At 55.1% G+C, this 69,684-nt stretch overlaps 8 protein-coding genes; 3 read left to right on the top strand and 5 right to left on the bottom strand.

Annotated features, from left to right (window-relative positions):
- Positions 1–23,197: 23,197 nt before the first annotated feature.
- On the bottom strand, positions 23,198–26,113 carry CHC_T00007205001 (hypothetical protein). The gene has a single exon (XM_005710691.1). The coding sequence runs from the start codon at positions 26,111–26,113 to the stop codon at positions 23,198–23,200; it is 2,916 nt and encodes a 971-aa protein (XP_005710748.1).
- Positions 26,114–26,686: 573 nt separating this feature from the next.
- Positions 26,687–28,201, bottom strand: CHC_T00009083001 (Protein cbbX homolog, chloroplastic). XM_005710690.1 is given in 2 exon segments: positions 26,687–27,106; positions 27,107–28,201. 1 exon segment carries the CDS (start codon positions 28,199–28,201, stop codon positions 27,107–27,109), a length of 1,095 nt encoding a protein of 364 aa, XP_005710747.1. The 3' UTR covers positions 26,687–27,106.
- A 1,813-nt stretch (positions 28,202–30,014) lies between these two features.
- CHC_T00007204001 (hypothetical protein) lies at positions 30,015–30,767 on the top strand. XM_005710689.1 is given in 2 exon segments: positions 30,015–30,632; positions 30,633–30,767. 1 exon segment carries the CDS (start codon positions 30,015–30,017, stop codon positions 30,630–30,632), a length of 618 nt encoding a protein of 205 aa, XP_005710746.1. The 3' UTR covers positions 30,633–30,767.
- Positions 30,768–32,407: 1,640 nt separating this feature from the next.
- Positions 32,408–33,922, bottom strand: CHC_T00010332001 (U2 snRNP auxiliary factor large subunit, putative). The gene has a single exon (XM_005710688.1). The coding sequence runs from the start codon at positions 33,920–33,922 to the stop codon at positions 32,408–32,410; it is 1,515 nt and encodes a 504-aa protein (XP_005710745.1).
- Positions 33,923–34,350: 428 nt separating this feature from the next.
- On the bottom strand, positions 34,351–36,174 carry CHC_T00009193001 (Dolichyl-P-Man:Man(7)GlcNAc(2)-PP-dolichyl-alpha-1,6-mannosyltransferase, family GT22). Its single transcript, XM_005710687.1, has 2 exons — positions 36,073–36,174; positions 34,351–35,973 (listed from the first exon to the last, which is right to left on the bottom strand). The coding sequence occupies exons 1-2, from the start codon at positions 36,172–36,174 to the stop codon at positions 34,351–34,353; spliced, it is 1,725 nt and encodes a 574-aa protein (XP_005710744.1).
- Positions 36,175–36,306: 132 nt separating this feature from the next.
- Positions 36,307–37,874, top strand: CHC_T00007202001 (hypothetical protein). XM_005710686.1 is given in 2 exon segments: positions 36,307–36,537; positions 36,538–37,874. The coding sequence occupies 1 exon segment, from the start codon at positions 36,307–36,309 to the stop codon at positions 36,535–36,537; it is 231 nt and encodes a 76-aa protein (XP_005710743.1). The 3' UTR covers positions 36,538–37,874.
- A 513-nt stretch (positions 37,875–38,387) lies between these two features.
- CHC_T00008629001 (Coatomer subunit alpha, WD40 repeat-containing protein) lies at positions 38,388–42,251 on the top strand. XM_005710685.1 is given in 2 exon segments: positions 38,388–42,197; positions 42,198–42,251. The coding sequence occupies 1 exon segment, from the start codon at positions 38,388–38,390 to the stop codon at positions 42,195–42,197; it is 3,810 nt and encodes a 1,269-aa protein (XP_005710742.1). The 3' UTR covers positions 42,198–42,251.
- A 4-nt stretch (positions 42,252–42,255) lies between these two features.
- Positions 42,256–42,534, bottom strand: CHC_T00007201001 (hypothetical protein). Its single transcript, XM_005710684.1, has one exon. The coding sequence runs from the start codon at positions 42,532–42,534 to the stop codon at positions 42,256–42,258; it is 279 nt and encodes a 92-aa protein (XP_005710741.1).
- Between the last annotated feature and the right edge of the window lie 27,150 nt (positions 42,535–69,684).

Here is a 69,684-nt window from a genome sequence, read left to right as displayed (position 1 = left end):
GCCCCTCGCGTACCCCTCCTCACCGATGAGGAGGCGCGTCACGCGGCGACCTTCGCCTCAACGGACGGCAGCGCGTACGTGTGCTGGCTATGTCGTACGTACGGACACGCCATGTACGCCTGCCCGTTCCTGTCGCCGGAACAACGAATGTTCACGGCGTACAGGAACTACCGCTACCAGATGGAGACGCGCCCCGGGGCGCGCAATCTACTCCGGCAAGCGGTCGGCGAGGGTCGTCCCCCGCGTCAAGGTTTCCCGAATCGGTCGGGTGGGGGCGCTCGATTGGCCCCCCGTGGAGGCGGGTATCGTCGTACCGAACTCGATCGTCGCGATCGGCCCGACTACCGCCAGGCCGACACAAGGTACCCCCGCCAAGGAGGGAGAGGGGACCGAGACCGTTCTCGGTTACCCCAACAGGTACAGAATGCGATAATGTACCTGCAAGACTGGGTAGAGGATCCGTACCCCCTACCCGCGGAGGGTCACGAAGGAGAGCCGACTCGCTTCATCCCCCATATCCTGCGACGGCCGGACGCCGCAGGTCAAGGCCCGGAAGTACCCGAGTACTTCGCCAAGGCTGCCGAGCCGCCCGGGAGGAATAGTCCCGACCCACGTGGTCGGCCACCCGGAGAAGACCTGGCCGACGATAGCCAGGGGGGTAGCTCCGATAGCACCGGTAGTTCGAAAAAAGGGTAAAGACGGTTACGTACACGCGGTCGCGTGAGCCGTCTTTTCCCTATGAACTAGACCGGTCCCCGCGTGCTGGCCAAGGACACGGGGGGTATTGTCCGATAATACATCCCCCGCTATCGGAGTCGAGCACGGGGACTCCAGCAATGTCGACATTGCAGGAGAAACCCAACACCGTGGCCCACGTAGACCCGATGTTGGAAGAAGGCACCACAGGGACACCCGACATCCCAGTGAAGCGCAACGAGCGAGACGTGGTTAACGCCGACCGACACGAGTCGGCCGCCCTTCGGACCCCGGTGAGCCCAGGGTCGCCGACGAAATGTCCGCCTCGTACGGACTCCAGCACCTGGACGGGCGTCACTGAGACGCGAACGTCCCCCGCCTCGAGCCGAAGGAAACGCAAGAGGGGCCAACGCCGAAGTCGAAGGCCCCGGCGGAACGACCTCACCGATAAGGTCGCGCCCAAGGTGGTCGATGGCCTCGTATGCCTCATGACGTCGAAAATATATAACGTCTTGGGCTCCGTGGCCACCGAAGGCAACGCGTTTAAGCCCCACACGATCGCCGTCGACACGTGCTCGGGCTACAACTTGGTGAGGAAGGCCGACCTCCCTCCCGACTGGGCTCGCTACGTAATACGGGGCGCGCCATTACCACGCCTGGCTGGCGCGAACAGTAACCCGCTTCGACTTACGGCGGTCGTCCGCCTCGCGGTCCAGCTGCGGAACACGACGTTCCGCATACCTTTCGTAGTGGCCGAACAACTCGCTGTTCCCGTTCTACTTGGGACCGCATTCATTGATGCGCACGTACGCAGCATCGACATCGATGGACAGAAGCTCGAACTTCGTCGCGGTGGGTCGGTAGCCATCGTCAATGGGAAGGGGGAACCGACTCCCTCTACCAGGCGACATGGTCGCCAAACGAGTCGTCCGGAGGTACGCGAGGAGGCCCCGCAGGCGATCCGAATCGCCCGCTGGGCTACCATCCCCGCGATGTCGCAAGCCCGTGTGCGTGTGACAACCGCGGGGAGGGGTCTCGTGTTCCTGGAGCCCAAGCCCTCACTCCAACACCGCCATGGAGTGAGGCTGACGAATGGTGTCGTGGAAGTCCTGCCGAACCAGACATTCGAAGTCATCGTCGCAAACTTCTCGCGACGGGAGAGGCGGCTTCCGAAGCACACCGTCGTGGGATACGCGAAGCGCAACCCCCTCGCGATCCTCACGCCCGAACGTCGAGTCGCTGAGGGGGTCGCGCTCGCGTTGCATCTGACCGACTTGACCGATCAAGTCGGAGACGTCGGAGCTGGCCGATCCAGCTCCGACGAGAGGGCAACTGCGGGGAGTGAAGGGGTTGACCCGGACGAACGGTCACCTATATCCCCACCGACGGCGGAGGGTACTGTACCCCCCCAGCAGAAGGATCCCGAAAATCCACCGATGGATTGGGAAAAAGAGATTGACTTGTCATACATCGACGATGACAAGCTCCGTGGCCACGTGCTCGAGATGCTCCGTAAGCACTCCAGTCTGTGGAGCGGTGCGCTCGGAACGATCCAAGCCACAGAGCACCGCATTCCCCTCGAACCGGGAACGAAACCGATTCGTTCTATGCCCTATCGAAAGGGCCCGGCCATGCGCGAAATGGTCGCAAAGGAGGTCAACAAGATGTTGAACGCAGGGGTTATCGAGCCCGCGAGCACCGAGTGGGCGTCCCCGGTGGTGCTCGTACCGAAGAAAGACGGCTCTCTTCGGTTCTGCGTGGACTACCGGCGTCTCAACGCGAAGACTGCAGCGGATTCGTATCCGCTGCCGCGTATGGACGACTGCATCGACTCGTTAGGAGATGCAGCCGTCTTTACGACGCTGGACTGCAATTCCGGTTATTGGCAGATCCCGGTCGCTCCGGAGGACCGGGATAAGACTACCTTCACGACACATATGGGTACGTACCGCCATTTGCGTATGCCGTTTGGATTGAAAGGGGCACCGGCCACCTTCCAACGTGCCCTCGATATCATACTCTCCGGAGTCCGCTGGCAAATATGCCTCGTCTATCTCGATGACGTTATCGTGTTCTCGCGTACGGACGCGGAACACGCAAGGCATCTCGATACCGTCTTGAGCTTGTTGCGGAGTGCCGGCATCTCCCTCAAGCTCAAGAAGTGCAGCTTCTTCCGTCCGAAGGTGCACTACCTGGGGCACGTTATATCCCCAGGTAAGTTGAGCGTGGCTGATACGGCAATCGACGCGTTCAAGACGTTCACGTTCCCGAGGACGTTGACGCAGGTGCGCTCGTTCCTCGGGGCGTGTAACGTGTATCGTCGCTTCGTCAAGGGCTTCTCGAAGATCGCCCGTCCGTTAACCGATATAACGCGCAAGGACTCGGATCACGATTTCGATAACCCAACGGAGGTTCAGCTTCAGGCTTTCGAAAGCCTGAAGGCGGCGATGATCTCCCCGCCGATCCTCGCGCTACCACGGTACGGCCGACCGTACCTGTTGGACACTGACGCCAGTGCATATCAACTCGGGTGCACCCTCCTACAGGAGCACGACGAACCAAACGATTGGCGCCCCGTTGGGTACTGGTCGTACTCGCTAAGCGATAGCGAACGGAACTACAGCGCTACGGAGCGTGAGTGCTTCGCCGTGGTGTGGGCCGTCCGCACTCTGCGGCCGTATATCGAAGGAACCAAGTTCACCGTTCGGACGGATCACGACGCCCTCCGATGGCTCATGTCGCTCACGGAGAGCTCAGGAAGACTCACCCGGTGGCGGCTACGTCTGGCTGAATACGATTTCACCATTCAGTACCGCCCCGGGCGCGTGCATCAGGTGCCCGATGCCCTGTCACGACTCGTGTCGCCGAAGGTCGCCGATGACCCTCGCCCCGCCGTCGAGGTGGATGACGACATCCCCACTTTCGACGGGGGCACGACAGTTCGAGACGTATCGAACGAGCTCGCGGAACACGCCTGTACCGCGAGCTGCGATCATCAGACCGTCCATGTCTTCGTAACGACACGGAACCAAGCCGAAGCCCGAACAAGGTCGCGCGTACGGACGCGTGACGAACCGCGAGGTGACGACGAAGCCCCCGCTCTTCAAGGACCCAATTCGTTTTGGGAAGAGAACGACGAGTTCGACGCCGCCGATATACAGCGCGCCGAAGACCCCGAGGCTGGCGCGCTCGACTCCCCGGTCGCCCCACCGCAGGACGGCCTTCCGGCCCCTCTCACGATAGAGGAGATAGCCGAGGAGCAACGCGTGGATGACTTCTGCCAAACCGTTTTGGCACGACAGTCCGAGTCTCGAGACTCTGCGTTCTTCGAGGACCACCACGGGGTGCTCAAACGGAGACACCCATTCGATCCGGACACCGTACAGGTGGTGGTGCCTCGGACGCTTCGCGCCAGGCTCCTTCGCCTGTGCCACAACCCGGCCATCGCGGGGCACCCGGGCCAGAACCGTATGTACTACGCACTTCGACGCGAGTACTACTGGCCCCACCTGGCTGCAGACGTGGCAGCCACGGTGCGAGGGTGTCGGACCTGCGCGATGAACCGGGTTAAGCTGAGGAAACATCTCAATCGATTGAGATTGTTCCCAGCTACGAGGCCTCTCGAGAGCCTCGCCATCGACATCTTGGGGCCGCTCCCCAAGACGAAGACAGGAAAACGATTCCTGCTCGTGATTACGGACCGTTTTAGCAAGCTGACGCAAGTCGTGGCGCTCCGCACGATAACCGCATATACCGTCGCAGTTGCGTTCTGCGAGTCGTGGGTGTTCAAATACGGCGTCCCTCGCACGTTGCTTTCGGACAACGGCCCTCAGTTTAATGCCAAGTTCTTCCACAGCACGTGCTGTGTTCTGGGGATAACGAATTTGTACACTTCGGCGTACCATCCCCAGACGAACGGGCAAGTCGAGCGATATAACCGAACAATCGCCTCGATGCTGCGGAACTACGTAGGTGAACACCAGGACGACTGGGATGTGTACGTGGGGCCGCTTACGTATGCGTACAACTCCCACGTACATCGCACCACACGCACCACGCCGTTTGAGCTCGTGCTCAGCAGGCCCCCGACGGAGTTCTCGCTCCGACGGACGGAAGGCGACGCGCCCCCTGCCGACAGGGGGAACCCACGTGCCGAGTTCCTCAAGACCCTGGACTCGACTATCCAAAAGGCCTACGGAAGCCTTCGGCGAACGCAAGCTCGCTATAAACGCGACTTCGACAAGCGTATTCGGCGCATCAACTTGCGCCTCAAGGCAGGTGACTACGTATATCTGAACCCCACCGATGGGGGGAAGACATCAAACAAGCTGGCCTCCCCGGCTGTCGGACCGTACCGAGTTCTCGCGAACGACCAGCGCACCATCACGATCGATCGTGATGGAGTTACAGAGCGCGTCTCGGCAGACCGCTGCGTCTACGCACCCCCGCCGGCGAACGTGCCAAGGGCGAGCACGACTACCCCCGAGGACCTTGCCGACAAGATCAATGAAGGCACACAGTATGCTGTCGAACGGCTACTCAAGCATCGCGTCATGGAGGATGGAACTACGGAGTTCCTCATTAAGTGGGCAGACTATGACGCTCCCACATGGACAGCGCGTACCCACATCCCCGAGGAGTTGGTGTCTCGTTACGCACGAAGACTCCGAGCGCGTACAGGGAGAGACCTTACCTCAGAAGTGAACGCGGACGTTCACTGTTGAGGAGGGGACCCTCAACCGCTTCGTTACGGATTAACTTCCGTCTCGAATTAAACTCACCCCGCGGGCTTAGGACGAAAGGGGACGCGCGAAGGGACAGGTGTCTCCAAAGAACAGCAACGGAATCAGTCGCGAGAAGCCAAGACGTATTGGCAACCGAGAGCTCTCGTACGCAAACCAAAGGAAGCGAGCAGCACGAGCTGCGCCATGATGGCACCTCGTCACGGACTGTGGACAATGAGCCCTCGAGCAGGGAGACGATCTCCCGGAACGATACAGTCGCCCCGCGGTCGCCACAAGTTTCGCCTACATGGGGACAGCTGTCCTGCGCGCACCGGTTCGTACCAGCTGCGCTATACGGAAGGGGTCCGCGATCCCGAGACCCCCGCGACGACGAAGGACGCACCTCGGCACTAGATAGCAACGACAAGTACGCTGCAGACCGAGCAAGGGGAGGGAAGAGACAGTACGAGCCGCCGTCGGCTGATACACTCGAGATCAGAGCCCCAACAAACAGCCACGGCCATACCCTAAATAAGGGAGAAAAATTAGTGGAACGCGAAATTACACGGGGAGACAGTGCCCTTACATGACGTCCAAGCGCACGCGATACGTACAACGCGCAAGGGACGTTCGGACGGCGACGCGTGGGAAGAGTACAGCGTGTACCCACCGACCGGGACACGCTACCGGAGCCCGACCATGGAGGGGCGCGGTCCCGATGCTGCCCCCTCCAGAATTGTCAAACCGGCGGAATGCGCAGAAGTCCGACGCACGGGGCGTCCCGAAAGCGGAGCAGGCACCAAGACCAGCGACTCGAGACGCTGCGCAAGGAAGTCATCCAGCGGTGGGTACGGCACGCGAGTAACGAACCCGCCAGTCCTCGCCGCCTCCCACCGTTGGTTCGCAAGGGGACTCGAGAACCCCACACCGAGGCGACGAACGCCAACTCCGCGTGTGGAATTGGGGAGTATCGAGCTCCGCCAGGGCCATCCACACGACCATGCGGACGAGCCGCTCTGGCGATGAGAGAGGGGACGACTCCTCCCCCTTCCCCCACATGCCAAGGTCTCTTACCCCTCTCCGCTCATCGTCAAGAGCACGGGCGGTGGAGACTACAGTACGGAGCGCGACGTCGCGCGGGGAAGGGGACGCGTCAGGCGGACGACAGTACGGAGCGCGACGTCGCGCGGGGAAGGGGACGCGTCAGGCGGACGACCGCATTCACCACGAGGAGTCTGCCCCCGCCCTCTCCATCCCCTGGCGGACGATTCGGGTCGTCCACCAACCGCTCTCTTACCCATCTGCCCTCGCCATCGATTCGGGTCGTCCACCAACCGCTCTCTTACCCATCTGCCCTCGCCATCGGAGGCGAGGGGCGCGACGACAAGGACAATACCGCGCTGTGCCCTCGCCCACGGAGGCGAGGGGCGCGATGAGAAGATATACACCGCCCGCCGCGCCCTCGCTCGAACGGCGAGGGGCGCGACCCGGAAGACAGTATCACGAGCGGTGCCCTCGCCACCGGAGGCGAGGGCCGCGATGAGAACTACAGGTCCCTCGGGCCTTGCCCTCGTCCGAGTACGACGACGACCTCGAGAAGGGAGGACAAGACGCGGTACACGCACGAGCATGATCGCGCCCACCAGAGACCCTTTCGTAAGAGGGAGAAGAATCGCGCGGAGCCCTATCGAAAGCCGACTGGGAGGGCTCGACCAACCTCACGCGCCGCAAGGGCGTCGAGACCCCCGCGGCAAGCCATGTCGCAGAAGGAGAAAAATATACATAGGAGAAGCCCGAGGAGCACTATCGAGGCTCGGCTTCGAGGAAAGGAGAGGAACTGTACGACGGACATCGCGTGCACAAAAGAGACGGGATTGACTTTACGCAGAGATGGGGACGGTTGGAAGAACATACCCCCGATGGGTATAACGGGACGACCCGTTCACTGGTTTGTGCGGTTGGGCGGCGAAGCGACCCCCGACCCGTAAAGGCTCGGGGGACAGTAACTGGGGTGATGAGGCGGCTCTGCCGCGTGCTCCGCCAGTGGGGGCAGCGCCACCTCACTGTGGCGGGTCCAGCGATGCCCACTGCTCTGAGGATCCGGGACGTTGCCCACCGTAGCGGCCTCGTACCCCGTCTGCTCGTAGAGATCCCGCCTGATCGGGTGTGGCGTCGACGAAGACGCCACGCGAAGGCTTCGGAGGTCGTCCCGCTCGCGGCGGTACCGGTCACGTTCGACGGTAGTCCGCTCCAGAAGGCTCGCTTGACGATCAGAGGACTGGCGTGACGCGGCTAACTCGTTGCGTACACGGCGCAGCTCGGACACGGACGACGCGCGGTCCGCCTCGAGGCGACGTGCTTCGTCGCTTCGCGCCAAGTACCAGCTCGCGAGTGTGCCAAGGAGACCGCCCACCTGCCAAGTGCGATCGGCAGCGCGACCCAAGGCATGGACTAACGACGGAACGGCCCTGACGTCCTCTCCCTCCAACGTCGCGTGGCGTATGGACGCCACTTGGGGCGCCTCACGCGGCAGCACCGCACTGAGGGGAGGAACAGGGGGGACCGGAGGACTCGCCACCGGACCGAAGTCGCTTTCGGCGAGAAAAGTCTCGAACAGCGGGTCCGCACGTGCAAAAGGATGGGGAGCGGGCTCACTGTCCAAATCGCGATATCGCTTCTTTCGCGCTTCACGCGAGGCGGAGCCGACTCCGCCCCCGCTCCTGACGTGCTCCGAAGAGGACGCCGGCGCCACCTGGCGCGCCACGAAGGCGTCAGCACGATGGTCATACACGAGGAAGGAGGACCGCTCGCCGGTAGTGAAATCGGGCCAGCGCCGACGCTGGCTTTCGCTCACCTCGCAAGCCCGATGCATGAGCCCGAGGGCGAACCCGTACGACCAAGGCACATGCTGGATACTCCGCTCGAGCGGATGAAGGGGGACGTTGGGGAGGTCCCACGCAACCCTCCCCAAGTAGGCCAGCACCTCGAGGGGCTGGACAAACACGCGTCCGTGAATGGACACTTCGTTCATGAACGCATTCCCGAGGGCCCAGGCCCACTCCCTCTCTACGTTGTGCATTAAGTCTGCATAAGCCGGATGCTGAGCATTTGAGCACGCCACACCGAAGTGCTTGAGCACATACGGGAGCAGCGGATGAACTCCCAACGAAGGGAAGGTCTCCCGTATCACTGCAGGGAGCCGGGGGAAGTCGTGGGGGGACAGGCCTCCTTCGAAGGAAGCGTGACGGAAAACGCGCCCGTCCTCCTCCTCGGAATGGCGATACGCCGACCAATCGTGAGGAGCAATGGCGACTCCGTGTAGTCTCATCAGCGAGCACGCTGATTTCTGCAAGGCGACGCGCGCCCTCGAGTACGCGAAAGGACGGGGGCTCACATAGAGACTACCCACGTGGGACAAGACGAATTCGCGAGGGGCCGACCCCTCGCGGTGGAGGAGATACGTGGCCATGCGATCCACGTATTCTACCTCACCGAGGCTGTACGCAAACGTGCGGTCGCAGGGGATGGCAGAAGGGATTTGATACGCCGCACCGCCACCTTCTGCCAGCAGGCGCCCCAGAACGAGCGAGGCCTCCTCTACGCGTCCGGCTTCATAGACCTTCCGGACGCGTAGCAAATCGGGACGAAGTTGCTCCCGCGCCAGCAGCTCCCCGACAGTAATGCCGCCACGGGCAAAGCGGCACCACGCGAACCTTAGACGGTCTAGGGGCAACGGGGCGGAACGCTCGAGCGCCGCCCCGTACCACTCGGATGGAGCCTCGACCACCGCGGGGGCTTGACCCGCCGGATCCTGAGGCGTCTCAGGATGTTCGCCAACGCGAGGGCCGCTGCCCGATCTCCCGCGCGAATCCGTCGCGCCGGGAAGCGCGGCTGTAGCGCCCCCGACGGGGCCTGCATCGACAGGCAGACGAGGGGCGGTGGCGGAGGGGATCAGTTCGACAGAGGACGTCGACTCCCGAGAGACACGAGCTCGCTGAAATGGCTGTACAGTAATCCAAGGACGCCCGATTGCCCCGGCGCGACACGGAACGTGCCCAGCCGGGGCCGCGACTTCCGCCGTCGACGGCGGAAGGGAAGCGGCGCCTCCGGGAGATTGCGACGAAGGACACGGCTGCGAAGAGCAGGGAGTTACGGAGCTCGACGGAGTAGCGACGGACGCGACGAACCGACCATCGGAGGGCGACGTCATGATGACCCCGACACCGAGGCCTCCGACGAAGAGGGACAGGACAGCGGGGGCGCAGCGACCCGAGTCCGGAAAAGGAAATAACAAGAGAGGCGCACCGATGCGCGGACGGAGAAGGAGCGAACGGCAGAGGACAAGATGGCCAATAGGGGGAACGGGGTGGACGATAGATAACTCTGAGCAACGCGAGGACGGGTGAGGTGGAACCCGGGTCAAATCCAGGACTACAGGGAGGGGATCCGACATGGTCGAATCTACAAGCCCGAGACTGCTGAACGCGGACGTTCAGTCTTGAGGGGGGGGCCGTGTAGCATAACCCCCCCCCTGGGGCTTTAAATTAGATCAGATCAAGAACTAGGTCAGCTACTGTAGAGCGTCGAGCTCTACAGTACAACCGCGCGTGTCCACGTGTACACCACGGGGACAACGGACACGCGCATACACGTGCACACGTGTACAGCGCGCGAACGAAGCGCGCACGCACCACGGGTGATACGTGTACTGTCAGCCTCGACATAGCTGACAGTATTACAGTGCAGGCCGACCTGCACTACAGTAGCCCACTACAGTACCTCGGTACTGTAGTGTTATGATAGATTGTTTTGTATATTAAATATGGAGCGGACCGACGGCGACGGAAGGGGACAAGCACGGGCTTGTCCTCAACCGACCGCCAAGGTCAGTCCACCCAGCTTATTCTAAACGTCGCCTTCGCTCTTCGCGCGCGTTTAGTCGGAGCCGAGCCGGAGTGGACGCGCAGCACGCGAGCGAGCACGGAACCGCCTCCGCCCGTCAGCACTGGTACGTCACCCAGTGCTGCTCCGGGGCGTCGAGGCGTCGATCCGCTCGTGCGTGCGCGCGTCCCTGCTCGCTCCCGCTCTACCACCGCTACCCGGGCCCGAGCCCGGTTCCGTAGCTGGTTGGCCCGCTTCACCCCTTCTCCGATCCGGGGTCTACAGGTCGAACTGCGCATACACCTCCAGTCGTCTGGGGGTGTTTATGCTACACCGCGGCCCCTTCCTCTCCCACGACCGCGGCTTGTAGTGCGACCTTGCAAACGTTCAGCATCATTTGGAGACGGAAGAGTGATTGCTGGCACATCAGCGATGAGGTCAGCCATTATGGTGTGACCGCAGAGCAACGGTTGGCGATACAAGGGATTCATTCCCTCAAAATTGGTTGTTAAGATTATTTGAAAGTGTAGTGTGCAGCTTAGAGGCGCATGAATCCAACGGTCGCATTTTTAACTTGCTCATTCAAGGGCATCGAAGGGCCATTTGGGGTTGAATGCACCCCTCAATTGTGCCGGGGTGATCGGTGTACTGATCACAAGACAGATATCGAAAAGTTCTAAAAACACTGAGTGTTTTTAGAACTTTTCGATATCTGACAGGAGTCTCCTGTGATCGGTGTACCGATCACCCGGGGCGTTAGGGATATCCCTAATGTCAGCCGCTTATGATCAGTGTACTGATCATGGATCTTTCACCCCACAACAGTTCGATCCATATTTGAGCGTCAGTCACGAAACTTGGTTCAGTGATAGAAGACCCCGATATCAACCATTTTGCAGAGTCTCAAGAGCCAAAAACTACTGGTTTGGAAGATAGAGGGCCTCTAATTTCGGGTTCTTAGCCAAGAAAAAACACCCAAAATACCCCCCATGATCAGTATAGTGATCAGCAGCACGGTCCGAAAAAAGACAAAATAGACGAACTGAAGCCCTTGAGGCGATTGTTTACTTATGCTCATGCACTTTGGCTTCTTTCATGGCGATAGATCCGTCGAGAAGTACTTCATGTTTGCCGCGGGGTGCTGCTCCGCGGAGTGTCACTCTCAAGAATGCGTCTTCTAGTCCTCGGAGGCTCTAAAGAGCTACCCGAATCGTTCCGAGCTCGGCGATTTGGGGTCACATCTTGCGGAGCAGACCCATTTTCGTTTGCTCTGTTTCGAGATAGGGATGGGGCAGTAGTGGTCCGCGTCACTAGTTCTGTGGCATAATGCCACACTGACCAACAGCTTTTTCTTAAACCAGGGTACACCCTCATGCAAAGATGAACATTACAAAGATTGCATTTGTATGAAGAACGATGTCCTCTCCAGCCCCCTGCGTTTCGTCGGCAAAACGCGCAATAAAAAGCTTCCGGCTGCTGTTTTGGCTCATGCCCTTGAACTGATAGTCTAAGACGCACACCGTTAGGAGCATTAAAAAATAGAAGTCTGTTGCTACGACGGTTTACGGCCACGTTCCGTAATCGCGTTGCATCTCCTGAAGTAGTTTCGCCTAGTTCTTGATCCTCGCTTTGGTCCCTACGTCCTGAATCGTATCTGCGTACGAAAGCAGTTCAATAGCTACATCATGAATAAAATCAGCCATCGCCTGGACTTTATTAAGCGCGTTTCTGTATGAGTGTAAAGATCGAAAGGAAGCTCTGTCTTCGAGAAGATACCGTCTCTGAAAAATTCTCCAGGCTATAAATCCATTTATGGCCAACGTCTTGATGGTCTGGGAAATCAACTTTTGTTCCCACTTAAAATGTGATGTTGATGAACGTAACATTGCTCTTGCCTGCGTAGCACCGTCTACTCCTCCTTTTGTTTTAGAGTATAAGCTTTGAGAAGAATGCTTAAAAGCTTTAGGGGAGGGACCCTTTTCTTTCACATATTCGTTGACAACGCGCCAAAAAGAGTGCCTTGACTTGAGTTTGGACAATAGTTTCGCATCTGCAAAGATTGGAGGCACCACCTCTGCATCGTATACATGTGCCCACGTCACGATAGAATCCGCTTTCGCCTGCAGCACCTCCTTAGAGGTCTCCGCAATTGTTTGTGAGCATTTGGCAACGGCAGTGTAAAGAATACTCGTTTCTGCTGCGACAACGTATATGACAAATTGCACCCCCGTCACCAATACTTGGTGAAGCAGCTGCTCTATGTGTTCTGCTGGAACAAACTGGCGAAACCTTTCGTCCCCAACGTCACAGGTAATGATGTTAGCAGCAGCCAAAGTTAGAGCAGAGTCTACAGTTCCTGGTGCAACCCTAGTCTTAATCTCAACAGAAGCAAGATTTAAATTCTCCAAAGGCGATGCCACTGTTTGCATCGTCAAACGCCCTCCACGCATCGTTCCCCAGCTTATCTACATCAATGAGGGCCAAGGCGTCCGGAGAGCACGCCAACCAGTCCTTACCTTTAATCCCCGACATTCCACACTCATACACCACTTGTAAAAACGGCATCCGTTCCAATGCCTTGAGTCGGGAACGCACTGTGTTCAGCCCTGAACCCCTTCTTTTTGGCATACCACTTCACGAGAACTGGTGAGAAGCTTCTGCATACATGGGAGCCACTCTTCCAGTTGGTTCAAGGTGCGTCAACCCCTGGGGCTTTGCGTCCTATGCCCAACACAATTTTTGCGGCCGACCGTGGATATAATTCAAAAGAGACTATTGCGTTTCTGTCCGAGACTCTAGGTACTAGTTTGATCGGAACTCATAAGCGCGATATGTGGTATCCATTTGTATTCGGTGATGGGCCTATCTCGAGGCGCCACAAGGGCATGGACGTCTCCGAAAGGGGTTGCAGGGCGGTGTACACTGCACGTTACAAAAACAGGGAAGGCCGTGCGTCTAGTGTCCGTCGGACAGAGGCCTGTGTGTACCGTGAAAGCTGTTCTGGGCGAATTGCTGCGCTGATACATAAAAACTTGGCACTATTCCCTTCTCGTTGCTTTACAGTTGTCTGCAGGGATGCATTTAGGTACGACGCCGCAATCTCAAAGTTGGACATGGCGATGATTGTCTATGATGACAGTATTGAAGAAAGAGCGTCTCGTTCAGTGGTCCTATCGAAGAGTTGTGCATCTGGTCGCATATATGTTGATGAAGTTCTGGAACGACTGACATTTCTAACGTACTACCAGTCACAGGACCCCGTGTGGTTACTTCTACGGGCTTTTAGGTTTACCTCCCGTACTGCGTACGGTTTTATTGCTGCATTGTGTAGAGACTATGAGTCCCGTCTGGGCGGACTTTCGTGGGCCCTCCGAGGCAAAGTGCTAATGACAGGTAGTGATGCTATGCCATCTGATGCACTGGTTGTAAGGACGCGAACTGAGCACAAATGGGAGGATGTTATCTCAGTGCTTAACATGAAAAAGGCGCAAATGCAGAGGCCCCCTCTACACGGACAATAGCAGAACGAATCATGTCGTGGTCTGCGAGCAGGCTAGGTTCACACACTAAAGCAGACCTGCAGGCCATGCTTGGTGCATTCAATCGGAGCCTGGACGCCCGAGCTACGAAAGCCTAAATAGTGGTGGCTGTTAGCGCGCTAAAGTCCGACATTGTCACCGGTGTTGTGGACCCGGAGGTTGGTGCTGAGGACGAGATTAGCACCGAGGACGAGAGGGGGAGGGCGCTTGCAAGAGACTATGTCAAGCGCTTTGCGAAGCCTCCTTGCACGCGTGCGTCATGAACCCATTGGTGGCGACAGCTGGCATGAAAGAGGGCTCTAGAAATGAGGGGGAGATTCTAAAAGCTCTACCGAGATTCTTTGTCCGAAACGAGGGGGCTTTTCAAGCAGACATTTACGGTTCCAGCTATGCTTGGGACTTGTCCTTCAAGTTTAAAGTGCGTCACGTGCGGTTCACTGGACTCGTGGAAAGCACACGGTGTGCAATGCTAACGTATAGCCCTGACGCCGTGCTGGCGGCCTCGGATGCGGACGGGGTTACTCGGGTCTACGCAACTGAGGTCAAGACAATGACTTCAGTTAGAACAGTGCAGGCTGCTACTACACTGAGGGATAAGTACGGACCTGTTGTGTCTTTGGAAAACGTGGGGAGGGACCAGAGAAGCACAGAGCTTTTTCAAGAACTCCGAGAACTTGTGCCCACCTCTGGTCCCAGGGCACAAGGGCTGCACCATGCGGCTACTTTGAGACTGAGCAATGTCATATATATTGTTGGTACGGGTGGGTCGATGATGGAGGGTTCAATACTATACTGCTGTATCATTAATTTCCCCGAGTCACTCCGAAACAGCTATACGTTCGTTCTAGATAGTGTGCGAGTTGCAGCTTTTCAGTGGGTCGGCCAGGAGTCTAAACATGTCCGGAAAGAGTACGATTATCTTTTAAGAAGTTCCCACGCCTCTGACATTTATAGCTTTGTGAGTTACTACAGTCTCAGCCAAGCATTAAGAAATGACGTCAACCGTCGTGGCAAGCCAGTTCCCCCCTGCAGGATGATATGGCTCACACCAGCTGTGTACTGGAATAATTTGAAAGGAGGTGTGGATGTTATATCAAGGTACCTACGAACGCTGGCGATATCAAACTGCAGCGAAAACCCAGTTTTTTCAATTATAGCCAGGATACTATGCATGCAGGTTAACAATGCTGCAGTAGTATACAGACTACAAAAAGCGAGAGAATCGAGCTTACTAACTTCTACAGCTGAGGAGGCCCACCCTGTGCACAGAGCGTATGCCATGCTTCGGCACAGGGTCACAAAAAGTGAAACAATTGGGGCGTTCTGCAGAGCTCTGGGTACGGAATGGGTAGAGTCGGGAGTGACTGCTGCTGCTAACGGTATGTCAGAATTCGATGTAACTGAGAGCACGTGCAAGATAATGCCCATGTTTCGAAGAAATGCGGCGGAAAGATACAACAATGGGACACATAAAGCCCGGCGCCTGAACAGAAGCATTCACCACACTCGAGTTTCTTTTTCTGCAACTTACTGCGTTCTATGTACTTGAACGCTGCGCGGGTCAAAGGAGGGCAAGCTTAAGATTAAGCGTAAAGGCTCAAAAACACTTCAATGGTGTTCTAGCTGCCGTCAAGCAATCTGCTCGAGCTGCTGGGGTGACTGGCATTCCAAGCCTACACTTAAACGAGCGAAGCCTACCACTACTGGCGTCAGAAAATTTGGAGAGCACGTTGCGTCTTTTGAAGCGCCGCCAAGTATAGGGAACATAAAGTTATCCATCACCAGTTCGCATAGAGTTTGGTCTGAGGATGATTAGTAACTACATTCCGGTGTGAGAGCTGTGTACCGTTGTAGAAAATGAGGAAGAATTGTGAGAAATACAATGGGAATTTGTAGGTATATCTACAAATGTGCACTTCAGGGGCTACAAAAGGCACATAAAACAAGTAGACGTCCACCATAAGTAGATTCTACTAACCACAAGTAGATTCTATCTCAGAATGGAGAGTTTGTATACGATTTTGGTACCTTTTGTAGACATTTGGTCTGATGTTTCTTCGCGGTCCACAACAAAAAATCAACGAGCTCCCCCGTCGGAACGCATGGTGAGAAATCTAACTTGCCGCATATTAACATGACGGGCAGAGAGAGCCCATTCAGATGAACGTAGTGTCGTTTCAGATGAACGTAGTGTCGTATCTTAACTCCGACTTTGACTGGAGAAACGAAAAAAATACCGATCGGGACGTCAGAAAAATCGTCTACTTATCCGAGCACAGGGTTATGCGACGGAGGCATGTGGACGGCGGGGCGCTCTACGACACGTGTATTTAGACACTTGTACACGTACGCGTCGTGTACTGTCCGCCAGGCGGAACAGCCTCGTTATTCATGCACGCAGTTTCATCAGCATAACCGGCTACACAAGGCTAACTCTGTACAGTATAACCCCTCTATATGAATCTCCTCAAAAGGAATAACCCCTGTAAACGAATACATCCATGCTCCACCGATGCTGGTTCCGTGTTTTTGGCCTGTTCAGGGGGGTGCTAGTAATACGAATTCAAGAATAAACTTCTTGGATAGGGCCCTAATTTTCACTTATAATTTCAGGTTCTGGCAACCTCCGTATAATAATAGTTTAATCTCCAAATGATCATTCAACCGGATCAGATAGATCCAAAAAAGATCCATTCTAGGCCGCGCATTTCGTAACGACATTTTATTGAATGCCCTTGGTGTTATTCTGCTTGATACAGTGCAATACAACTCTGTACTGCATTGCATCTAGTCTAAGCGGACGCTTTTTTGAGCTGTGGCGCATCGTGAAGTCGCAATTCTTGAACAACACCGATTTGACAGACAGCATCATGGCCAGAGTTCGTCTCACAATTTCCCAAAAGAAAAAGATACCTCACGAGATCGACAAAAGAAAAGCAGACGGCAGAAACGTGGATCAGACAGCCATTGGACAGTGGGCAGCACACACTTTCAATCTTTCCCATCCTTTGCCGCAGCCGACCATTTCGAAAATAATTGCCAAGAGAGCAGCTCTCTCAACCTCTGCAACTCCGAATCAAAAGCGGCGCGGGCCACTCTTCAATGATCGCCTAGACGAAGGGCTTGCTTTGTGGGTATCTGATTGTGCAAGCAGGAGTGTTGCTCTTTCAGATCTTGCTATCAAGGAAAAAGCAAATCGGATATTAGGCGAGGTTAACAACGAGCTCGAAGACAGTGAAAAGATTGATATGAAGTTCAGCAACGGCTGGTTGTACAAATTCAAACAAAGACACGGACTTCGACGCATTAAAATGCACGGCGAAAGTGCCTCTGCCGAAACTGTTGTGGCGACGGAAGTACTGCAAGCTCTCAGGGAAAAAATCCGCACATATGCGCATGAAGATATATACAACGCTGGCGAGTTCGGACTTCAGTACTGTCTTGCGCCTGATAGCACAATTGCCGCACAGCACGTAAGCCGAACTAAAAAAGACAAAGCACGCATTACATGTCTTGCGTGCTGCAATGCAACTGGTACGGACAAACTTCCGTTGCGAATCATTGGGCGGGCAGAAAAACCAAGGGCATTTAGAAGAAAGAGCGGAGTAGAATTGGGATTTGACTACAGGTGGAATGCAAAGGCATGGATGACAAAGATACTTTTTAATGAATGGTTAGAGCGTTTTAACACTCCTGTGCGACTTCGTGGGAGGACAGTAGTTCTTTTGTTGGACAATTGCTCTGCCCATGGAAAAGATCATGAAGTTGCCGCTTTAAACGTTTCGAACACGCGCGTTATATTTTTGCCTCCGAACACGACATATTTGATCCAACTGTGTGATGCGGGTATTATTGCTGCCGTCAAATGTCGGTATCGCCGCTTGCAAATTGAAAGGGTTTTGGATTACATTGATATCGGTGAAAGGAACATTTACAAGGTCGATGTCTTGCAAGCAATGAGATGGATTCAGAAATGCTGGAATGAACTTCCTGCCGAAGCAATTTATAATTGCTGGCGTCAGACTAAACTGGTTGATGGAGATATAGACAGTGTTGCAGTGGAGGGAGTTGAAAATGAGTTGATGTCATTGCGAGATGACATATCAGATGTGGTACGCACAGTAGATCGTCGGATGCTTGTTGAAACACTTCTTAAAAATCCCTCAGAGAACATTGCAACGGCGGAGGTCACAGATGATGAAATCATTGGGTTTGTTCTTAATGGAATGACAGATACAGGCGAGAATGAAGATATAGAAGGTCAAACCCCTCCAAGTTTGCCTTCCCGTCGGGGAGCAGCTGCGCATCCTTGCTACTGCAAGGCTTATTATGGAGCAGTATGGAGGCTATGCTCACACTACAGGAGGTATTTCTCGTGTTCAGCGCGAGATAAGGCGTGATCAGCAGGATAGCGCCATTCAGACGAAAATAACGTCCTTTTGGGGCAAGGCTACACGTGTAAAATATTTGAAAAGTGTACCTCTTCGACGGATACACCCCTCACTATGAATATGACTAGATTCCACCGACCCATTCCTATAGGGGGGTTATACTGTAGAAGCTGTGGCTTTCGTGCGAAAGGTCTCGGTGAGCGTCTAAGTCCCTTCAACGCAGGACTTGCGAGCATAAATAGCATCAGGAACTGATGGACTTGGGTATCATCAAGTTCGTTCTCTTCTGTATCCCAGCATCTTCACTTGAGAATTGATAATGAGCGGTAAGATCAGACGACCTTTCTACGAGTTGTCAATTGCCCACTGAGGAGTGTGTTCCACCGCCAGCGTGAAGAGCACGCCGACTCGTCAAATAGATACAATCGGCAGAGAAGTTACAGCCGCGATTCATGCCGAGAGTGAAGCAATGCCCAGTACCGATGGCATCCTCACCGTTCATCGGCATGGCAATAGAAAGGCCTTCTTCCAGCGGCGGCGAAATCGTCCATGGGAGAACCGTTGATCGATCCCGGCGTGCCCAATCGCGTCGCCTTCGCACTGTGACAGGGCTGGTGACGTTAGGCCCGACGGCTTCGCAGTCTTCATCCGATTAGTCACCGCTAAGCTCAAGCGAGCTGGCGAGCAGAATCGGGGAGCGAGAGCGGCGATCATCTCCCCGATTCTATGACATACGACGGTGCATGAGCGAGGCAAGGGTGGCGCGAAGACGGCTGTGGGGCGCGATGATACCATCGGGGCGCCGTGGAGTCGCCGTGGCACATTGATGTCGTCTCGGGGTAGTGCCGTTGCCTCGGCGGGACTGAGTTGCCGCGGCACAATGGCGCGCATTAACAGGGAACGACGGGTCAGACTGTGTTGTAGTACAAATAGAACCGGAGCTTGGCAGAGTTGTATCTTCACAGTACCAGCTATGATGATCGCTCTCCTGCTAGGATGACTGACGGTCGTTTTGCGCACAGATTTGATCTGAATGTTCACCGATCTGCAGAATTTCTCTTTGGATGTCAACAGTTCTGCATTTCCAGTGAGGTGTCCATTGATAACTATTTTTGATCAGGTTGTGTCCACCAGAGAACATTATATGTCAAATTATGTCAACCTTCTTCAATTGCCCAAGATTGTGTCTCATCGAACAGCATTTTGCTGCAGACCGTCCACTCGTTTGCAATTATAGCCCAACTGTCGACCATTGTGCATTCTACCTGAAAGAAAATGTCGCCGTATTCGCAGTAGTACTTTGTGCATCATCTCGTTTTCTTTTCAAGCTATGTCTACGACGACGCATTGTTAAAATGTGTCTACTATTTTGCTTAACCGTCCAAACGATGTCCACTGTTCGGCCTAAATCTTCATAGATGTCCCCGGTGTGGTAATTCTCCCAAATTCTAAACGTACCCAAATTGAGCCGGTGAGAACGGTTCTGTACAAGCGACATCCAACAATTTTTACATGTTCTGAACCTTTCACAGTTCCCTGTTTATGTTTCGCGAACAGAGCAGTGCGTGCAGAAAAGTTGTCCTTCAACCGTAGAACTGTATGTGCGCGTATGGGCCGTACAACGCGCCTTCTTACAGAAGACTATGCTTCTCAGTACAGTATTGGGGCCCACACTGTAGAAATAGTTCCTTCAAAGAGACAGGCCTGAGAGAAAATTTTACTGCTAAACTGTATGAAAGATTTTGACCCTGGGCCCTCTCTCTAGAGTACGGACAATTATAGAAACAAGCATCCTTTGCACGTTTTTCGGGACGGCATTAACAGTCTCAATGAACTTCAGGGCCAAGCGTACCGCGGAAAAGTTTTCGGCCGCCCAGCAAAAACTTTTCCGACAAGAATGAATGCAAATGGAAAACTATCAAGGCCATTTCCGGAGAGCGCAATTCTTCCACGTGCACATCGCTCCGACACTACCCTTGTGAATGCGATAGCCGCTGAGCACATTCAGAACTGGATTTACTTCGTTCCTAAGACGGTGCAACATGCTGGATATCATTTCTAACAAAGGTTGTCAATTTCTTGCTATGCAACCCAAGATGGTGATAACTTGGGACCCTGGTCCCAATATCGCCATCTTCTCTAGCAATAGGCCGTGCTTTCCATCTAAAATCATTGATCTTTTGGACAGAAGTTATCGTCGTTGTTTATAAGAGAGGGTTTGTTCATACCCTAAACGCAATGGCAAAGAAAACGCGCACAAAGGAGTTATAGATCATGTAAAAAAAGCCAATAAAGATTATAATTTGGAACTCGGAACACACATAAGTTATGCAGGTCTTTCTTAAAAAGTACTGCACCCTTCTTATTGATTTTTGTCTCATAGGTAAATTGTCCCTCCGGCAATCGCACGAACTACTTCACTTCTGCTGCAATTCTTGATGAGGGAAATGAGATGACGTCGGTCAGAGCTGTAAGCCAAAGGAGAATGTTTTGTCATTCCAATGCATGAAGCCCAGTTTTCACTGCATTTTCTTATGTTTATAGCAGGTAGAAGGGACCACTCAATCCCAGGGACCCAGCAACTCCTTTACAACGCATTTCTCCAGGCCAGAGGCCAGCTTCAAAATTAGCTTGTTGTAACGGTGACATGAACCATTTCTGCGTGCTCTGGAATTGGGCCTGTGCAAAATGCTATTTGGCCCAAGGCTTCTGGTTTGAGTTCTGCATACATTCGAAGTCTCGTACCTCTCGCCTTTGGATACAGTGTTCTTCGCACACGCTCATGACCTTGTCTATCCAGTATCAACGGAATAACTTTTCCTTTTTTTGAAGTGCTTCCCAGAAACGGGAGTGCCTCCCTTGTCGCTTTTCCTTTTCGAACAACAAATGCGTCTACGTTTTTCTGCCTTGATATTGTTGCTTGTGGCAGTGCTGGGTATTATTGTCCCTATAGTTGCCGCTGAAAAATGGAAGCAACAAGCTAAGGGAAAACGAAAAAAAGCCATTCATAAGAACAACAAACCGGGCAAAAAGATATGGCGTGGGCAACCGCGAAAGAAACAGCGACAAAGCAAGCAAAAACAGAACAAGGAGAGGCCTCAGAGACCACCGACTAACCCGCAGACTAAGACGACCGCAAACAGACCAAGTGGCAATAGAAAGGGTGGGAAAGCAAAACAGACGGGGAGCAGTCCGAATGTAACTGATTCCGAAGTCCAAAAACGGTTTGTTTTAACACTAAGTCCACATGCTAGTCACAAAGTTGTTACTCGCCAAGTTCGCAACCTTCGTTTCTACGGAAAAAGCGCCAGATGTCAGGTGCTGCGGTTTTTCCCACAACTTCATATGCTCAAAGTGCGCTGCGGTATTGTGAGGACTCCCAAGGATGCAATTCTTATCAATGATAAACTGAAGCAACTTACTGGAGTGTCGAACTCCACACCAGATGCATTATTGACCACTGCACCGTCTACTTCAGGAGTCAAAAATGCTGATGACGACGGGGGACCAGAGACACCGATGTTTCGTAAGCCGCTAGTCAGGATGACTTCGAAACCCGAAGAAGGACTGTTGCCCTATAACTGGGGGCTCGACCGAATAGATGAGGACTACTCCCCCCTGGACAACAAACCCGTTGATTTTTCATGTTACCCGAAGAAGGGGGCAGGGGTTAGAGTATTCGTGATAGACACTGGATGCCGAATCAACCACAACGAGTTTTTGAATGCAAGTATCTCCACTATGCCGGCTCCTGGCAGCACATTCGAAAATGGCATTGATGATCACGGGCATGGAAGTCACATTGCGGGAGTAATTGCTGGTGCTAATGTTGGTATTGCACGAAATGCGGATATCATTTGTATCAAAGCATTCGACAAACATGGCAACGGGGCTGCTACTGATACCATCAGTGCCGTTGAGTACGTTATTGAGCAGAAGTTCGCTAATTCTTCGGTTCCGTTTGTTGTCAATTTGAGCTACTCTGCTCTTACCGGCACTTCAATTTCGCCTTTGGATGAAATGGTGCATGCTGCATCGTCGAGAGGTATCGTCTTTGTCGTATCTGCTGGAAATGCGGCCGTCAATTCATGTTTGTTCAGTCCTTCAAAGGCGGAACAAGCGCTCACTGTAGCGGCTAGCACGAAAAAAGACAACATCGAAACTGATAGTAATATTGGCCCATGCGTTGAACTTATCGCGCCTGGACATCAGATTGTTAGCGCCGGTATCGACTCGAAATCAGACTACGAAGCTATGAATGGTACCAGTATGGCCACTCCACATATCGTTGGTATTTCCGCTCTTGTTCTCGCGGAGAATCCCTGGATGCAAGCTGAACCAAGGCAGGTTCGAGATCGATTATATGACACGCTTGTCACCGCCAGAAGCGTGAATGTATCAAATTTCATCATGCCTCTCATGGAAACCGAATGCAAAGTAGGAGAGTCGGCAATGACCAAACGCGCATCCATGTCCAAACGCTCGAACAGTAATTTCGAGGATGATTCGTTGGGACCCGCGCCGTCCGGGCCCGTTCCAGTAACTGCATTGCCTTCCGCGTCGCCATCACCATTGCCTACCGCTTCTTTCAGTCCATTTCCGTCCGCTAGCCCGTCGCCTTCGGCAGAACCTGCTGCTAGTGCCGTATCAGATCCGACACTTGAAGAGGATGAGGGCGATAATGCCGAAATGGGTGGCTCGGCTCCACCGGGTCCTGAAGCTTTCATGCAATACGGCTTTGGCCCAGCAGACGATCCATACGCTTTCGGAATTACCGAAGATAGTTCGCGGACGACTTAAATACTTCTGCTTGCCTACAAAAAAAAATCTACGTATGTCAGTTAACGATGGGCAGAACGAAGCACATCCAAATGTGCCTTGCGGAGTACGAGATACCGAAATAAATGCTTTATCCTTGGGAGGGTGCCTTCTGTACACTACTCAAACTTGCACCAAACAAGTATCGTCACCAGTCAAGCCCAAAGCGCGAGACCTTTTCGCTTGCAGCATTGAGATCAATTTGTGCTTTTCGCCGCCGATAAAATATTGGGCAGTCTCCGTTGCTACACAGAACATCATGACAAATGTCGCCCATACATCGCTGGCATTCAGTCCACAAAGAGGAATAAGCCTTTTCGAGTTTGACCATGGTGTTCAAGTTCTTTGTGTAGTGCTCTGCTTCTTTAGGTACACAGTAAGCACACAGCGCGCCTTCGTTGATGGGTGCTTTGCACCCCAAACATTTAAGGCGCACCTTTGTATACTTCGCCATTCCGCCTTTCTTCGGTGTTACCACGGATATCGTGCGGGTATGCTCACCAACAAACAAAGAGTTCACGGAACTTTTCATTACAGGCTCAAAGATTCTTTCCAGGGGCTTGCGAAGCATATTCTCGAGGTAGTAATTATTGTCAATGGGGATATTCCTCTCTAAAACGTACAACGGATCCTCAGCTCGTGAGTATGCAGGTTCGTTTTTCCTTCCCTTCGTAATAACGTAAGGGACACGATCACCGATAGCTGGAGCAGTTCCAGGATCCCTCTTGCGCAGTTTCTCGGCTAGAACAACGTGAGCTTGTTTGTTCTCGTAGTCTGTCTTTGTCAACGACTTCGATACGACAAGAAGAGATACATCAATCTTATTTTGCAGCAAGTCAGATATCACCTTCTTCACCATAGAAATTGCTTGTTGAAGATCCCTCTTCTTGAGAAGAAACTCAAGAACTGAAGAAATGACATTTGCGACAAGCCTGCAATTATCACGTCTTACAGCTTCAATTCCTTTGCAGTCCATCTTGTCGTACTTTTCGGTATTTGTCCACAGCAGTCCAGCATATCGTTTCTTACTTATCAGTAGGTACGGATAGTAACATTTTTCAAACTCAAGTTTGACGGGTTTTGGAAAGATAGACGATATTGCTTCCGCTGCTTCTTCACCAAGTCGCATACATTCTTCCAAAGACTTGCCATTACCAAATTTAATCATTACAGAATCCGTATCACCATAAATGACAGTCGCTCCCTTGTAACGTTTTTCAACTTCCAACCTGGTGTTGTCAATCATTTGGCGACCGTAAGCTGTGGTTGAAGCTGAAATGTCCATACATGGCAGCTTTCCGACAGATGCACCTGTGAAACCGTAGACAGCGTTCGCGGAAATCTTCAAAGCGAGCTGTCTCCCATTCAAAACTGACTGTAGGAAAGGGTCCTTCGCAGCTTTGAGGTCTTTTTTAGCTTGCTTCCGTGCAGCCAATAATTCTTCTAATATTTTCGTCAGAATGCCTTTCTTCACTGACCTCTTCACAAATGATGCCCCAGATGGGCTCTTCGATAAGTCCTCTGGCTTCATATGAGCTAGGTGGACTGGTCGAACAAGCGTGCTGTAGCACAGGTTGTGAGCCATAATGATTGAAGGATACAGGGACGCAAAATCAAGAGTGGCGATCGGGTCCTTGTAGTATCCCTTCTCTGGCTTAATGACGGTAGCTCCTTCAAACTGCGGTCCATCGCCACCTCCCCCTTCAGGGCCCGAACGCTTAATATCAGGAATGAGAAGGTCTACAAGGTGACTCTTACGATGCAACAAACTTACAACTTTGATCATGTGGCCTCTCGAGACAAGCCAGCCCAACGGAATGCCAGTGACACGAGCCATTTCCATGTAGTTAGTCAGTGACATCAATTTGTCCATGAGTCTCACAGGTAACAGCGCATCCTTTAGACAGTAAACGGCAAGCCTCCGTCGAGTTTGTTCATCACCTCTTTGGAGGTCTCCAATGATACTGTAGTGAACATCTTCTTTTTGCTGGCCTAGAAACTCGGCAGATACAGAATTCAAAGAATAGGATCTCAGTTTGTATTCTCTTGTGATCAGTTGAAGCATGTCAAAAATAACGCGGCCATGCATTGAAAAGGCATGAGATTCATGTGTCCCGAAAGCAGAGGAGCTCATCCTCGTTTTTCTCATGGTCGTTGGCTGGCCGATCATTCGACCAAGGAGGGGAAAATCAGCCACTTTGAGTTGCGCTGCGCGATCGAGGAGGTACGGAAGATCAAAGTTGACTATATTGTATCCTGTGAGGATATCTGGGTCCGTAAGCCGGACGAATCGTGCCCATGCAGACAAAAGCTCTTCCTCGTTTTCATAGGAAACAACATCCGCCCCAACAATTGCCGCACAGCTCTTAAGAGTGAACACAACCTGTGCAATTGGTTTCTTGTGGCCGTGATCCCAGACGTAATTCGCGATTTGAATGACTTTGTCATGTTCCGGTTCAGGGAAGATCCCTTTTCGCCCGGCGCATTCAATGTCAAAGGACAAGCGACGTAAGGGGGCTGTTCTCAGCCATTTTCCTTCGGGGTTGTGTGCGATGATGTCGTTCGCATGGACATCTATTTCCACTTGCAACAGAGACTTCTTATGCTCCGTAATAGTATACTTTCCAGCCGGCAAGGTGAGCCACGAACATCCCACGAGACCAACCTCAATCATAAAGCGCAACAAGTAATCCAATGTGCTCTCAAAAGTAGGCAGCTCAGGCAACTTAGCAGTTACATCATTAGGTTTCTTTACCGATAAACCTCCTCGCTGCAGAATTCTAGCGACATCCTTCGTGTGCCTTGGGTTGAGAAGTGTGATCTTATAAAACTTGACCTCCGGGTCGCCAGGAATAAAATACATGATACTGCGCTTTGTAGTAATCTCAACATTCGTCACAACAGTCCTGTCCCTCGGAACTGTCTTGTCATTCCACAATCGGCGATTGATGGCTTCAGCCAGGGCCTCAGGCTGAATCCCATCGGTCACGGGCAAGTAGAAGTAGTGATAGAAATGGTGCACCCTGACAAGCACGGAGCTCCCGCCCTCGGTCAAACCAAACATGTAAATGACAGCAGCACCATTCTTGTCCTGGACGTTTGCCAGGGAGGCGTCCACCTGCATGACAACAAGGGGCTCCTCTGAGTTTGTGGCGACATCTATGGATGGTCTGCGCCATTCATCGCGCTCCTTCAGGAAGACAGACGTTCCCTCGAGGTCGGCGACAGCTAGTGGCGGAGGTTGCAGCTGCGTTTCTTCGGCAGGCTGGTCGTCTTCGTCTTCAGGTATGGGATGGTGGTCGTCAAGGTCGTCCATTGGGTCGTGCTCGGGCGACTCTTGCTCCGTCTTCTGCTTCTTGGCAGCCGGTTGCTTCATGTTGGGGAAAGGGGAGACTCCAAAAGAAGCGTGTCGGTGACGACGGGAAGCGGCACAGAGTTTTTGTTGACGCGGATAGTGCTGCGGCTGTCTCCCTTGGGTTTGTATATCGATAAAGCAAGCGCACTGGAGGCTGCTGCGGTCCGGCAGTAGGAGCTTGTCGCTGCCATTTCGTCTTTTTTGGCGGGAAAATGTGGGCCCGTTCAGGATCCACACATGGGAAATCTTCTCTAAACTTACACGTGTGCCATTTGTACAAAGTAGCAGGAGAGCTCGGGAGCGCAACATCGCCGCGAGTGTACAAGTACACCCTTCTTTGCAAGCTCGCTGTGTGTTTACAACTTGCATAAAGATTATGCCGTACCATGGGTACTTAAGGCGCAACTATTAGACCGCGTCTCGAAGCTCAAGAACAGAAGAATTCGCCTCGCTGATCGTGGCATGTCAACCCTATCGGGTTTGCGATTTTCATCTGGGCAAAACTTTAAAGCAACGGGCACACTTGACCTTGTACAAGCGACTCCAAAAAATCGTCCCTACAACTCAGAAACCGACTTCACCTTGTCAAGAGAAAATCCACCTCAGTCCTGCTCAACAACCCCCAAACAAAAGCACCTCTCCGCCTATCCTACTCAACGACTCACTCCTTCACTGGGACAACAAAATACCTTTTAAAAACTCTTATTCGACAATAGCTGTCGCACCACGGGCCGCCAATTCATCAGCCGACACCAGATCTTCTGGCAGGATGAGCTTCAAGTCCTTCTTGGAAATCATACCGTTGCCCTCTTTGCCCATGGCTCTGTTGAACAGCCGAATGGATGCGCGCATGCGAGCCCTGTCGACTGCGTTTCGCACGGTTCTGGCGTTGGAAAAGTAAGGCATGGACATTCTCTTCTCAACGTACGTCCTAAACTTATCTGGCGCTCCATCCGCGAACTCGTACTCGAGGTCCCTCGTCATGAACTCGGCAATCTTCACCAGCTCATCCGCCGAATAGTTCGGGAACTGAATGTGATTTCCGATTCGGCTGCTCATACCAGGATTGTAACCATAGAACTTGTCCATCCTGTCCTCGTATCCTGCCAGAACGACAATGAGATCTTCCTTCTGAGTCTCCATGACATTGAGGAGAATCTCAATCGACTCCTGACCATAATCTTTGTCATTAGCAGCATTGTACAAATAGTAGGCTTCATCGACCAGCAAGACGCCCCCGAACGCCTTCTTCACAACTTCCTTCGTCTTCGGCGCTGTATGCCCCACATACTGCCCCACCAAATCGTCCCTCGTCGCGACAGTCAAATGACCGGAACGGCAGTACCCCATCTTGTTGAGCAGCTGCCCCATACGCATCGCGACAGTGGTCTTTCCAGTTCCCGGGGCGCCCGTGAACGACATATGCAAACTCGGAACTGCGGTCTCCAAGCCAAGACTCTTGCGGAGCTTATCCACAATCAGCAGGGCAGCAATCTCAGCAACCCTGGTCTTGACGGGCTTGAGCCCCACCAAGTCATGATCGAGCATATCGAGTTCCTCCTGCACGCCCGCCTCATACATATGCTGATTGACCGAGCCGACCTCCAAGTCGTCCGGGATGGCATCTAGGGCATCGATCTTGCGCTGGCGTGCCATGCGCTTCTCCTCCTTCTCGCGGAGGCGGCGCTCGGCCTCTTCGCGGTTCTTGCGGGCCTCGACGTCCTTCTCTTTGAGGGCATCGGAGAGGCGGCGCGTGACGGGGACCTCGTAGCCGTCGTCGCCCGCGTCCTGCTGCATGCGGACGCCGCGGGCGGGCCGGCGCGGGGAGACGGCGACGCGCGGCGCGACGGATGCGCTCAGGAAGGACGTGGCGGCGACGTTGACGAAAGCCATGGTGTGGGGCGGCGAAGCGGTGCCGAGGGGGAAAGTCCGAAAGTCTGGTACGACGGCGGGGCGGATGGGCGGGGTGGGAGATATGCTCACTGTGGAGCAGGGTGGCCTGCGTGGTTACGTTGTGCGCGAGGTTGTGTACGACCTCGGCGGGGGGAGGTCGCATTGCCGTAGAGTTGTGGAACGATTTCCTCCACTTGGGCGAACGGGGTTGGCAGAGGGGCGTGGGGAGAAACCGGTATGCCTTTGGAGGGGCGGGAGTGGGCGCGGGGCCCATTAAGAGGCGCCGCACCAACCGTTTGGGAGGGCGCGTGGCGGTTGGAGGAGTGCACGGCAGCAAGGCATGTCCGTGGGAGGCGTTTTTGGGCCATTCACCCTGAATCTCGGCCTGCGGGATCCGATAGAGGGAGCGGATTGGAACACTTGGCGGATTGCGCGTGCATATCTTCCGGCGGCGATCTCGGAGGGCGGAGCGAAGGGATGGCAGGCCCATTACGCAACGCCGTGCGTCGCGATCGAGACCGCTCATCGACGTGATCTGCCTTCCTCACGGAGCCTGTGCAATCATTCCATCAGTCCATCAGCACCCAGCATGCATGACGTGAATTGAGGCTTAACCTTATGGGGCGCAAGTGTAACGGTAGTCTACACCCTAACCCTTTTAGGGCTGATACAGTGTCCCAGCTCGTAGGTTACATGTGTGCCTATCGAAGAGTGCGACTGTGGTGCAAAAAAAGGGAGACACCACAGTAGCATTTGAGTGAACAAGTAATCAGAGACATACCGCGAATAAAACCTGTCTCATACTCATACTGCGGTACAGTATGTGGCCGTTGCGTTACGTGTAGTGTGGCCTGATATACTGACTTGTTGAAAGAACGTGACAGAAAGAAAGAATGCGCGCGGGAGCTATTACAAGAATAAGCTTCATGTTTCCCTGCCTTCTCGCCAAGATCAATCACAAGTACTAGAACAGGCCAGAAGGACAGCAGAGAGCTCTGAACATGTGAAAGGGTCCTACAACTGAAACATGTTGCTATTTTCGTCTGTTCCATGGGCACCCAGTTATTGTACCGCTCCATGCCCCCGCACCTGACCAGCACGTATCAGTATTACGCAACACACAGCTCCATTGCCGTTGCTGCTCACCCTGGTGCAAACTCGCCCACCGCAAACGCTAAGAAATCTTCGCACCTCAAGTCCAAGTGCCCCCAAGTTTCGACCGAGGAGCATATGCTCGAGAGCTCATTCACGTTTAGCAGCACCGGCGGCACTACACCTAGAATCTCGGTATCACGGCCTGCTCCGAGAGAGCTGTGAGGTATCACGGCCCCCTTTTGCATGGTGAGTACTGCGGTTTGATGATATTTCGTAAAAATCTGAGTGGTGGCGGTGCATAGAGGACGCCGATTGGATGGTTTCAGATTCAGAGCGACGTGATTGGGGGGTCGTATGATCAATATCCCGGGCCCCAGCTGCCCCCGTGGCCACCAGCCCAGATATCATCTGCTCGAGTCACACGGCTCAGCTCTTTTGCGGCGATGCATCCCTCTATGCATTACGCACGTTAAAAGGTCGCGTTGAAGTAGCGGTAAGCCTCTTAAACATCTTTGTAAAACGTGAAGACTACCCCTGATTGCATTCCACTTCGCGACGTTTTCCGCCACAAGCCCTCCCACCATTTCCCCGACCTCATCACACCCTGCTCACATCACCCACCATGACCTCCGCCCCCGCCTTCACTACCTCCTTCCTCCCCTCCCTGCCCCCCACTTTCCGCACCGGCTGCACCTGCGCCTCCCAAATGCCCCTACACATGACCCAAGCCGCCCCATTTCCGCCCGCATCCAAGTCGCCATCCTCCAGGTCCGGTCCCTCGTACACCCGTCGCGCCGTCGTCAGTCTCTTCGGGGCGACGTTCGGTCTATCTGCCTTCGCCCACATAGAACGCGCGATGGCCGCGTCGGACGGCCTCACGCTCTCCCGCACCTCTCTACAATCAATACGCGCGCGCGTCGACGACATCGACCCGCTGATCGCCGCGGCCAAGTGGGACTCCGTGCGCACCGTCCTCGCTTCCCGCCCAGTCGTCGGCGTCAAGGACGTGTGCAACCAGCTCCTGAACGCTTCGTCACAGGACGCGGGCGGCGCCATCGTCGGCTTGAGAGAGGACTTGCAGTCCGCCATACGATTGTTAGATACCAGCGTTTATGCAAACGTGTTCATTGGCGAGGATAGACAGATTCTGGGCACGAAGGTCGACTACGACGTGCCGAAGATATATTTAGGCGACGTTAAGGATGCCCTGGATTCGTTGATCGATATTGCATCCAGTTGAGCGCGGCGTAACCACGCGCATAGCGGACAGCGGTGAACGCGTTCTTTTCGCCCTCGGGACGTTGCGCGACGTTATGCGACTGTATACATAAACATTTTTTCATCCAGTGCTGGACTGTTTAGTCCACGCACCAAGCAAATTCACTCGCTGTAGAAAACGTCCCCATCGAGCCTAAAAGTTATCAAGTTTACTTTCATCTCCTTCACAAAGGAATCTTCCCTTACTAATCGCCGACAGTCAGTTCCCAACTGTGGTTCGAACTGAACTGATTTTTACAAAATACATACACATACACACCCTCTTTCGAGGTTACACGCTGGAAGCATCTTGAATTCAAGCGCCCCATGATCACGTGTCGCTACTCCGGCTCCGTCTTCGACTCCTCGAGGGCGTCCGCCAATGTCCATTTCGGCCGCTCCTCCTCTTTCTCCTTCCCTTCCTTAGGAGGCAACTTGTTCATTAACAACGACAGCTGTCGCATCAGCCTCTCCAACTCCGATTGCCGATGTACAATGGGCTGCTTCTTCTCCTTCGGGTGATGATGTAAGTAAGCATACACATGGCCGTTCAACTCCTCGGCAAGAGATTCGCGGTGCTTAGTATCCAGCTGCTCAAACATTGGGGACTTTTCGGGGTCCATGTATGCTAGCAGCGGAAGGTAGTCTTGCAGCAATGGAAGGCCAGACGGCATGGATTTTCCAAGAGGGGCTATGCTGTGGCGCGCAAAAGATATGGCATCAATTGGTTTTCGTTGCCGCATGAGCTCGACGAAGTGTTGGCAGAGAAGACGCAAGTACACCTTTGGGAAGGCGTCTTTGACAGTAGTGCTAGAAACTGAAGATGAGGGGGAGGAGAGCAGGGATTCTGCTAGTTCGATGCCGCCGCAGATGTCGCCTGAGAGAATACGATCCATCATGGCACGGCGCTGGTCGAGTTGCTCGAGCTCGACGGGTGTTATGCTGGGCATTAGCGGTGCTTCACTTTCGGCGGGGGCGTCGTCTGACATGGTCGTGTCAGTGGGTGAATTTGTAGAGGGTGTGTGGCCGTTCTGTTGGATCTCTACTTCGGGATCGGAGGCGACAAATGCAAGGGCTGTCGTGCAGTAGCAGTTACGTAGGAGGTAGGAAAGCACGAGTCTTCGAACTAGACGGTCGGGGAGGACTTGTGAGTCGGCGGCGTTAGTGGGCATTTGCGGAAAGTCATTCTTCTTCTTGGGCGACTTCGCGTCTTGGTCTGGGGTGGTCGAGGTGGCAACGGGCACAGGGTGGGTGTGTTCGATTTCCATCAAGAGCGTCGAGCATACCAAGTTGTAGGGAGAGGGCGTCGGGCGAGGATGAAGATGTGTGGGCTGCACGGGAGGAGCTGACAGACTGGGGGAGATGTTTTGGGGAAGGCCGGCTAAAGGTGGAGGAGGGAGTAAAAAGGATGAGGCTGCTGTTGTGGCGCAGGGGGTGTACTGTGGTGTGGAGATTTCGTGAAGGGCCAGTCACGCAAGTATTGCTCGTGCTGACTGTTTTTTTTTCAAAATTTTTAGAAGGGTGTCACAAACAGGATGAACGCCAACAGCGATATTGATCTACCTCACCAAAATGAGGCTCTGTTTATGTTATGTAAATGGACCTCTGTTTAGACCGAGCCTTAGAGAAAACTGCCACCAAGATTTTTACACTCAGTTCGATGACCAACTGCCTATTCCGGGATCTGTTTACTAGGATACTAGATTACATCCTTGTGCAGCTACTGCTTCAGTGAGATACTTCGATGACATCGTACCACTAAAAGGCTCTGTCTGCAAACCGCGTTTCGTCAAAGAATGCAGCCTCGACTGTGTTTTCTCCAAATCTGCGTCCCGACATTGTCGCATGGGCTCTTTCAGCCTCTTCCTTGGACGAATATTTCAGAAACACTCTTCCTACGCCCGCCTCCATTGCTGGTCCATCACTCGGACGCGGAATGACAACACTTTCGAGCTTTCCAAACTTGCCCCCTTCTTCTTCCATATCGTCCTTGATATCTTCATATTCTTCATCATTCTCAACCTCTTCCCTCGTCACCACGTTTCGTAGTTCCACTACAGTTGTAGAAGACGTCAAGAGTGCGTTTGCGCTCACAGGCGCTTGAGAGACGATTGCCTCTCTCGCAACTCCTGTTCCCATTGACGCATGCGTTGCATTATGCCCACCAGACGAATTGGATGCACGTCGGACAGTCAACGTCTTGTCCCCTACCGACATTCCATGTAAACCAGAGCATGCCGCATCTACTGCGCTTGGGTCCACGAATTCGAAGAACGCAAATCCCTTGCTCATCCCAGTGCTCGGTTCTTTGATTAGGTTAAACGCTGCAAGCGGTCCGTAGGTTTGCAATAGACTCTTAATCTGATCTTCCGTCAGATTGTACGGAATGCCGCCGATGAATACCTTATTTGGGCCATCGCTCACCTGCGTCGATACAATCCCCAAAACTCCCGGATTAAACCCATCTGGTGGCCTTGGATTTCCCGCTAACGCAGCGTTGTAGTCGTTTGGTCGCCGCAGGCGCAGAAACATGTCCCTGAAGCGCACTCCATCAAGCGCGAGGCCCGCCGCGGCTTCCCGAATTGTACGCGTTTCGATGAATGCGAAACGCTTTTCTAGATTCATGTAGACGGATATTACGGGGTCGCCCTCTGACTCGACACCTTTGGAGGCTTGCAGCGCGCGATTGAAGAAATCGCCGATTTGCGAATCCGTCGTGTCCGGTGGCAGGTTCCCTACGTACAACCTTCGGGCGTGCCGTGAGACCTGCGAGGGGAGCTGTGACCCTCCAAGCGCGGAGGCGTCACCCCCTGTGTGTGGGACGTGATCCTTGCCTGCGTGAACCGCTATCTGACCGCCGTGGCTGGGGGCCATGTGTCCCACTCTTCCATTCATTCCTATGCCGTGAGGGTTAAGCAATGCGCGAAGCGCCTCAACGTTTATCCCGGCAAGGGGGCCAGTCTCTCCCTCCTTGGGCGCGTGCACAATATCGTGAGGACCTGGTACATAACCGCGAGGGCCTGCGTCACTTGAGCGAAGGGGAGGAACAGCCCCTGGGCGAGCGACGGGCTGGCCGACTGAGGATGCGGCACCTGGTGGTGGCATCGGGATGCCGTAAGGAGGTTCGCGAACATCCCAAAGAGTAGGACGGCGGCGGCGTGGGCCGCTAGCTTTGCGCTTTGATGGGCCGATGCTTTCTGGGTCGTGGCGATCGGAGCCCCTCTCGCGCCGCGGACTCAGGCTGATGCGGCCTTTTCCTGAGTCTATTTCCATGACGGGCAGAGGAATATGTGCCCTTTACAAGATTGTCTCTAAACCCGTTTCTTGAGCGGAAGCTTCTCGAGGGGCACGAAATGTTCGAAGGTTTCGGAACTCATCGTGTTGAAGGGGACCGAGTTACGTCTGATGTGGCCGGGTACCGGGCTTGAAACATAAACGCAATTGATGATGCGTGGTGGACGACAACTGGTTTATATTTTACCATTTTCAGTTGATTTTCTGAATCGCCGCTCCCGGTCCTGGGTTTTGTATCGGCCAGCTGTTCGATTACGATAGACAACGGCGAGAATCTTCTGTGTTAAGCTGCAGTCCCACTGCAGGCAATGGGCATCGCGGACGACGCACAGGAGTTCGTTTGATGTCGCAAAACGCTGTAGCGGGTGCCTCTGGCTCTGTAACTTGGCTGATGTCATCCGCATCGGTCACCGCGTCGTTCTCGGAGGTCTCTCTTTCGAACCGCTTCCGTCTGTAGTTTGGCAACTTGCTAAAGAAATATTCATATTTCTATGAACAAATGTGTGCGCCTTGAGACGTATCTTTGCCTTTTGCCAGTCTATTCCTGCAAAGCTGGATTCAATATGGATGAGGCAAAAGCCCTCTACGTGATCCTTCTCAGATATGAGGTGCGTGAACTCCGTCCAGTCGATGTTGCCAATGTCTTCCCGTTTCGAATATCTCCATCTTGGACAGCTTCCATCATCACTGCTTTGCAAGAACTGCGATATGCCGTTCATTGCTGACCTTGCATCGATGTGAACTAGTGCAGATGTTCGCGGATCTTCTTCACAAAGAATCCTTTGATTTATGTCATCCCCGCCATGCGCCGCAGTTGACCACTGAGGCAGCTTCCCTCTGTACATCGCGTTTTCGAGACTGTGGAGTCGTTGCATTGCTTTTGCGGATGGATAGTTCAAATAAGAAGCTTGCCACGACACTAATGTCTGCACACAACTGACCAGGATGCCTACGATCACACTGAGCATAATGCAAATACATGCTGTGCGATGTATTAAACGCTGCAATTTGCGTTTTCTCTCTAGCCTCAGTGCTCCGTGCGATGCCGTAGTCTCATATGATGTATCGTCGTCTTTCTTGTGATGATGAGTTGGATGTGGTTGAAATACTTCTTTGACAACGTACGGCACAACATACGCCACCAACATATTCAGCACGGGAATGACATAGAAAATAAATCTCAATTCCTTGTGAGGCAAGAAGGAGTACAGACCCACGAACAAAAACGCCGGTAATGCCAGTACCAAAGGAGCCCTTGCTCCTGGCACGAATACCGAATAGAAAAGGCCACCGAGGTTTGCCCCAAGGGCGCGGGGAATAGCGTTCGTAAAATACCAGTGAAAGGGAAGTGTTCCCCAGTCTGAACTCTTATTCAAGACGACATTAAAGTAGAACACTTCCAGTTCAGGGTAACAAAGCCTCCGCCAGAAGTAAGAATCGACTAAAATTGAGGTTAAGGCTGTTCCGACCGCTGCGCTCAGTCCATAGGTGATGGTTCGGCCGATTTCAATATTCTTACAATACAGATCAACAATTAGTGTGGAAAAAATGTACAGGCAGAGCTCCGACCTGAATAGAGCGCACGCTATCGACATAATGACAATGCTTCTGTACGGCTGAGAGAAGGGGGCCGGCCTCACGCGATCGGCAAACGCAAAGTTCATGAGAATCAAAGCAAAGACGTTGGGCAACGTGCGGCTAGCATAGAACATAAGATGAAACTGCGATAGCGTAGAGACTGTGAAGATAATCGCAGAAAGACGCCCGAATCGCCAGGAGAGCGATGTTCGTATCGCGTAAAGGGATAGGACAATGAAGAATCCAAGGGTGCCTCTAGCGACAAGCAATGCAGTGTACTGGGAGATGTGGAAGAGGAAAATCATCAGGCGTGGGACTGTAGATAGAATTATAGGGCCGATGAAAGTCCGTGGAACGACGCCCGGGAACTCGACATGATCAAACTTGGAGACGTAAAACCAATCCTTATAGATCAAATCGAATACGGCTTGAATATTAAAGCTTTCCTCGACCTGTGGGGTGGGTGCGAGTTGCGATCAGACAAGGTCAGTCTTCGCAAAATCTCCATGTGACAGGAGAGTATCACATACGAAGAACATTTGTTTACGAACCTTTGTAAATGGCGTACGAATAAGGTTGATGAGCATCATGACGAGCATGGCAGTGAATTCGAGACGGTCTAGCCCCTTAGTGGAGCACCCGCGCCAATACATGCCTAGGTCTTTGGGTGAGAGGGCAAATTCAGTTTGAAAAAAATACCTGTGATTGCGAAACCGTCACTCCGAAATCTTCAAAACGTGCTTTGAAGCCAAAATGTCATTTCACTCTTGGGATACGCCGTTGAGATGGATGTGACGGAGGGTAGCAGAACTTTTCTCCTTTCGCAAACGACGTGGAGAGCATACAACAAAAATATGAGCAAGACGCAGTCTATCTCTCCCAAGATGTTCCTCGAGTTTGTACTCTTTTCTGAATTCTCCACAAATAGCCTCATTGCTATCGAGGGTAGCCATGATCATGAACCAAGCACGTGTACAGTACCTCATGCACGCCCAAATTTTTCGAATTGCCCGTGAAAGTATGAAAAGTTTAGAAACCGATGTACACGTTTTCACATGACTTTTTTTTCCTTCCTACGAAAAGGTAACTGGCACACGATTACGAATTCAGCCACCTCAACCAGGCAGTGGTCAATTTGCAACTTCATCGTACGAAGGGTAGCTCAATCATGGGAGATGACAGTGTCCCAGACGAAAACCGCAAGCTGGAAAAAATTTTCGACGCTGTCGACAGGCGAACGGCTCAACAACAAATCCTGCATAACCACATTTCTGATGGTTTCATGGCACTAGCCCGAGAGCGATACGCAAATCCTTCGTCATCAGAAAGTAAGCAACTCGCAAACATAGTCCATGGAATTGAGACCTCCTGTCATCGATGACGTCCTTGCTAAACACAGAATGTCTTATCGCCGTTTACTTCTCACTGCAAGGGCTGGGGCGGCTCATCTACGATAACAGGAAAGATTTAAAGAGTAGCGTTCGGTTAGGTGTGGAGGAAGGCGATAAAGAGGAGGCAGTGGTGATTATAACGCAGTTGGGGCATGGGACGCAAGCAGAAGACTCGCGGCCGGTAGGGACTTCGACCGGGCAGGCTCTTAGGAGAAGAGCGACTGCAGGAGGGGAGACTACTGCTCAGGGGAGGGCGAAGAGCTCAAAAGAAGTGAAGCTGTTCGCCAGCGATGTGAGGAACCAGTTCATTGCGGTGCCCAGTCCAGAGGTTCGGGAGGCGATCAAGTTTTTTCGTATGGCGGTCGATCATGCGATAGAGGTGGTTAATGCCACGGGGCAGGTGGATGTGATGATGCCGAGGACGACATGAATGAGGGTGAGGGGATGCGACAAGCTCCTTCCGCTTTTCTTGGGGCGTGCGGTGTGCATGAAAAGACATCCCTCCACGTTTTTTTTGGTGAGAGGATATAATTGGAAGCTGCCGAATGGTATTTTGGAGGCGACTGGTTATAATAAATACAGATGAACTCGGTGAAGGGGAGCATGAAGTTAGGCGTGATCAGTTTCAGACTGTTTTGTTGGACAGAGTCACCCAACCATTCAAGCTGAGAGATCTTCTTTTAGTAGAAGATGTGATAGGGATGGTGAAGGGACTGTTCGGCTTTGCAGATGAAGATGACGTCTTCAGCTGCGCTGAGAGAGGAGTGGTGGACGTAATTCTGTAGGAGATGTACACGTGTGAACAGCACGTGTGAGTTTACATTGAAGAACCTCATACTGTAATGCAAAAGGGAGCGACCGGGAGGTGTACGAAATTATCTTTACATCAAAATTCACGAAAATAGTTCAGGTGTTTTTGGAGAGGAACTATTCTGAAATTATCAATAATATATATCAGTCAACAAGTTTTGAGCAAAATACAGGAGAATTTCAAAGGAGCGGTACATTTGCCTTTTTTACGATCAGTTTCAGTGCTGGAAATCGGCCCATGGTGTCAGCCTACCGTACCATAGCCACTCATAGCCACTCATAGCCGCCGCCCCGTGCTCTAGGCTCCGGTTCACCGATGAACCCTTCCAACAGACTGTAGGCGCCCACTTTCCATACACTCGGTTCGACAACAACATCGGCTTGCGCCCCCCCTCTACCCTGTCCCTCCCCACTGGCACCTCCTTTCAAACCCATCAAGCCGCTCCTCACTCCAAAGATCCCTTCGCATTCTCCTCTCCTTTCATCGACTAGGAGACACACCACCGCCCGGTCACGAATCGGCCCGTCCGCAGCGATCTATTGCTTGCGGAGCAGTCGCGACCCGACGCGCTGCCCGGCGGCGACACCGCCTTCTCTTAACACCACCGCTTCTCCAACAAACTCCGACGCGCCATTTCCCGCGTCCCTAACTTTCGCCCTGCACAATGCTGACCAAGTTTGAAACGAAAAGCAATCGTGTCAAGGGCCTTGCCTTCCATCCCACCCGTCCATGGATCCTGGCCAGCTTGCACAATGGTGCCATCCAGCTTTGGGACTATCGCATGGGCACCCTCATCGATCGCTTCGACGAGCATGAGGGGCCTGTTCGCGGCATTGATTTCCATCGCTCTCAGCCGCTTTTCGTTTCTGGCGGTGATGATTACAAGATCAAAGTCTGGAACTACAAACTCAGGCGATGCATCTTTACCCTGATCGGACACCTCGACTATATCAGGACGGTTTATTTTCATCATGAAAGTCCTTGGATTGTTTCCGCCAGTGATGATCAGACAGTCCGCATCTGGAATTGGCAGAACAGGAGCTGCTTGGCCGTCTTAACCGGTCACTCTCATTACTGCATGTCGGCTATGTTTTCACCAAATGAAGATCTAGTCGTGTCAGCATCTCTTGATCAGACAATTAGAGTTTGGGACATTTCCTCGCTTCGGCAGAAATCTGTGAGGCCTTCCGATGTCATGGCTCAAGTACGCGGGCAGCTACCAGCTGCCGTTAATGCTGATTTATTTGGGGGGACCGATGCGGTCGTCAAGTATGTTCTCGAAGGCCATACCCGCGGAGTCAACTGGGCTTCCTTTCATCCCACACTCCCACTCATTGTCTCGGGTGCTGACGATCGTCAGGTCAAGTTGTGGCGAATGTCTGATACCAAGGCATGGGAGCTCGACACTTTCCGCGGCCATCTGAACAATGTTTCATGTGCCATGTTCCACCCGCGAAAGGAACTCGTCATAACCGACTCTGAGGATAAGACGATCCGTGTGTGGGATCTCAACCGCCGGACTTGCTTGCACACATTCCGTCGTGACGCGGACCGCTTTTGGATTCTCACCGCCCACCCGACCATTAATCTTATCGCTGCCGGGCATGACAGCGGAATGCTTGTGTTTAAGCTAGAGCGCGAGCGCCCCGCCTACCAGTCCACGGAGCAGACCCTTGTGTATACAAAGGACCGCTTCCTGCGCATGCTCGATTTCAACAACGGCCGTGACATGCCGCTAGTCGCAGTTCGTCAGGCACCAGCTAGCATCTTTGACACTGTCGGAGGTATGGGAGCGATGGGAGGAGGGTTTGGGGCGTCTTCTTCCTTCTTCGGAGGTGGCGGTGGTTCTAACAGCTCTGCATTCCAACCTCCAGCTCGGTCCATGTCGTACAATCCCGCGGAGCATGCCGTACTTCTCAGCCATGATTCTGATGGTGGTTCATACGAGTTGTACACAAACCTGCCTCGTATGGGAGCTACAGGAGCAGAGACACTCGCAGAGCCGAGAAAGGGTTCAGGGGTTGCTGCTGTGTTCGTTGGAAGAAATCGCTTTGCCACACTGGAAAAGGGCAAAGAAATCATTGTTAGAGACCTCCGCAATCAGGTCACAAAACGCGTCCCGATCTCTGTCCCAGGTGCCGATTGGTTGTTCAGTGCCGGATCTGGGTACGTGCTCGTGCGATCGGATGAGAAGATCGTGCTCATGGATTTGCAGCAGCGAAAGCAGGTCTCTGAAATCGCGGCTCACGCGAAGTATGCAGTTTGGTCTGAGGATGGGAAGCGCGCTGCACTTTTAGGTAAGCACGTTATCGTATTGTGCACGTCCAAGCTGGATCATCTTGCCACCGTGCACGAAACCATTCGAGTCAAGTCCGCAGCGTGGGATGATTCTGGAGTACTGCTGTACACAACGTTGAACCATTTGAAGTACTGCTTGCCGAATGGAGACAATGGCATTGTTTCCACGCTACCTCAGCCAATCTACCTAACTCGTGTACGAGGCCCCGCGGTGTGTTACTTGAACCGAGAAGGCAACCCTGGGATCCTTCCGATCGATCCGACAGAGTATGCGTTCAAGCTTTTACTTTTGCGCAAGCGATACGATGATGTGAAGAGAATGATCTCACAGAATCGACTTCGCGGGCAATCCATCATTGCATATTTACAGAAAAAGGGATTCCCAGAGGTTGCCCTTCATTTTGTCAAGGATGAGAAAACTCGCCTCGCCCTTGCGTTGGATTCTGGTGCGATTGATGTTGCTCTTGAGGCAGCGGAGGTGCTCGGCGAGCCTGAGGCTTTTCAGAGATTGGCGACAGAAGCTCTGAGCCAGGGCAACCTGGAGATTTTCGAGCTCTGCTTGCAAAGAACAAAAGACCTGGACAGACTTGCCCTTTTATATGTTATCACAGGAAACCTTGAGAAGCTATCCAAGGTTGGGAAGATCGCCGAGTCACGCGGAAATCTTGCAGCGCGGTTCCAAATCGCTATGTACCTGGGCGATGTCGCAGGGAGAATCTCTGTACTGAAGGACTGCGGGCAAATTGCGCTTGCCAAAGTGACGGCGAAAACTCACGGGCTCCACGATGAGCTTGAGGAAATGGGCGGTTTGGATGAGTCTGATGTAAACCTGGGCCTCAATGCTGCGGATAGCCTTTTGATGGTGCCACCGACCCCAGTCGGCACTGATGAGATGGTATGGCCGCATCTTCCTGTGGCTCGCGGACTTTTCAGTCGCGATCCTGGAGCTGAGGGTGACTTTGAGGAACCGACTGGAGACTACTACGAGGACGCTGCGGCGTTTGAGGCATCAGAAAGAGACGCAACTTGGGATGACGACCGGCATGCCACGTCTGCCGCTCCTGTTGATCCGTTTGCTGTGGGTCTCGGCGGAGATGATGGCGGGGCAGCGCAAGGAGACGACGCTTGGGGTGGAGAATTTGACATCGATGATGGCGAGGTGGAAGAAGACGGATTTGGGACTGAGGACGCCAACGAATTTCAGGACGGTTTTGGTGAGTCAGGACGGGGAGCTGCTCGCGGAAACGAATACTATGTACCGCCAACTGCTGGTCTGGGGCCTGCTGGACGGTGGACCAAGAGCAGTAGCCTTGCTGGGGAGTATGCCGCTGCCGGTGCATTTGAGGAAGCAATGAAGGTTCTCGCCAAGGAGATTGGGGCGGGGTCTTTCAGCAAGATGAAGGAGGCATTTATGGGTGCGTACGGTGGGTGTCGCAGTGTGATTGACGGGTCGCCGTCGATGCCCGTAACGACTGTGTACATTCCCCGACCATCAGCACCAGAGAGTGCTGCGATGGCTGTGACACTGCCACTTTTGAGAGAACGGTTCCGGATGGGACAGCAGCGCTTCCAGGGGGCCAAGTTTGCTGAGGCGATGAAAATATTCTCGTCAGTTTTGAGTGCGATTCCACTGGTTGTAGTAGGAAGCTCAAGAGAAGCGGAAGACGCGAAGACTGCATTGGGAATGTGTCGTGAGTATTTGATTGGTCTGCAACTGGAAGCAGTTGGGCGGAGTGCCAAGGCAGAAGGAAATAGTAGTCGACAGATTGAAGCAGCTGGGTTGTTTACGAAATGCAGGATGGCACCGATCCATGTACAACTTGCATTGCGTGCAGCTATGAAGCAGGCATTTGACACTCAAAATCTAATTCACGCAGCTGGTTTTGCGCGGCGGCTACTGGAACTGTCACCAGCAGCAAAATTGGCGCAGAATGCGCGACAGGTGATGCAAGTTTGCGACCGTAACATGTCGAACAAGGACGATATCCAGTTTGACGATAAGAAGGAATTTGTTGTGAACTGTGGTACGATGAGTGCTTTGTACAGCGGTGAGACTAGCGAGGAGTGCGGTTATTGCAAGGCATGCTACGGAGTAGAGTCGAAGGGAATAATTTGTAAGATTTGCGGGATTGGGTCGATTGGTGCGCAATGCAGTGGCCTTCGGGTGTACCGTTGAAGAGGGGAGCAACGAGTGACTAATAAACAAGTATGAAGCGGTTTGCGTTGATGAGTTTTTAGTTGCTGAGCTTGGCAATGGCAACAAAGATTAGCAGCTGAAGGAGCATTGTTGTATGCGATTTGGGGATGACGTCGATGACGCGTTGTTTCAGACTGGAGTGCAGTATGGCACGGGAGAGTCTAGATGGCAATGGTAGGGGAGCACGTGGGCAGAGTGTAACGGGCGTTGTAACAGCGTTGTAACCGCATTGTAACAGAGCAGTGACAGGGCTGACAGTTATTTTGCAAAAAATGCGGGCGGGGGGTCGTGGGAGAAAAAACAATGACGACGGCATTCATGTCCCTTCCATAGTGCTAGAGTTAGTGACGACGGTAGAACGTAGGCTACGGTGCCTCCCACTCCATTTCTATATCAGAAGCAATTCAGGTAACACTTTTTACGCCATATTTAGCTGGCTACGATGGAATACATTCGAGCATCTCCACCGGTGAAGCTGAAGTATCAAAAAGTTAAGAAAATACAGTGCGCATTGAAAGGACACCATTGAAACCTTGAGCTTGCACAAAAATACGAAAGGTATGATAATGAAAAGCAGCTTCAAATGAAAGGGAAGAGACAGAGTGAAAAGAAGCTGCATTGGTTTTATTAGAGCAAGGCAACCAGTGCGCTAATTTATAGCGCACATTTTTAGCCATGCAGCGCTCTAAACAATGCGCAACACAACCAGTGCGTCGCTATATGTGGCGGCCCGCAAGGGGCCGAGTAGTAGTTTTTCCTCTCGTACTGCACGAGGGCCATCCATTTCGAGATGGTCTCAGAAATAAACAAAAAATCGCATCCTGATCCTAGCTCACATAGCTGTGGTATTGTAACCTGGATGCCAATTACACGTTAGTCTTGTGTATCGAGGTGCGCTTCTGACGTCCGGAAGTGTAGACGCGATGCTCGAAACTCGACGACCGAGAAAAGGGGAGCGGACGCGAATTGTTTCGAAACACGAAACAAGATGATACGACACACACACACCGCCGGAAAACGCGGGCGACGGGAAAGTCTTTATGTATACTGTACGCAAAACAACTACAGAAAATTCAATAAAAAACAACAACAATTGCAAGCGAGCATCACGTGGTGTGGCAAATTACGCAACGTAATGTAGAACGGACATAAGGCCAGATCCTGATCGCCCCGACTTTTAACATTCCCTCTTCTTTATCCAGAGCTTGCCTTTGTACGGAATATCCATTGCTTAATAGGAGTATCGTCGACTCCATTAAGCAATATGTCCTCAAGAGCCTGATTAGGCTTACCCTTAGTGAGTCCATCAGCTGGATTGTGCTGTGATCCTACGAGCCCAACATGAGATATTTCTTCGCGTTTGTAGGCTTTCTGTAAAGCTCTTAGGTCAACCATTACCCTTCTCTCGGATGTTGAGGACGATTTTGTCGATACGTCAAACATGGACTTCGATTCAGTGAACATGTGAAGAGGAACCTCCATTTTGAATACAGTCTGTAAGTCACACTTTAGCATGTAAACCCTGTCGCAACCTTCTGCCAATGCGTAAACCTCTCCTCCGATTACAGACCGGACAACTCTCTTACACTTCTTACTGGAGAAATCCAGAATATACCACGCATTACTGCGATCGCAGAGCAAGATTATGAAACCCATCTGCGTAGACAGGTAATCATTGTTGGCAAACGAGGAGTCCGCGTACGTTCGAAGATGGAGAGTTTCCTTCCTCAGTGGACGATATACCATACATCTGTCAGCAGAAGTCTTCACGGTTGCGATACCTTTATTGAGTTCACGTATCTTCTCAACTGAAAATTTAGGTTCTGGAACCTGCGCTGCTCGGTTGATAATGAAAGCCATGTCAGGGCGTTTTAGTCCGATCCATGCCACCATTTCACGGTAAGAACGAAAATAGTCAAAACTGCAATTCATTGCGATGGGCTTAAGCTTTGATATGTAATCGGTCTGACTGACTGAGAAAACGTTATCATCTAGAGACTTTAAGTGCATCCCGAAGAAATTGAACTCATCCCATTCACGCGGCTTTGACTCAAAGCGTTTAGCTGTCTCCTCCGTGAGCTTCCTCATTTCGTCATTACCGGCCATAGCCTTATCATCGACATATATAGCCATGAGCCCATCGACATCTTCGTCGTTCGGCTTCAGATAAAGAGCCGAGTCTCCGACCAGCAGTACCAACTTGAGATCCTTCCTCAGGTGATCATGTATGGTAACATTCCAGTATTCTCCGGCATCTAGAACACCATAAATATGGGTTTTCAGTTTCAGGATCTCATTGTCTCCCAAAGCAAAGAATGTCCGGTCATGCGCGTTTAGAGGCATGTGTATATACCTTGTCAAGTCTTGTTCATTTTGCAAGTAAGCCTGACGAACGTCGTCTGCATATATTCTAAAGCCCTTGATCGCTGCCACCGATACCAAGATGCGAGTTGAGCTGGCTCGAAGCGTAGTAACGTTATGAACAACGAAACCCTTCTCTTTGTCTTTGTGACCTTGGGCTACATACCTAGCAATTCTGTCACACTGGGCGTACCATAGTTCTTATATGCAAGAAAAAAGCGGCCTCACAAAACATTTGCATCTTCCGGAACTCCATCTCGGCTGGTGATATCCCAAATGTCTCGTTTGTTAATTCCTTCCACTTCTTCCGCTTTGGCCACATCGAACGCAGGTCCCTTACCGCGGGAGTCGTTGGGAGCCAATACTTTCGTGATGTCGATTTCGGCGGAATTATCCACTAGCCAGTCTTCAGGAAGAGATTTGTCCATTCGCAACTCCTCTAAGTCCTGTATATCTTTCTGCATCTCGTCGTCTCTAAGGTCAGTAAGGGTGTTCTTCCAGCGATTAATAACATCTTTATCGTCCAGAGGACTTCGCAAGCTGGTGTGTAATGGGTGTTCTCCGGAATGACGTTGCGATTCCTGCTCTGATCGGGTAGTACGATGTACCACCTGCCCGGGGTCATCTCTAGTGCCGTGTCTGTCGGCAGAGACTTCGGCAGTTCCATCAACTTCGTTAGTAGGCTCATCAGTTGGGGATGGTTTGTGGTACAGTTTCACTTTGTCGACAGAGTACTTTGATTGTCTCCCATTGACGTCAAGGTGGCACACCTTGCCATTTTACGTCTAGCACAGTGAAAGGACCAGTCCAGCTATTGATGGGCTTCTCCCTGTAAACAAGAACCTCGGAACCAATCTTGATGTCCCCAAACGAGGAAGCGGCTCCTGGGGCATTACTTTTCAACGCCAACTCAAGCTTAGACTTCGCAACAAGTATACTCATCTCCGACCTTGCAGCGGCCATGGCTTTCTCCCTCTGCACTTAGGTCGAAAGCTCCGTGGGAGCGAACGGAATACGCGGGAGAATACCAAAAACCAGTAAGGTGGGCACTAGCCCGTTGGGTCCAACCGTATCGTTGAGCGCTTTCGTTGATAAAACCAGCAGATCCTCATCGGGTAACTGATGGTTATCTGCTTTAGCCTTGTTGAAAATGCGCCGGAGGAAGTCTTGATAGGTCTCGCCAACGTTAATGGCGTTGTGGCTTTCCACTCCCGATAATTTGAGAACGATCCCGGCCAGTTTTGTGACGCTTCTCCAGTACTTCGAACGGAATTGCGGGCCCTGATCTGCAGATATGATGTCAGGATACCCCACGTACATTGAAACCCACATTTCGCGAAAGGTGTTCCAGGCGGTCTCAGCTGTCTCGTTCTGCAAAAATCGTGCAGAATTAAACTTAGTATCTCTATCGACCACATGAAATACTGGCCTTTGGTTCAGGAACATGAGGTCCATGCAAACTTCGCTGTTTAAAACAATGTCTCCGGAAGGTAAAGAAATTTTGAATCGATGCGGAGATGTAGCATACCGTTAACAAGGGTCACAAGTTGCATCTAATCGTTCCAAGTCCTGTAGTACTTTAGGTGAGGCTGTTGCCGGGTCAGCTCTTCGGATGAGTGCGTACAGCTTCTCCGGTTTTGGATTGAAGAAGTGTTTATGCACCTTGCGCAACTCAGCTTCGGTAAAGAGAACACGAATTTCCCCATCGTAGTAAAGATGGCCACGCTTCCTGACAAGCGATACTTTCCACCCGTCAGAGTTAGACGAAAGCGTCTGTCTTTTTGTGTCCAGAACCATACCGTTTTCGGTCATCGTGTCCAGCCCCAGAAGGAATGGAATATCGATATTGACTACCTCAGTCATCACTGGAATGTAGTAGTCATTCGAAATGGAAACCCGTATCTCGATCGTCCCAAGCCCTGCGTGTCGATGAATGCCAAAGCAAAAGTTTGATCTCACTTCTGATTGCACCAACCTCAACGGAATACCAAAAAGCTGGTTGTAGATTTCAGCTCGTGGATTACCGATCACAGTCTTTTGCGCAGCCGAGTCTATGCAGGCTCCTAGAATTCCTTTTAGTACACGTTTGCATCCTGGTAGTTGATGAGGTAGATCTCGTTTTCCGTTTCAGCAGGCTCGGCTACTTCCGAGATGGTGACTTCCTCTGTCGTTTCGGTACTCAGGAGAGATTGGAATATCTCAGCGTCTGACCTATCTTTCTCCTCATTGTTATTGGCCAGGAGAGAATCATCTAATTGCATGCAGAAATCTGCCAGGACCTGATGCACTGCGTAAGTTCGACCTTTGTCCTTCTTGGAATAGTAGCCTACCTTGCGCGTCGCAGCCTGAGCAACGTTGAGAGGGTGTGGACAGTGCTTGAGTACATGGTCCGGCGATTCGCAATTGAAGCAGCCCTGAATAGACAGCGGATTAAACGGTTTCTTCAGTTTACAATGCGACTCTTTGTCCTTACCCCTGCGGAATGTTGACACATCTTTCAGGTATTTTGCTTGCCCCTGGTAGAAGACATTTGAGGTATCGTTTTGTAAACCTTGATACCCCGTTTCAGCCTTATCCCTTCGCATAGCTAGTTTTGCTTCCTTAAAGAGTTGAAGCGTTGCTTCGAGCTCACCGTAGAGCATATCTTCTGGCTCCGCGTCCACATCCCTTCGCGAGGCGGACGAAGTAATTCCGCCTCTCTTGTAGCTCTTCTTATTCGATGAAATTCCATTTCCTTCTGCTGATCGTCGGTCGGAATTTCCTGAATGGTTCGACGAACCGTCGCCACCATTTCCTTCTGAACCGTTCGACTCCAAATTTGAGTCGAAATTTTCACGGTCATCACTCCAGTGGCCTTTCTTCTTTCGGCCTTGGCCCGTCTTGGAACTTCTCCTCTTGGAGTCCCTAATTCTGACAAACTTGTCCGTCTTCGTTCGGTCTTCAGGCTTTTCTTCGCCGGAGAGCGGCCCTTCCTCTAACCTTGGGCCTGACCGGCCCGCAGCCTGCTCAAGGTCCTTGAGGCGGCGCGCGGCGCGGTCAAATTTATCATCGATGCTGCCACTTGTTTTGGCCAGAGTCTCCAGGGCCTGATTCGCGTCTCGCCTCGCTTCCTTGGCGGCGAGCTGCAGCGATTCGAATACCTCCGGCTCTCGGCCCTTGGTCGCATCGGTTAGCGAATTCTCGACGAGAACCACGCGAGCGGTCAGCTCTTCCAACGCGGCGTGGAACTCGGAGGTTTGCAACTCCAGATTGCTTGTGCACGTGGACTAATTCAGCCTCGAGATCCTTCTTCGTCTCCTGGCGAATTTCGCCAATCATCTTCTGTAACCTGGTTTACAGGTTATCCTTGTCGGCTTCAATCCCGGTCGGGGATTCTTGACCTTCGGGATCCGTGGCCGTATTGGCCTGCCTTCGGCTGCGAGGACCTTGCGAAATCCTCGACGCCCTTGCCGATCTGCTTCGGCTCGCCCCGGGACCGACGTCTCCCGGGGCGCTTGTCGACATGGTTCGTCACAAATTAACGAACTTAAACAAAGCAGAAAAAAAGGAAAACTACAATACGTCAAATAAACTTACGTCACCGAGACCACTTATGTAATGAGTCTCCACGCATGTAGTTTCTAGGTCGGGTCTCCTGTACACAGGTTCTAGGTCGGGAGACCACTTTTGTAGTGCAATGTGCCTGGCAGGCCGCGAACACAGTCCGACGGTCAAACAAAAAGAAGAAAAACGGCAACAGAAACAACCACTGCCGATGGCACGCGCTACGGAGCGTTCGAGACTCCCTTTCCCCTTGTGTAGGCTTGCGGGCCACGGTAGCTCAACTCCGACGGGGGGGTAAGGAAAGATGCCCGGCCCGGGAAGATAATGGTGGTAGAGACTTGTGAAGACTTGAGTGCTCGGCGAGTGCGGGTTGAGCTTGTGTACGAGAATGTAACCGCGGTTCGCTGGGTTGTAAGGCCAATGCTCGACGAGCGTCTTCAGCACCTTGCGTATGATTCAAGGTCTTCGACGGGGGCTTGTTCAGCACTACCCGACGGGATCGTAACCGTGTAGCAGCGCTACTACGGACGTGTTGCCTGATGGCAAAACACCGACACCAATGCGATCGCAATCGCAGCTGATGGCACTAACACTGTCTTGTATGATAAGACCTTCGAAGGAGGCGTCGTTGCAACAGCCTTCCGACGGAACAGGACACTGTAGCAGCGCTACGACCTACGTGCAGGCCGATGGCAATCACACCAACACCGGATCGGTCGCGTCCGACTCCAATGGAACCAACACAATTAAGGGAAAAATAGATGTGGAGATAGAAAAGGATATGAATTAGAGATAGAAAAGGTAAAAGGATAAGTAAAAGGGGACCCCGAGCAATAGAGGATGTCGTTAGCAGCGTAGAAGTGAAGCGCGTCTGCTATGCTATATAGCCCGGCCGGGGCGAGTACAGTAGCTCCCGACTCTAGATTCTAGATCTAATTTGTAAATAGAATTAAATAATTAAAATAATCGTGCGCATCGTTGCACACGTGTGTCCTCCAGCCCGGACCACAGTATCCAACTTTTTTCCTTTTCTCACTTCCTTTCACCCCCTACCCGAGACGGGTATTGCACTACAAAGGGGCCACTGTGAAACTGGCCCAAGCCGGCCCGGTGCGAACTCCCTTCGGGTCGTGATTAGGTGTCGGTTCGCTTCTGCGGCGCCCCAAGGGCTACGAGACTCCCTTCTGGAATTTCCTCCGACCCTTCTTGGTCGTCGCCCCGTTTCCGTGGGTTGTACCTTTTCCTCGCAGCGCAAGCGGGCGACGGAATCGCGACGGGGTGCGACGCCTCCGCAAGGAGGCATTCGACTTCGCGGTACCCCTCCAAACTCAGACACACGGTCTAATTCCTTCAAGCCCTCCGTGCCCTTTCGGGAGCCCTCGTTGTTCCTGTCCTCTGAGGAAGGCCGGCACACCCCCATGTGGCAGAGGTGAGCAGGTGACTTCTCTTACGTACGCTCGTCCTGTGGTCGTGTCGCTTCTCCCGCCCCTTTCGTAATTCTCCTGCATCGGACGATTCCCTCCCACGTAATGATTAGGAGGCAGGCCCGCCGCCGAAGGGGCGTGGGTTACGGAGCGACGCCTTTCATGCCAACAAGTGCGCACAGTACCGCCACGGACGTAATTCAGGGCGAAACCCGCTGGGGCGCCTCTCCGCCGCCGGGACGAATTCCGCGAACGGTGGCTATAAATACGGACGCAACGGCCTCCTTACCGCGTACCAGTCCGCCGCTCGACCCCACGTCGTTCATCTCGAAACCCGCTCGAGCACCTCCAACACCTCCAGCTATGTCTCCTCTCGCGCCCGGGTCGGCGTCCCGCTGGGTCAACCCGGCGAAGGAGTACGACGATCGTCAGCGCCACGCACCCGCCGAGGCTTCCCAACGTTCCTCTGCGGTGCCGTACCCGGTCGAACAGTACGTGGGCTGGTGCCATTGCTACTTTGACGCCCTCCGTTTCCGAGAAGTCTGTCAAGAAGGAATCAGCCTCCCGAACGGGTATCGCCGAAGCAGGGACGAAGCGTGGACAGCTCGCTGGCGCCACCTACCCCGGACACCGAACGACCGGACGCGCTCACATGGACGAGCCGACCTATCCCATGTGGGTTATTGGCCCGAAAGGGAGTATCAAATCCGTCTGCAGACCATCCTCTCCGGTCTTCAACATCTTCCGCGACCTGAGGACGTCGCCCCTTGCGGGAGTTTCTCCCTGCGGGTCACAGCGTGCTCGGGCTCCTTGCCTTCGAACCCCCGTATGACCGGTCGCATTGGCTTCGCGATCGGCGCTGGTAGGGCGACAACTGTTCCGACGAGTCCCGTGTTCGGAATACGCAGTGGCTCTTCTACGGGTGGCATAATTTGGAATTCTTTGACATTCCTTCCCGACTCCGGCCGAAATACTACATCCGCGTGCCACCGCAACCCTTCTATCGGGACGTCCCTCGGTCGCTCTGCGTGCCCACGCCAGCCGTTTTGGCGTATCACGGTAGTTTGAATATTCAGAAGAGTCGCCTCCGTGCATGGCTTTGGTAGATCGTCGCCGTCGAGTGGGCCGCATCGTCCGTCATGGCCTTCCTTCACGCCGCCCGCTACGGGATTCAGATGAACGCCAAGAACCGTGACTGGCGTCTCTTCCAAGACCGTGGTATCGCTTCCCCTGTGGGTCGACTGATGCCTCTGCCTACCGGGCTTATTTCGTACGTCCGCGAGCTCGGCATACGGAATATCGTCCGAGGAACGGAATTCGACCCTCAGGAGACAGAGACGCTTTTGCGATACGCCGCCGAAACCGATTGGACGAAGACCCCTGGGTTCCTTTGGTACGACTATGAGACCGACCGGTTTTCGCCTATGCCGCGTCACCCTGGGGGATAGGACGACGGCAAGGCATATACCACTCGGGTCGTCCTTCCCGAGTCTCGTCGTTCCCCCTGGCCGATATTGTAAGTCGCTGATTATTACCTTCTTGGGAAAGGATTCGTTCCGGAGGGCTTTCATCCTCCTCAGGTCGCTTCGGATGCCGTTCCGATTTTTCCTCCGAATAGTCGTGGGGCTGTCTCAGCCGTGCCGTCCCTATACGGGGGCGAGTCCGTCGCTGCGCATCCAGAAGGAAGGGAACCTTTCTCTTTTGACGAGGACGATGTTCCCTCTCCGGTACCGGTGGCTCCTCTGAGGTCCGTGCTGCCTCCCGACGACGGTGGTAGAGCGACCCAATCGGCCACTGCGGTTGTGGAGGACATCGTTGAAGTTCCTGCCTCCAGCCCGCCTGCTGGTGCGACGGCTAGCTTCGTCGCCGCAAGGCCCGAACTCATCCTGGAGACGTTCGACCAAGTGGACGTACCGCCCATTGTGGATGAAGACCTCAGTGCGGTTTGGCAGGAGTATCTTTACAACGCCCAAAACTATGGGGCTGAACCGGCTGCTACGGTCCCGGCCGTCCTTGGTCAAGCGGCGACCCTCATACGGGACTCTCATACCCTTGAACGTACACGTTTGGCTCTGAATGAGGTGCACTCTACCCTTAGCAGGATTCTGCAGGCCCGCGTTCGGGACGTGACCGACGGCGCTATTTCGGACGTCCTCGTCCGTTTCGGGCTCGAGCCTGACCGTTCTGCCGGTAATGGGGCCGACGGGGCCTCAGCCTCCAATTCTGCTGGCGCCCCTTATCGTAAGCGTCCCCGTCCGGGTACTCCCACCTCCAAATAAACTGCCTTTGCATTTCTATCGTCCTTCATCGCGGTTGTCTTCCTCCGTACTGTAGTGCATAGATCGGCGGCGCCCGGTGCTTGCGTTCTCCCGTACAGGGTTTCTTCCAGCGGAAATCGTTGTCGTTGCGTCCATGATGGTCGTTCGTGCGTTACCAATATCCATATGGGGTCGAGACTTCGCCTTCGTTAGGCTGGTGACTGCCCGATCGGGGTTTTCCTTTGCAATAAAAATCGGCCTTTTTGCCAGTAAAACGTGCCTGTTTTTCTCGTTTTCGAGGCTTGTCGTTGTAAATTAACGAGCTCCCATTGGACTTTCCTTAAAATCTTCGTGCCTCAAACCGCCGCCTCTGTCCCGCGGGGAGTTCTCATTGGGTGTTGACGATTTTTACGCGAAAAAATCTCACTCTTTCCGTACACTTCATCCTTTCTTCCCCCCTCTTCTTGGACCGACCGTCTCGGTCAGTGTCTAGCTCGGTATAGGCGGATGAAGTTCTCTGGGAGGTTATCCGCTCGCTCCCAGGTGTCCTCTTCGGGGCTATAGCGGAACCATCGGACGCGATAAAGTGGGAAGCCGTCGTCCGAATCGCCATGGGCGACGAAGCGGTCTATGGCGTGCTTTATATCCGCTTCGCCCTTAGCAGGGTCCTGATGGACGTGGAATTCGCTGTCCGGGTCAATAGAGACCGCCGGGGTGGTCCGTGATACGGAGGCCGGTTCGGGTGGTGTAGTTCCGCTTGGCAGGGGTATCGCCATGGGCGTCGACCTTACGGGCGAGGGGGCCTTCGGAACGGAGAGTTGCGGCGCCTTTGTCACACGGTTTATGGATATTGTATCCAAGAGACCGTCGCGCTCAATCGTGACGGTGTCTCCGTCCGGTGACGCCTTTATGACCGTATAGAGACCTGTCGTTTTGGGAAGGAGTTTCCGGTGGCCGTCCTCGTCCTCGAGCGGCGTTGCGGAAAAATCTGGGGGTCTGTCGAGAAAGACCTCCTGTCCGACCTCGAAGGAGGATAACGTCCTTACGGCCTTGTCGAAATTTCTCTTGTACTGTGCTTGGGCGTGTGTCAACTTGGTACCCGCGCGGGAGAGAATCTTCGGCACTCGCTGTAGGGTGATTCGCTTCATTTGTGCCGATGTCGGTTCACTCCTATTTGGGGACGGTATGGCGCTAGAAGGAGCTTAGACCGATATCCCTGGTGGGTGCCGCGTCAAGATGAGGTCAAAGGGGGTCGTACCTGTCGACTTGTGGACCTGCATATTGTACGCGTACGTCAGGGGTTGTACGTAATCGTCCCAGTCCCATTGGTGTTCGGAGACGTAATGCCGCAATCGGGTCGCCAACGTCCGGTTGAATCTCTCGGCCTGACCGTTAGTTTGCGGATGATAGGCCGTCTTGAGCACGTGCCGAATTCCGAGAAGGCCGCATACAGCCTCGAAGAATTTAGCTGTGAACTGGGGTCCGTTGTCGGTCAGCAGTGTATCCGGCATGCCATTCGGATATACCCACACGTCAAAGAATGTTTGGGCCACCTGCTGAGCTTGAGTCGTCCAAAGGGGTATAGCGCGGCACAGCTTGGTAAAGCGGTCCGTGATGACCTATATGCGGCGGTTCCCGTGTGAAGTTTTTGGCAAGGGTCCACACAGGTCCATGGCGACGATTTCTAGCGGCCCTGCGGCGGGAAACCACGTTAGTTTCTTCTGCTGGCGGTGTTGCGTTCCCCTCCCGCGGGCGCACGACCGGCAGTCGACGACCGGCTGTTGGACATCCGAAGCCATATGAGGCCAGTAGTACAGACGCCTCATTGTCTCGTACATCTTGCTCGTGCCGGGGTGTCCCTGTAAGCTCGGGTAATGACTCAGGAAGGAGATTCTCGCCCTCAGGGACGCCGGGACCACGATCTGTATACTCCCGTCTAAGGGTGCGCGCCGGCACAGGAGGCCGTGCTGATTGACCTCGAACTGCGCTCCCGATTTACCGACCTCTACTATCATGGTCTTACAATACGAGTCTCTCTTCTGCTCCCGAATTAGGTCGTCTTGCGTCACGGGCAATATCTCGGCATCATCATGCCCGAGAGTCGTCACGTCCGGGTTGCGGGATAACGAGGTGTCACGCCCTCGGAGGACAGTAGATCTCCTTGTACGTCTTCGTCTACCACGTAGCAAGGTATTTCATCCCTCAGGGGCGAAGTATCCAATCCGGTCGTCTCAAGCCGCTAGAGGGCGTCGGCTGCTTGGTGTTTAATCCCTGCACGGTGTTCGACTACGAAGTCGTATTCCGATATCCGGAGGCGCCCGTGGGCTAATCGTCCCTTGGTATCGGCTAGGTTGAGAACCCACCTCAGGGAATCGTGGTCCGTCCGAACGGTAAATCTTTGTCCCTACACGTATGGCCGTAGGAGGAGGATAGCCCAAACGATGGCCAAACATTCCTTTTCCGTCGTAGTGTAGTCGCGCTCCTGCTTCGACAGGGCTCGACTCCAATACCCAATTGGGACGTAAACAGGACCCTCTTGGTCTTGCAGGAGAGGGCATCTCACCTGATGGTCACATGCGTCTGTGTCCAACTTGTAGCTCCCTTTTTGCTTGGGCAGCGCCAGGATTGGAGGTGACGTGAAACGTCGTTTCAGCCCCTCGAACGCCTCGTGCTCTTCGTCCGTGAGGTCGCCAAATTTTGCGGGCTGTCCTTTCTCGAGCTTGCGATTCAAGGGGGTTGCAATGCGTGCAAAGTTCGGCACAAAGCGCCGGAATACGTTACAGAGACCGATAAAAGAACGGATTCCCGCCTGGGTTGTCGGCACCTTGGCTTGCCGAATGGCTTCGCACGTTCGTGAGCTCACCTCCAACTTTCCAGGTCGAATAACATGACCCAGATAGTCCACCGAGGTTTGAAAGAAATGGCACTTGGGGAGTTTGAAGGACACTCCCGCATCTCTTAACATCCCCAAGATCGTCCTCATGTGGGTGAAGTGCTCCTGTAAGGTCTTGGAGTATACGATGACGTCGTCGGGATACACCAAGGCGTATTGCCATCTAACCCGTGATAGGATAATGTCCACCGCCCTTTGAAAAGTCTCTGGGGCATTTTTGAGACCAAACGGCATCCGGATGAATCAGTACAACCCCATATGGCACGTGAACGTCGTCTTATCCTTGTCGGCTTCATCCACCTCGACTTGCCAGTCCCTCTGTTGCAGTCGAGGGTGAAGAAGATGGTGGCGTCCCCAAGGGGGTCAATGCATTCGTCCATCCGCGGAATGGGGTACGAGTCCCGACGGGTCAACGCGTTGAGGCGCCGGTAGTTCACACAAATGCGTAGGGTGGCGTCTTTCTTTGGCACCAGGAATACGGGGCCAGCCCATTCTGAGCTGGATGGCTCAATGACCCCCTCTGTTAACATCCGCTCAATCTCGGTCTTCTCGAAGGCTCTGGCGCGATGCCCCGCCCGATAAGGGGGCTGATAAACAGGCCGGGCGCCGTCCTCGAGGTCTATCCGATGCTTTGCGCTCGCTATGGTCCCCAACCGCCCGGACCACATGTCTTCGAACTCCCGTAACAGGTCTACAGTTCGGGTCCTGTGGGTCTGGTATTCGGCGCCTATCTCTAGCTGCTCCGTCCAGTGATTCGGTCGACTACTTCGCTCCTCGCCAATTTTCCTTCATCCCGTCCCTGCGAAGGTGGACCACCGAAGGGGTCGACGCCCAGCTCTTGAGCCTGTTGGGACGTTATCGTCAGCACCGCTCGGGGGGCCGGTAATGCGAGCCCTATAACAGCTCCCTTCGGGATCCATACCGGTCGATCACAGAAATTGCTCATGCAGACCCAAAATGGGAGCCTTGTTGGCTCCATTACCCCGTTCGCCATCAGGCTGAGGTTCTTCTTAACCGTTTTCGGGTGACACAGGAGGAACACCAGGCCTCCTTTCTCGGTGTTTACCAATACCGGCGCTTGTGACATCGGTGGCAGCACAATCTGCTTAGCCACTCGCACCTTGTTGGATCTCGTCCGTGTCGGCAGGTTCTCCATATTTTCCAATTCCCTTCGGGCCCGGGGCGCTCTCCGGCAGCCTGCTGTGACCCTGAGGGTTACACTTCCTCCATTGCGGAAGACGACTCGCCTCTCTTCTGGAAAAAGGCCTCTCACATAGCGATCGATAAACTCCGTCCCCAAAATGGCGCTCACTGCTAGGTTGCTCGCCACTGAAAAATGCGTCCTCGTGGTCATATTCCCAATTCGGACGTGTAGCACCACCACTCCGTTAAGAGCCATTGCATTCTTCGAAGCGTCCGTTACTCGTGGGGTCGGTTTTCTCGCCGCGTTCTCTCTCCAATTCGGGAGAAGGATGCGCTCGTGGATAATTTTGGAGCCGTCTCCAGTGTCTAGTACACTCCTGATAGGAAACATAACCGTCGGTCGGCATCCAACTGACAGGTCTAATTTATAGTTCTCCTTTCTCAGGACGCAAACCAGGTCTCTTGCTACATTATTCCCACGAGGCTTTCCCTTTTGCCGGTGGCGTTGTGTCCTTCGGGTCGGGGGTGCTTCCCTCCAGACGAGGCTCAGTTTAAGGGAGACAGAAGCCTCTACAGCGCCTCCCTGTCGTTTCCCGGCCTTCTTCCGAGGGCGCCGCCGAAATGCGCGCCCGGTCCCATAAACTGGGTTCCCGGGGAGGTCCTCGGGAAAGGGGTTGTCCGGAAACTCGGTGACGGATTCGCCCATGGGGCGTTTCGAGCCCGTCCCCCAGGGCTGTAATTCCTCTGGGTGCGTCTCTGTTGGAAGTTTGTCTCCCGTTGGGCCAAAATCCGAGCTCTGACATCCGTCGACATCCCATGACAGCAAGGTCTCTCCCGCGAAAAGCAGAGGCCGCAGGGAGTTCCGCGGCTTGCGTCCTGTCGAGGTGGCTCCCAATGCCGGGCGTCTTCTCCCCGAGGGGGTGTGTTTGGCCTGGGCCACATACTGCTCCCACCCTCTGGTGCCGTCGAACCCGGGGAGGCTGTGAAGTATGTCCTGCGTGTCCCCGGGGGCGAGGGGAACGCGGCCGTCCCGACGTCCATCGCGAGCAGGCGGTCCGAGGAAACATCCAATTCCTCGAGGGGACCCGGTTCAGAAGACTCTTCGGAGAGGAGCAGGCTACGCTGCTCGCGTCCCGTCCGGTGGCCCGAGCGGTCCCGGCTCCCTGCGGCTGCCGGTTAATTCTTTCCACTCGGTAGGCAGTCCCCATGCCCTCGGCGTACCGCGTTAGCTGCATAAAAGCTATGCGGGGGTGCGTCGTGAGGTGGTGACGCACCTGAGTACGGATGGCCGGGAAGAGCCCCTCCGCGAAGAGCGACTTGAGCCGATTATCGGAAAAGACCTTCCCACAGCGGAGGGCTTTCCTCCAGAGGCGGTCCCCATACTCCGTTTTGGACATCCCCAAACTCTGTATAAAGTTCGTTACCTCGGCGTAGGCTTCTGCGATGAATTCATTTGTCGCGTATGTCCTGAGGAGGTAATTGACAACCTCTGGATAGGAGGACAACACTTCGTCCCTACGGGCGTCGGCTACTCCAGACTCTCCCACAATACGGGTCTGCACCTTTGCCAAGGCCGTGCCAGTCATGAAGAACTGGAAGCACCAGAGGGCTGCTCCCTCATGCACGTCGTTCTTGTAGTACAATTCCGTACCACAACCCCCCGGCGAGATGATAACCGCCCGGGAGGGCGGGTGCTACTGTAGCGAGCAGGCGTACACGCGCCCGCCGCCGTGTACAGTAGTACCCCAAGGGTCCGACGTGGGACAGCCGGTAACAGCGGGCGTGCCCACGGGTAACACGTGCCACAACCGTTAGCCGGGACCGTGGCCACGGGCACACGTGTATAATCCGTACGGTGGCTAACTAGTAATTAGTAGTTAATGGCACAAATTAGCCAATTTAGCACAGTAGCTGATATACAGTAAGTAACAGCTACTGTAGCGCGACAGGTGTCCAGGCGTCCCACTGAGGGGTTAACACCGGGGGCACCTGCCCCGTTCCAGTAAACAGGAGGCAGACTCGCCTCCCCTCCCTTTACGGCTAATTGCTATCCCGTTCCGGTTTCCCTTTTAGTCTCAGGCTTCTAACCCGTGACCGGCCGTCCGGATCTAACACTACCGACCGGCTGCGCGTCACCGGCCACGTGAGCCTTCCCTCTTTTCGAGTCCATCCGTACGGTCTGCGTTCGGTCGTGGGTTACTCATCGGTGCGCGCTCCCTTACCTCTAACCCCCCTCGTTTCCGAGTGGTCGGGACGAAAGTAGTTATACCACATTTTGGTACTCTTGTGGAGGGGATAACTACAGAGGTTGAGCCCGCACTGGATCTCCAGCGCGAGCAATTACCGATCGGATTGAAAGAGGTCGAAAATCACGGCGTCAATCGCCAGTGATCATTGACGATGAACCGTGCGGATTCCGCCGGAGAAGATACCGCCTCCGGGCGAGCAAGTACCCGCAGTGGCAGATGCGCACAGCGCCCCCGGATCGACAATCCGGAAGCCCTGCTACGCCCGCCGTCTACCAGGGGCCAGAAGACCCCTTCCGTTTCGGACACCACCGCCGGGCTACCGGCTGGTAGGGGAAACCGCGTACAAGTACTGTACGACGCGTTACTCCAGCGACTACAAACCTGGATGGAGAATTTCCTCGCTGAGGAACTACCTCACGTCGTCCAGGTTTGCCTCGACCGAACAGCACCAAGACTGGTGGTGGAGCATGCGGACACCGCGCTCCGCGCCCTGCTGGACGAGAAGATCGCCCCCCTCGTACGCCACGAGGTGGTGGCAGCGCTCGCCGCAGAGGAGGACGAATCTCCGACCGCATTGGCTCTAAAGGGAGCTATTAGCTCCGCCGTGGCCATCCGTCTGGCCACGACATTTACCGAAACGGGAGGCACGGTACCGCCGCCGGCGCCGCGCCGTGAAACCGTTCCGGGCTCAAGCTTTAATATCGCTGATCCGATCGGCGCCGTACTCGAGATTGATAGGATGGACCCTCACCCGGAGGGCAGAGCCATCTATCTCCCAACCGTTCACGGTGCTACAGGGAGGACCACAGAAAATGTCCTCCCCATACTCGCCGGTACGGGCGACCCCCGCGGGACAGACAACCGCCTGGGGCTCCCCGAGACAGAAAATCAGGACCCGTACCGGTTGAGTAGAAGACTTGCACCCGGCACGCACAGGACCGAAGCGGAATACACCCGGTATTCCGACGCAGAAGACCCCCGTCACAGGACGGATGAAGACCGCGAGGAACGCCGCTGGCGATACCGCGATAACCGCGAGGCACGCCACGGGCGATACCGCGATGCCGGAGGGGGAGGATACCCCTCCGATGATGACCCATCCGGTTCGGAAGACTCTCGCAGGCGGGGCCACAGGGCACGCAGCGATAGAAGCCGAGACCGGCACCGGCACGACCCGTGCGACTCGGAGGACTACCACACCGAGTCGGATGAGGAGCGTCGTCGCTCGAGCAGACACCGCCGGGCTGCCCCAAAGAGCGACGAGCGACGGCCCACGGTAATCAGGCCCCTCAATGACTTGTTTACCAAGGCCGTCAACTACAAGAACTACAGCCTGGAACGGCGTAGCTCGCGCTACGACTCCACAGTAGCGCCGCACATTAACCGTTACCGGAAAAAACTGGACGTGCAGATGAGGTCCCACACGTTCAGCGGTCAAGATCCTATTGCGGTATTGGGATTCCTCGCACGCCTCAAGATGGCGTGCGACCACAACGGGATTACCGAAGGAGCCGCCGTGTGGTGTTTCCAATTCTACCTGACGGGGCAGGCTCACGCCTTACTCCAGTCCCGTCTCAATGGAAACACCATGGCGGTTGACGTGGAATGGCGCGAGCTGCTCGGGACATACCCGCAGGTGGTCAACTTTCTGTTGCGCACCTATGCTACCGACGAGGTAATTTCCGAAGCGGTTGGGGACGTGACCTCCTTCCGTCAGAGTTCAAACATGACGGAGGAGGTCTACAGAAACCACCTCTGGGACAAGGCACTCCGCTGCGGTACGGTATCCTCCGACAGGCGGTTGAAGTCCCTGTTCGTCGAGGGGTTACTGCCCACCACGTGCGCGCAGGTTCGTAATTACCTCGCCACGCACCCGGATGTGGACTACCAATCCGTCGCTCGCTATGCGCAAGCGATCGGGAAAACCAATCGGGCTTCCCGTCGACAGGGGATGTCAGCCATGGCGCACCGAGAGCCGTCCGGAGCGGCTAGAAGATTTGACCGCACCGCAAGGACGAGGCCCGTGCTGTCGGTTGAGTCGGCATCCGACATCCCGACGGCCGGGGGATTTGCTGAAGAAGCAATCCTGGCCGTGACGGACCAAACCGCCACGCCGACCTCGATGAGCTCGCCACCGACGAGTTATTATCCGTCGCGGGCAGCCTCGACGGCGGGCGCCCCGGTTCCGCCCGCCAACCCTAGCGACGTGCGCACAAGACCGTACGGGAGGCAAGGGCAGGATCCACGCGTCCGGTTCTCCGGCGGGAGATTTCCCGGACCGCTACCGTGCCGGTTCTGCCTTGACACCACGCACCAACAATAGGGGTGCCCCGTCGTTGCCGATGCGCGCCTGCGAGCCAAGCTTCTGGAGGCACGAGAGGCCAACTACCAGAAGTTACGCATCCGGCAAGGCCTCTGCCCGGGATCCCCGTTCAACCGCCAGGGGCCGTCCGCTTGGCGAAACCAGCGTCAAACGGCCCCCGCGGGCGTCAACGTGGTCGAGGAACCGCACCCCGACCATACCGAAGACCACGTGGCGCAAGCCGCGGATGAAATCCGCGAGGACTTGCTGCTGACGGGGGAAGCCGGGGAGGACGCGTGGAGGCGACGACGTCTCTCCCCGTGCCCAGCCTCAGAAGCTTAGGCACCCCCGATCCGGCTGCGCCAGTGGAAGCGCAGCCGGATAACCGAACGGAAGTCCAGGCCATCTGCTTCTTCAAGAAGCAGAATTACAAGATCTCCGCGACGGTTGGTCAGAAGCAGGCGTTGATGGTCACCATCACGCCAGTGCTTGACTCAGGAGCCGACCCGAACCTCATCCATTTGCGGTGTGTCGCCGAGTCGTGGCGACCATCGATAAAACTGGTTCGGAGCCCAGCGCTCATCGACGCGTCAAACCGCGCGATGAAGGCACTAGGGGAAATCCCCCTGCTCGTCCGAATCGGTGAGTTTGTGGCGCGCGTCCCGTTCCTGGTAGTCACGAGCCTCGCCGTGGACTGTATCCTCGGTACGACTTTCCTGGATCGCCACGTCAAGGCGATCCTCCCACCGCAACGGAAGGTCGTGTTCCACGACGCGCCACCCGCGGCGTTGGTCGGAACAACCTCCTCGAGGCACGACCGCAAGATAGCCTCGACGAGCACCGCACAACAACTACCGCCGTCGGATAAACCCGAACGGAAGCAGGTGGCGTTCCCCGCCAACACACCGTCACGGAAGAACCGCCTCGTCAGAGGGGTGACAATTCCACCGATGACGCAGGCCAGGGTGAGGGTCGCCACGCCGGTGGGGGGGCCATGTTTTTTACAGAACCCCCCAAAGACCGTGCACAAGAATTTGACCCTCATGGCACAGGGGGTCATGGATCTTGCCCCCGAAAAACCGTTCTCGGTAATGCTCAGCAATTTTGGGCACCGCTCGGTTCACATCCCGAAGCATACCGTAGTCGGACTGGCTCTTCCGTCGCCCACTCACATCCTGACCCTTGGCGACTGGGCCGCGGAAGCGGCCGAAGCTAAGGAAGGGGGAGGGATATTTAATTCCAACCTTTCAACCGCAAAGGATGGCGCGGAAGAAGCCGCAGACAACCGTACGGATAAGGGCGGGGCTGAACAAGCCACGCCGCCCAAGGCGCCCCTCGGGGCGGCTGGAACGGATAAACCCGAAGACACTGCCGCCCCTGAGGAGGACCCCAACGCCTGGCAGGACGACGTCCACATCAGTGCCGAGGACGAGGAGGTACGCTCGGATGTCCTCGAGGTACTGTCCGAATTCAAGGGGATGTAGACCGGCCAGCTGGGAAAAATCGGGGCCACGAAGCACCGCATTGAGCTCAAGCCCGGTGCTCGCCCGATTTACCAGGCGCCTTACCGCGCCGGACCAACCGCACGGAAAAAAGAGAAGACGGAGATCGACCGCATGCTCCGGGCAGGGGTAATCGAACCCGCCACGGCCGAATGGGCAAGTCCCGTGGTATTCGTCCCTAAAAAGGATGGTACCATGCGGTTCTGTGTCGACTACAGGAAGCTCAACGCAGTCACCGTTCTGGATTCCTATCCGTTGCCGAGGATGGACGAGTGCATCGATTCCCTCGGCGACGCAACTGTCATTACCACGCTGGATTGCAACAGCGGGTATTGGCAAGTAGAAATCGCCGAGGAGGACCGCGACAAGACGACGTTCGCGTCGCACAGCGGGTTGTACCGTTTCCTCTGCATGCCGTTCGGTTTGAAGAATGCCCCCGCTACCTTCCAGCGGGCCGTCGACATAATACTGTCGCGGGTTAAATGGGAAACCGCACTGGTCTACCTGGATGATGTTATCATCTACTCCAAGACCGTAACGGAACACTTCGCGCACGTCCGCGAGGTTTTGCGCCTTCTGCGGGACGCGGGCGTGTCACTGAAGCTGTCGAAGTGCGCCTTCTTCGACACTTCGGTCACCTACCTGGGGCATGTGATTCGACCAGGTAGGTTGGAGGTCGAGCGCCGCAACGTGGTCGCCATCGAGCGCGCTCGACTTCGCCAGAACCAGACGGAATTGCGATCCTTTTTAGGAATGTGCAACGTGTACCGTCGGTTCGTGAAGGGCTTCGCGAAAATAGCCGCTCCGCTAAACCGGAAGACGAGGAAAAATCAGCCCTTCGAGTTTGAGGTTCTTACCGATGAGGAATACGAGGCGTTCGTGGAACTCAAGAAGCGCCTCGTGTCCCCACCGATCCTCGCTCTACCTCGTTACGGAAAGAAATACACCCTGGATACGGACGCTTGCGCGTACCAGGTCGGCTGTGCCCTATTACAGGAGCAGCCGAGCGGTGACCGCTTACCGCTCGGGTATTGGAGCCGGGCTCTAACCGATGCCGAGAAAAATTACACCACCACCGAGAAGGAGTGCTTTTGCTGTCGAGTGGAGCATCCTCACGCTTCGACCGTATCTATATGGGAACACGTTCGACCTCTGTACGGATCACGAGGCCCTCCGATGGGTCCTCCACCTGGCGGATAGCTCCGGCCGGCTAGCACGCTGGCGTCTCCGCCTAGCCGAGTACGAATACGACGTACAGTACCGACCGGGTATTAAGCACCAACTCGCGGATGGTGTATCACGCCTCCGAGTTGACGGCGCAACCTCCGAACCGGTTGACGACGAGGTCCCGTGTTTCGCGGTACAATGGCGAGAGGAGGAGCATAACCCCCGCCAAGGTACCGTACACTGGGAGACCCCCGTCGACCCGGGGAGAGCTGAGCACGCGTTCGCAGTTATACCCGAAGAACGCGACGTCTCATCCGTAACGGTAGAAGAGTTCCTTCGGGAGCAGGCCCGGGACCCCTTCTGTAGGGCGGCCGCCGAGACCGTGGGGAACCCGGACTTGCGCTACGACGTCGACCGATACGGGTTCGTCGTCCGCAAGTCCTCCCTCGATGGGACCCTGCAGCGGGTTGTACCGAAACGGCTCAGGGCGAAGATATTGTACCTCGCCCATCATCCCCGCCTGGCAGGACACCCGGGCGGTACGAGGATGTATTATACCCTCCGGCGAGAATATTATTGGCCTCATATGGCCAACGACGCCTTCAGTACCGTACGGAATTGCTATTCCCAGCGGCAGGGCCGCTGGATTTCGTCGCCATGGACCTGCTGGGTCCTTTACCGAAGACGGCGCACGGGAATCGCCACGTGATCTTCATGACCGACCGGTTTACGAAGCTGACGCGCAGCATCCCGTTACGGACAACCACCGCGTCGGTCGTGGCAAACGCCTTCCTGGACAATTGGGTCTACGTATACGGCGCACCTCGTCACGTGCTAACCGATAACGGACCACAATTTGCCACCAAGTTCTTCGACGCGGTGTGCGCCTTGCTGGGGGTGAGGCGCTACCTGACTACCGCCTATCACCCCCAGACAAATGGGCAAACCGAACGGTTCAACCGCACCCTGGTGCAGCGCCTCCGACAGTATGTCGAGGAGCATCAGAGGGACTGGGACGAGTATATCCAGCCCCTGACCTTCTCGTATAACACGCAGGTCTACCGGTCAACGGAGACAACCCCGTTCGACCTGGTGCTGACGCGATCACAGCCCGGATTGGCACTGCCCGGTACTGTACCGCAGGACGCCGGATCCCACACGGAAGACCCGCGGACCCCGGTACAATACAAGCGCGCGACGTTGCGGACGCTCCGGGATGCCCTCGAGCGCACGCGGGTGAAACTAACCGCGACGCAGAGGAGGTACCAAGCCGACTTCGCTAAGAAGGTGCGCTTCCGTCCGGTCATTGCGGTGGGAGATTTTGTCTACGTGGACCGTCCACCGCGGCCGTTGACGAGCGCCGAGCGGGGAGACTTACCGAGCGACTGAGGAGGACCCTCCGTCAAGCTCTTACCGAAAACGGAAGGCCCGTTTCGGGTCCGATCCGCCACGGAGGCCACAGTGGTCGTCGACCAAGACAGGGTCTCGAACCGCGTGAGCATCGATCGGGTAACCAAGATGCCGCGGGGACCCCACGACCCCATTGTGGCCGCACCGACAACGGACCCACCGGCGGGAACACCCGAACCGCCAGCGGAGTACGTGGTTGACCACTTGGTCCCTCACCGGGAGACCCGCAGCGGCAGCCAGTACACGGTCCGCTGGTATGGTTTTACCCCAGCGGACGATACCTGGGAACCCGCCGAAGGCCTCCCGCAACCCTTCATCGACCGCTTCTGGCGCGCGCGGACAACCGCGCGCCACCGCTAAAACCGCACGGGACAGGCCCGGCGCGGATGGAACGGACCCGCCGGCGGGGCGACCCGACGCGACGATGGCCAAGGAAACACTCGGGCGGGCTACGTCTCACCCCCCTCGGGGTGGATAAAAGTGTAGCCCTCTTCCGAGCCTGGGTTAGCACCCGGGGGACAAGACCGAACGGGGGGATGCCGGTGCGGAAATACTGTCATGGCGAGCCCTCGCCGGGCGCTCAAGGGCGCAGCGACCCACGACCGACTGGATGGCAGAAACCGTGCCCCTGCGGATGTGGTCCGCAGAGCAGCGGCGGCGAATCGCGGCGCCTCCGATGAAGGAGAACACCCAATCGGAGCTCGTCAAAACGGCGAAAAGCCATCCACCGCAAGGAAAAAGCAGGCGGAAATTACCAAGGAAAAGGCCGGTTTCGCCCCAAGCCGGTAATGGGGACGCGCACCGGGTGCTGCGGGGGGAACGGGAACCTGCCCCCGCAATGACCCGTCACGACGATAGTGCGGTCGCCCGCCCGTCGGGACGCGGTACGCGTCAACCCGACATGGAAGCGCGGAGGGAAACCCGCAGCGGTACCCCCGACCCGGCGGTCGGGAAGATCTCACCCCGACGGGTAACCCCGGGGGTAGGCCACAGGCCGCACCCGTTGCGGTAACCCGCCACCGCAAGAGCGCGCGGCCAACCGTGCGCTACCGCTGCCCCGCGCCGGATTGACCCGGCGCGGAAGGGCCCTGGATGGCAAGGAGGTGACTCCGACCGCCGGCTTTTAATTAAGCCCAAAGGGGGGCTCCGTTTTCCTCCCTAGAAGGGTGGAAAAAAATCGTAACCCCCTCCCGTTGACGGCATTGCACTCCCCGGGTCCGCCCGCGTCCGGGGGTGCCAAGTTGAAAAAACCGCCCATATGGACCACCAGGAAGGTTTGGGGACGGGGACGGCCCCGCCCTACCTCGACCAGAGCGGGATACAGTACCACCGTTCTTTGGAAACCCCCCTGCTTCCAGAGGGATGGCCCCGTTTTTAAATGCGTGGGCAGGGGGTACCTTCCCCCACGCTGGGGGTACCGAACCTCTGCGCGGAGATGACGCCCTGCGGTGACAGCGGGCGGGCAACGGCCGTCGTAGGGACCACGTCGGGAAAACCGCGGGTCCACCTATCGCGACCCGCGGAGCCGACGGACAACCGATATCGGCTGGAAAGGATGAAATTCGGGGAAACCCGTAGGGGCCAGGAGAAGAAGGACGCGAACTCGAGCGACAGGGCCAAGGAGGGAGCCAGGAGAAGAAGGACTCATTTACTGAAAGGAAGGGACTTGGTCCCCGGAGGCGGTTCGCTACACTCCCCGCCTCCGGTACCGGCCTTAGTCGCGACGCTGGCGCTTGGCGGAGGGCTCCGTCCCCTGCGTCGGGCCCGCGGGGTCGACATCGACCGAACCGTACGGTCTCTTGGCAGCCACCTGCTCGCTCAATACTGCGAGGTGGTCCTGAGCAGCGCGGATACGCGCCATCGTCTCACCCCGCAGAAGGTCCTCGCAGGTGTCCCGCTGGCGGATCGCGAACTGGAGGCCCGCCACCCGCGCCTTGAGCTGGCTCACCTCAACCAGCCAGCTCGCGCGGACGTCAAACCCGCTGCAAGGGTGAGCGGCGCGGGTACACCCGCATCTCCGCACTCCACTTGCAGGGCGCGCAGGGCAGCCTGCGCGTCCGGAACCGCAGCAGGAGCCCCTCCATTCGGTGCGCCCTTAGAGGCTTCATCAGCGACCACCGAAGGGGTCTGAGTCCCCGTCCCGGTCATATCGCTGACGGGGAAAGCGGTGGAGTCTGGTGCCGAGGCGGGGGCCACCTCAGGCAGATTTACCGCCGCCGGCTCTACAATAGGGCCGGCGGGAGGGGTCGCCACCGGGGCAGATCCCGCCACGGGCTCTCCCTCCTCCATGGCTCGCGGGGAGTCCGCACCCACCGGCACGGCCACTTCCGGCGGCGTCGACGGACCGACTGGAACACCCTCCGTGGTGCCGGTTGTACCCGGCATCGGCGAGAGCGGAGCCGCCGTGACCGGCAACGACTCGGTTGAGGGCTCGACGGGGGCCCTGGCGGAGGTGACCGCCGCGCCCCATCCGTCGCCCGAGGCAATGACGGCGCCGTATGACGCGGTATCCGCGTCCGGCAGGGGCTCGTACCAGTTGGCGGACTCCGCCGAGGTTCCATCCCAATGCCGCATCCGCAGGGAGCACCCGCGGGCCCAACTGTACCAGGCGAAGTCGCCCCGCTCGGGGAGGGACCAGTCCAACCGCTCGGAGAAGTCGAGGATGGCCTCGGCGCCAGTCGGGTCGAAGGACGTACCCTCGAGGATGGCCGCCACCCCGACGGACCGGATGAGTTGCAAAAGCCGCGGAGATAACCGGAAGAATGAGCCCCGCTCGCCGCGGTCATTCGCATTCCGGCTTGCCAAGCGGGGGTCCGGGCACCTTGTGAAAAACGGAAGGCCGTCCCGTGCGGCGTGTAGAAAACACAGCAAGGCCAGGACGGCCCATTCCGAAAGGATGATCGCATCGATCAGACGGCGCGTCCCCGCCGATGCATCCCGACCGAATGGACCCACCGGCTTCCAGCGTGCGGCGACGTACGCCAGCACGCTGGGCGTGGGGACACAGAGGTACTCCGGGGCCTCGAGGCTACTCCATCCGTCCGGTAAGGCGGGGTATAACTGACCCCGGGCCGACAGGGGGACCTCGAAGAATTCCGTGCTGTGCCACATGTGGAAATAGGCATCCACGCGGCGCCACCGCAGTCGGCTCTCCTTGGCGGTATTCTCACCCCACCGGGCGCAGTTGGCCACACTGTACCACCGGTCTAACGGGCGGGGGAAGGCCACCAGTTGGACGCGGGGCCTGGGATCCACATCCCCGCCGAACCGCTCCAAGAGACCGAACAACTGCGCGTGATACTGCTCCTCGCCCGCGCAGCGGACGTATCCGAACGGGAGTCGGCCATCACCCGATGCGGTGCATGGAGCCAACGGGTCCTCCACGCAGCCGAGCGGTGTTCTTGACGAACTCGTCCGCGAGGGGAGGGCGTGCGGATGCCCCTCCGCCTCGGGATGACTTGAAACCGGGCGGAATCGGGGAAGGCCGTACCGATGTAGGCATCGACGGTCACCGGCGGTTGCCCCTGCGAGGGGTTCCGACCACCCCGTGACGCCCGGTGGGGCAAATCGCTCCCTGGCAACAGGAACCGGACGGAACGCACCCCGGCGCGGAGCCAACCTGTCGGCTGCGTCGCCGCCGCCGGGGGCGTCACCGCGTACGGATCAGGCCGCGCCGGCTGAGTTCCCCCTTCGGTTGCGGGGCGTCCCGCAGCTGCGAGCCAGTCGGGCGACCGCCTCAGTACGGTCAACTCTCCGACCTGGGGAGCCGGGGCTGATCTTAGGGGGCGCGGCAAGGGCCCGCGCTCGTCGGGAGAAGGGCCCCGAGACGGGAGGCCGCCGGTACCCGCGAGCCGCGCCGGACGGTCAGAGGGACCCGTAGCGGGCTGGTCCCCGGCGCGCGAAGACCGCGCCGGATGAAACGAAAGCGCCGGCGCGGGTGCCGCCGAGGGAGGCCGCTCGCGTGGGGGCTGTCCCTGTTCTGTGCGGTGATCCGCCATCGGATTGGTAGGAGGAAAGAGAAGGGAAGAAGCGTGAGGAAGGGCGTGGATAGTGGTAGTTGTGGAGAGAGTCGTGGGGTGTGCTGTGGGGTGAGTTGGGGGGTTCGTTGTGGGGGACAAGGGAAGCGTGAGGGGACCCGCCACCGCACCGGAGGAACCGCCACGGTTAAATACCAAAAACTCCATAGGCTCCCCTATGGAGTCGACGGCAGTCCGACCGCGTTCCCGCGGTCGGCGCGGGCTTTTCCGTACGGTGGGCGCCCCTTGCAAGCCGGTCATTGCAGAAATCGGCTGCGACGGGGACATGTCGCGAAATAAGGAAGGGGGTCTGTAGTACAATTCCGTACCACAACCCCCCGGCGAGATGATAACCGCCCGGGAGGGCGGGTGCTACTGTAGCGAGCAGGCGTACACGCGCCCGCCGCCGTGTACAGTAGTACCCCAAGGGTCCGACGTGGGACAGCCGGTAACAGCGGGCGTGCCCACGGGTAACACGTGCCACAACCGTTAGCCGGGACCGTGGCCACGGGCACACGTGTATAATCCGTACGGTGGCTAACTAGTAATTAGTAGTTAATGGCACAAATTAGCCAATTTAGCACAGTAGCTGATATACAGTAAGTAACAGCTACTGTAGCGCGACAGGTGTCCAGGCGTCCCACTGAGGGGTTAACACCGGGGGCACCTGCCCCGTTCCAGTAAACAGGAGGCAGACTCGCCTCCCCTCCCTTTACGGCTAATTGCTATCCCGTTCCGGTTTCCCTTTTAGTCTCAGGCTTCTAACCCGTGACCGGCCGTCCGGATCTAACACTACCGACCGGCTGCGCGTCACCGGCCACGTGAGCCTTCCCTCTTTTCGAGTCCATCCGTACGGTCTGCGTTCGCGCGTGGGTTACTCATCGGTGCGCGCTCCCTTACCTCTAACCCCCCTCGTTTCCGAGTGGTCGGGACGAAGGTAGTTATTCCACAGTTCTGGTTGCACGCCGCCGTAAACCTGGAGAGAAAATTTAGCACCGCAATCAGGTCGTCTCCACTGAAGGTCACGCCCTTCATCTGTAGAGCCATCCGCTTTCCGTCCCTCGAAACCGTGCTGGCAACCTTGGCGTTGCATCGTCCGGAACGGATTTGCAGCCGATGCCGGCGGTAATCCATGACCATTTTAAAGAGGTCGTTTAGGGGGCGAACCCGACGCACATGCCGCACGTCTACTTCAATA

This window comes from Chondrus crispus, genomic scaffold (assembly GCF_000350225.1).
Source record: "Chondrus crispus Stackhouse genomic scaffold, scaffold_66, whole genome shotgun sequence".
NCBI classification, from domain to species: domain Eukaryota; phylum Rhodophyta; class Florideophyceae; order Gigartinales; family Gigartinaceae; genus Chondrus; species Chondrus crispus.
The sequence above is the reverse complement of the archived record's forward strand: the minus strand, read 5'-3'. Positions and strand labels throughout refer to the sequence as shown.

Bases quoted from the DNA above. Each gene is read 5' to 3' on its own strand.
- CHC_T00010332001 (XM_005710688.1), bottom strand. From the start codon at position 33,922: ATGGAAATAGACTCAGGAAAAGGCCGCATCAGCCTGAGTCCGCGGCGC.
- CHC_T00007202001 (XM_005710686.1), top strand. From the start codon at position 36,307: ATGGATGTGACGGAGGGTAGCAGAACTTTTCTCCTTTCGCAAACGACG.
- CHC_T00007205001 (XM_005710691.1), bottom strand. From the start codon at position 26,113: ATGTTTGGTTTGACCGAGGGCGGGAGCTCCGTGCTTGTCAGGGTGCAC.
- CHC_T00009083001 (XM_005710690.1), bottom strand. From the start codon at position 28,201: ATGCAGCAGGACGCGGGCGACGACGGCTACGAGGTCCCCGTCACGCGC.
- CHC_T00008629001 (XM_005710685.1), top strand. From the start codon at position 38,388: ATGCTGACCAAGTTTGAAACGAAAAGCAATCGTGTCAAGGGCCTTGCC.
- CHC_T00007204001 (XM_005710689.1), top strand. From the start codon at position 30,015: ATGACCTCCGCCCCCGCCTTCACTACCTCCTTCCTCCCCTCCCTGCCC.
- CHC_T00007201001 (XM_005710684.1), bottom strand. From the start codon at position 42,534: ATGCCGTCGTCATTGTTTTTTCTCCCACGACCCCCCGCCCGCATTTTT.
- CHC_T00009193001 (XM_005710687.1), bottom strand. From the start codon at position 36,174: ATGTATTGGCGCGGGTGCTCCACTAAGGGGCTAGACCGTCTCGAATTC. The intron at 35,974-36,072 runs GTTCGTAAACAA...CCCACCCCACAG, and splicing joins TTCGTACGCCATTTACAAAG to GTCGAGGAAAGCTTTAATAT.